Below are 72,089 nucleotides of genomic sequence, written 5' to 3'. Positions count from 1 at the left end.
AATTATATCCAAAAGCTTTGAATGTGTTTCCATGACATCTTCCCATATGCTGATTAAAAACAGGAGGATGTTGACAGGGACCCTCTGAAGTAAATCCATCACTTGCCCAATGCTTATCATCAATTGATTCGGCTCCTGTCAGATCAAGCCGTGTTCCTAACTGCACTGACCTTAAAATATCTCAGAATATCGCTGGTTATTATTGCCAGCTCCAAAAAGTAGATATCCCAACAGATAGGTGTACTCACAATGAATAATGCCTGGACACACACCCAAGGGGTAAAAGGGAAATCAAACTCCCAGGGTAATCACTTAATTCCTATACATTTACAAGATGTGGGCATCATTGGCTGGTCAGTATTTATTTCCCGTCCTTAGTTGCCACTCGAGAAGGATAGAGAGTGACAATAAGGGTTAAGTCAGCAATGTATGCATTGGTGGGACCCTATCTTGTTCACTAAGCCCCCTTCCCTCAGGAAATGCAGTATATTCTCCTCACTTGGACCTTCATGTGACTCCAGGCCCTGTGAAATGAGGGATGGGAAATAACTGTTGACCTCAGCAGCAATGCACACATCAGTGTGTGAGAAGAACTACATCTCAATCAGTGAGTGCAATGTTATTATTTAAAGAGGACAACTCTTAAAAACAAAACTCAGCAATGCTGTAATCTATATCTCCCTAAGGAGTTTCCACACAGTATAAGGAAAGGTCTCAGGAATGCATTAGCTCAGTTTCAAACAAGAAGCTTGTTGGCTGCCTGAAGGACAGATTACCTCACCCGGAAAAATGCATCTTCCAATTGATCAGGTGCAGAAGGCGTTCTACACCATCCTTGCTTTTACCGGCATCCCTGGTATGGCATTATGACAATTGAACTTGTTTTAATCTGCTGCTGATCTGCTCTCTGGTTTTACCTTTCGAACAGTATCTCCAGGTCACTGACTGGTAAGCCTTATCCAAAAACCGGAACAATGATAACAATCCACTGAGCTGAATTCTCAGTACAATTCCCCTCTGACAGAGACTCCTAACTTCCCTGGAGCTGCAGCATTTTCTGATCTGTGTTCTGCCGTCTGTTCCGGTTTCATACAGTTTGAAGATAGGAGGAGAGATCGTGTAAATTAGTTCTGAAAGAGTAGACCTGAAACGTTTACTCTGCTTTCTCTCCCACATATGCTGTCAGTGCTGCTGAGAAATTTCTGTTTTTGTTGTATAAATGAGGGCTGTTTTTGCTAAAATTTAGAAAATTAAGGGCTAATCTAAGCAAAGTCCCAAAGGTATTAATAGGGAAAGACAAAGTATTCCCACAAATTATAATCTGAGGAAAAGTTCCAGTGCGTTCAGGAGAGATGTTAGGTAGCACTTCTACGTAAAAAGGGTGGGTAGAGGTTTGTAAATCTCTTCCACACGCAGCAGCAGATACTGGATGAGTTCTTAATTTTAAATCTGAGACAGTTTTATTCTTTGTTAAGCAAAGAATTTGAGGATAATACACCCGCTTTGATTTGTAAAGCTTAATCTGTCATCCTTTTTGGAAATTCTCTACTTGTTACTGCCTCTAGTCAGGGAATTCAAATATTGACAGATTGCTGTCCTGATCCCTGCGCGTCGCATGTACAGATGTGTAGAATTACAGTGTGAATATCACAGTAATTCCAAAACTCACACATTGTCACTAAGGGAGCCTTGCACTCTCAGCAAGTGTGAGGCAAATGGAGTAGCTTGGTTGAAATCTTATATAACTTCTGATGACCTGTTTTTTGGTCCTGTTGTGGCTCCAATCAGGATATTGTCCAATGCCAACAGTGGGGATAACCTGACCCAAGGGAAAGGGGAGAATTTGTTTTATTGACAGTCCAATCTCCAATCCTATGACTAGGTTAGGAGCAAGCTTTCTATTGGGGTTCTGCCCCCGGCAGAATTGGAGCTGATATCTTTAAGAATCTTTTACAGCTATACAAATAGTTATCTTGTAATCAAAGATTTCTTTCTGCTCCCGAAGGAGGACTGTGAACTCAGACCCTATCCTAGCTCCATAATCTCTGGACTGAATGTGCTGGAGTATCGTCTTAAAATTCAAACTCACTCAATCCAAAAAAAATCCACAGCCACAACGGGCAGGTCATTGGTGGTAAAATCTAATGGTTGCTCTCTGAAACAGGCGGGGGAGTTTCTGTTTAGTAATTCGCTATTTCTTTTCCGATTTGTCTTCCACAGTTAATTTGCTGGCAATTTGTATTCTTTCCCAGCGTAAGTGTGGTGTTTCCTCTTGCACGACTCGTTACCTGGTGGTTATGGCAGCTGCCGATCTGATGGTCATTTTCACTGATGTTATACTGAGGAGAATTCCCTATTTTTATTACCCACGGTCTTTTCTGGACATCACCCCTGTGTGTAGTGTTATTGGGGGTCTGTTTCGTGCAGCCAGGGACTGCTCTGTCTGGTTCACCGTCACTTTCTCCTTTGACCGATTTGTGACCATTTGTTGTCAGAAGCTGAGAACAAAATATTGCACTGAGAAAACTGCGACAGTGGTTCTAGCAACAACCTGTATCCTGTTCTGTCTGAAAAACATCCCTTTCTATTTTCAATATGAACCTTGGATGATAATCAACAATGTGTCATTCTACTGTAAAATAAAATCAAGTTACTACACTGAGACTTGGTGGGTGGCATTAGATTGGATTGATACGGTTCTAACCCCTTTACTGCCATTTGTTTTAATTCTGTTGCTCAATACTCTGACAGTTAGACACATTTTAGTGACCAGTCAAAAACGAAAGAGGCTGAAGGGTGAGAGCAAAGGAGAAAACCGCAGAGACCCAGAGATGGAGAGCAGAAAGAAGTCTGTGATTTTGCTCTTCTCCATATCAGGGAGCTTCATCCTCCTGTGGTTAATCAATGTTGTGGATTTCTTATATTATGTCATTCAAGGAATGAATATTGATGAATACCCACCTTTTCAACTTCACCTCAGTAAAGTTGGTTACATGCTGCGGAATCTAAGCTGTTGCACAAACACATTTATTTATGCAGCAACATTGTCTCGGTTCAGAGCAAAGTTCAGTAACATAGCAAAATACTTGTTTACACGAATTCCTTGTGTTACAAATAAATAAACTCCTCAGTGAAGCACATGGGAGGGACTTATTGTTTCCAGACTTGACTGATTTTTGTTTCATTAATTTGTACAAAGTGGACATCACAGACTGGGTCAGCATTTACTCCCTGTCCCTAGTTGTCCTTTGAGGAGGTGGTGATCTGCTTCCTTCTTGAATCGCTGCAGTCCATTGCTGTGCTGCACACACAACGTTGTTAGGGAAGGAGTTATTGGATTTTGATGCAGCAACACTGAAGGGGTGGTGACATATTTCCAAGCCAGGATGATGAGTAGCTTAAAGGTAAACTTGGAGGTGCTGGTGTTCCCATGTATCTGCTGACATTCTCCTTCCAGGTTGAAGTTGTTGTGGGTTTGGAAGGTGGTGTGCAATGTGGTAAATTTCTCCATTGCATCTTGTAGATGCCATTCACTGCTCTTCTGAGCGTCGGTGAAGGCAAGAGTGAATATTTGTGGATGTGTTGCCAATCAAGCATGCTGTTTTGTCCTGGATTGTGTCAAGCTTCTTGAGTGTTTGTTGAAGCAACACCCACCCAGGCAAGTGGGGAGTATTCGATGACATCCCGATAAGAATTCTTATCCCAGTGCAGGAGAGTCGAGCTGCGAACCTGTGGATTCCTCATCATTGCATAATCAAAAGGAATTGTCCGGGAAAGTGCAATTTCCTACTGGGTAATTCCAAATGGAATTTCCTACTGGGTAATTCCAAATGGAATTTCCTACTGGGTAATTCCTATCAGCTTGAAACAATTTATTCATCTCCATCAAAATCAAATCCTTCAGAGGGTTCTGATACAATTTCATAGAATAATTCTTCAGAAAATGCTTGACCATTAAACACATTATCTCACACCTCAGTAACAATTCAACAGACCCCATACTAATGGCAAAAGCAGTCAACTGTCAGCTGTTTCGATGCAAAAAAGTGTGGCAGGCATTATATGACATTAATCAGGACCCATCCACCGAAAAAAAAATCTGGCTCCTGATTTTTCAGCATCAGACAGGTGTGGAGGCTGAAAAACCTCGAGGATTCAGTCAAGTGGTAGAGAGGGAGGAAAACAGCTTACAGCACCATCCAAACTGACAGCACCATCAACATGACACAAACACATGCACAGATGCACACACAGGAACACAGACACACACAGAGGTATACATACAAGTGCACAAAATTGCAGTGTGGAAAGCTCTGCAATTGGACTGAGGTCCCACGGTGAAGATGCTCATGTGGAGAAATGTTGTGTTCCCCCTGCAACGTGGAAATAATTTATCTTTGAGTAGTATTCCTGATCTTATTCACAATAAACAGTGTTTCCAGTGCAATCATATCCAGGCAACTCCAAGTGAATCAATTTGTGAGGAGACAGCGTGAATTCTATTACACTTTCTGTTGCTTACAATGTTTTCTGATGTACTATCACAAATTCTAAGTGAGAAAGAATTCAAAAATGGTAGCAGTGAGACCAGCACCGGACGTGTTCATTTCCTTCTCCTCATATTTCAAGGACAGTGCCATAAGTCATCCAGTGGGTCTGCGTCGCCAAAGGTATTTTTTGAAGAACAAAACAAACATGCATTATGATAGACTCTCAGACTTAAATGTTTTCTCCAAAGATAAGTCTGATTCTTGTGCAGTGGTGTGGAGAGTTCACTAAAGGGTGGCATTGTATCACTTTCGACACAAGATGGGCAGACAGAGAGAAACAGAGAAACTCGAGCCTTTGATTCACCATATTTTAATTCAGTTTTTCAAAATTATGTCAGGACAAAGTGAGTCCCATTGCAGGCAAGGACGGATAGACACACACGCACGTCAACATTAGCATCAACATTGTATGATCTTTAATACAAGAGGGACAGAGAGAGAGAGAGAGAGAGGTGTTTGATCCCATTTTAATGGCTTCACCCCGAAAACAACAGAGACCCCATTGCAGAGATACAGTTAAACATAGATTCCTGCAGTAACATGAACACACACTGGACACAAGCACATGGATCAGTACAAAGACAGACACAGATACACGTAATCAAAAAAGTACTGTAATACATACACTGATATACATGAATACACACACATATACCTTCAGACATACACAGTCATTCATACAGCTGCACAGACACACCCACAGATACAGAGATAGAAACCCACACATATTGACACAGAAACACACGAACACACACATACTTGCAGACACACAGACACGTACATACAGAAACAAATACACACAGGCAGAAACATTCAGACACAGATATTGTCAAGGACAGCAAAAGTGAAGCCACTAATAAAATTCCTCATTCGAAAAACTAAATGAGAAATCCGTAGATTTTTTGGAATGTGAGAGTTTACTGGAAATGTGTGCATAATTTCAACTGAAGAGCTGTGCCTTTGTTATGAAGTTGAAAAAGTGTACTGTACCTTTAAGAAAGTATCTGACAGCACCAAGTGTTCTGAACAAGATTCAATGAAACCTTTTGGTCCAAACGCTAGAGTAGTCGTTTGGAGACAAAAACGAATGCAAATTTGGCCAATCAGTTTAAATTATACACACAAAAAAAATCAAACTCCAATCAAGTTTGAATCTAACATATTGACAATATTAAACGCCGATGACACATTAAATCATGGATATCTATCCGGTTGCAAGGAATGGTTTACCATTTGTTTAGAATCCTCACAAAGGCAAATGGACTATTCAGGCTTCACAATTTGTTCTGCCCATTCTGCAAATTGGACTGACTTTGATTTTGGCTTCTACATTTTCGCGTAAGGCAAATGGCACTGTGTGGGACATTCTGGTCAATCACCTTGGCACCTTTGATAGTTCCTAGACATTCCAAAAAGAAAAGAACTTCTGGGTATTTAATTAGGACTTCACTCAGGCAGCCATTTTCTAACCAAAAGAAGTTGAGCCAATCCCAGTGAATCTTAACCAATTCCATTCCATCAAGGTTGGGTCTGAGCCTTTCTCTACAAGCAGTGGCAACTAAACAAGCTGCTTCTCATATGAGACTGGAACTGAAGTTGTACCCTGAAGCTGTAAGTTACCCTCTGTTGGTTCTCAACCTAGCCGAAGTCTTGCACAATCTTAACAGCTGGAGTCCAGAATGAATTTTGTTCAAGACTGATTCTGCAATCACTGAAATGGCTGGGCTGGTATTGACCTCCATTAGAACTGGGTGACCATTTAACCTGATATTTATTTTGACTGAAACAAAACCAGATGTTGTCAGAAAAGCTCAGCAGGTATGGATGTATCTGTGAAGAGATGTCAAAGTTAACATTTCGCATCTGGTGACGCTTTTCATTTATTTTGACTGGTTTTAATTTGGATGTTGCTAAGCAATTTAATTGTTCAAGACATGGTGTAAGTGGACTTTCTATGATGTGCACTCTCCTGGATATTGGCTTCTTCATTCTCCATTGCCACAACATACCAAACTGCAAATTGGTGGAACACCACCTCATCTTCTGTTTGGGCAGCCCACAACACGAAGTTCTCCAATTTCAAATAACTTCCCTCTCCTTCCCTGACTCCCTTTCCAGTTCTGCCCTTTCCCTTCCACTGCTCCCTGCCACCAACCAGATTCATTCTTCCCATTGACCAACCAGGTCATACCCTGTAACCAGATAAATACCTGCTAGTTGCAATGCCACCTTAGGTGTAAAGATACCTAGGTACCAATTCTTGAGTGCAAATTCACATGGAAAAATAGTAAGAAAAATAAAGAAATAAAAAGTACTGCAATAAATTAGAGAAATAAGAGTCCAGAATAACAGTCTTGCCAAGGCAGATAACGCCAGGCCTCACCTCGAGTCCAGGAGCTGAGGTCCGCACTGAGGCCAGGAGTTGAGTTCATCTTGGATATCACTGGTACAGCCCTAGGGTGGGAGGTTTAAAAAAAACGCCGAAAGAGAGAGGTAAGAAGGAAAAGGATGGAGTGGATGAGCACCGGCTTGGGAGGGAGAGGAAAGTGGAACAAAGGGTTTAGGGTGGGTTTAGATTAGAACTCCGATTCTGAGAAATGGTGAAGTTGGTTTAGGCGAGTCCCGGGGGGGGGGGGTGGGGGGTGCGGAGGAGGTGGTGGTAGAGAAGTGGTGGGTGTCCAGAGGAGGGAAAAGGGGAGGAAGGGCAGAATATGGGAAAGTGTGGAAGCCAAGAGTACAGGGAGGCTGATTTCAAACTTTGAAATTAAGTTTGAAAGTGCCATAGAGATCTACAGCACAGATTAAGGCCCTTCAGTCCATTGTGTCCAGTCTGGTCAAAAACTACCACTTAGCTATCTGCATGTCATTTTCCAGCTCTTAGCCCATGTCTTTTTATGCCTTGGTCTTGTAAGTACACATCTCAATACACAATAAATGGTACAAGGATTTCTGCCTCTAGTACACTTACAGGCAGTAAGCTACAGATTCTTACTACCCTCTGATTGAAAAACATTTTTCTCACTTCTCTTAACCTCCTTCCCCTCGCCATAAATCTACGCCTTCTGGTTTTTGTCAAAAGTCACACAACACCAGGTTAAAGTCCAATAGGTTTATTCGAAATCATTCTTTCAGAGCACAGTTTCATCATCAGGTGAAGGAGGATGATGAAGGAGCAGTGTTCCTAAAGCTTGTGATTCCAAATAAATCTGTTGGACTATAACCTAGTGTTGTGTGATTCAGACCTTGTGTACCCCAGACCAACAATGGCACTCCACACCATGGCTATCCTGGTTATTGATTCAAACTGTAAGGGGAAAATGTTCTTTCGGTCTACTGTAACTAAACGCCTCATTGTGCACCTCAATCAGGTCCCCCTCAGTTTCTCTGCTCTAATAAAAACAATCCCAGCCTCTCTACTCCCACTTCAGAGGTCAAACACTCCAGTCCTGGTGAATCTCCCCTTGTGAGATTTGTTTTTTGGATGGCGGTGGTGGCAAGGTAAGCAATGTTTGGGTTCCTGAGCTCATCTGCTTCTGATCACCAGGCCAATCTTGTCTTTCTTTCTTCTTCACTGTCTTATTTGCTCCGTTGTCTTCATTTTCATCTTCATCTTCACTTCTTTTCAGTGGTGATGGCGGTGACGTGGGCCTAGACCAGGCGTCCTGGTGTCGGTGTTTGTGTTGGCTGCAGTAATGGTAGTATGGTAGGCCCAGAGAGGTACTCCTGGCAGCAGCAGTGTGGTGAACCCAGACCGGGACATCTGGTGTAGGGGGCACCAGTCAGTGGCTGCAGCAGAGTGGTAGGTCTGGTTTGGGGCTCCTGGAAGTAATGGTTTGGTTGGGCCCCAAGTGAGGATTCCTGACAGTAGCTACAGTGATTGTGGGCTCATGTTAAACACCTGGTAGTGGTGAGGTGGTGGCTGCAACAGTGCTGACAGGATAGGCCCGAGGCAGGAATCCAGGTACCGGCGATATTGTGGGCCTGGGACAGATCTCCTTGCACTGGCAATGTTGTGGGCCTGGGGCAGGACTCCTGGCACCAGCGATGTTGTGGGTGTGGGGCAGGATTCCTGGCAGACGTGAGCCAGTGACAGAGGCTTTGTGGGTTTGGGCTGGACTCCTGTTGATGTTGTAGCGGTGGCAGCGTGTTGGGTCCTGAGCGGGACACCTGGTAGTGGTGGCTGTGGGGGCAGTGCTGGGAACACAGAACAGATGACGTGGTGGGTCTGTAGCAGGGCTCCTGTCAGCGGCAGGGAGGAAGCTGTTGCATTGGTGGGTCCAGAGCCTATACAGAACTCACAGAGCTATGAGGAAGGAACAGATGAACTCTGTATTAATTATATCTTCTTATACATTCAGTAATTAAAAAATGGTACTGGAATGTGGTGACAATTAGCACTTTTCATTGCATTAAGGAAAAATACACTGACAATAAATAATTAATTCATTCATTCATTCATTCAAATTACATCCTTCCTAGGTTTGGTGACCAGAACCCAACACAATTGGTACAATAGCTGTGGCCAAATGATATCTGATACAGTTACAATGTAACCTCCCTGGTTTTGTATGCAATGTCCAAATTAAAAAGCTAAGTATCCCATACAATACACTACACAACACACATGCACACGCACACACATGCGTGCACACTGGATTTGAGACGAGAGCATGAAACGGAGTGCTGACACCCACCACAAGTGCATTTCCTCCTCGCTTTACCCAACACACCAGCATGCACCTGCCAATCCCACCCCCACACACCCCCACTGCATGCTCCTGCCCTTTCTACCCCCCAGAGCCCCACTGCATGCTCCTGCCCTTCCAACCTACACACCCCCACCACACGCTTCAGCCCTTCCCACCCACACACTCCCTCACTGCATGCTTCTGCACTTCCCACCCACACACCCCCCCGCACATTCTGCCCTTCTCACCCTGACACTCCCGCAATGCACGCTTCTGCCCTTCCCACCCACACCCCCTACTGCACACTTCTGCACCTCCCACCTACACTCCCCCACTGCATGCTTCTGCCCTTCCCACCCACACATCCCCCAATGCACGCTTCTGTCCTTCTCACCCCCACACACCCCCACTGCACGCTTCTGTCCTTCCCACCCCCACACATACCCCCACTGCACATTCTGCCTTTCTCACCCCCACACTCCCCTACTGCACACTTCTGCCCTTCTCACCCCCACACACCTCCACTGCACGCTTCTGCCCTTCCCACCCCCACACTCCCCAACTGCACACTTCTGCCCTTCCCATCCCTACACATCCCCCACTGCACGTTTCTATTCTTCCCGCCCCCACACACCCCCCACTGCACATTTCTGCCCTTCCCATCCCCACACATCCCCCACTGCACACTCCTCCCCTTCCCACCCCCACACACCCCGGCTGCATGCTTCTGTCCTTCCCACCCCCACACTCCCCGGCTGCACGCTTCTGTCCTTCCCACCCCCACACTCCCCAACTGCACATTTCTGCCCTTCCCATCCCCACACATCCCCCACTGCACACTCCTGCCCTTCCCACCCCCACACACCTCGGCTGCACGCTTCTGTCCTTCCCACCCCCACACTACCCAACTGCAAACTTCTGCCCTTCTCACCCACATCCCCCCACTCTACGCTTCTGTCCTTACCACCCCCACACACACCCCACTGCACGCTCCTGCCCTTCTCACCCGCATACACCCCCACCTCACCTTCATGCCCTTCCCACCCCCATACTCCCACCACACACTTCTGCGCTTCCCACCCCCACACACCTCCACTGCACGCTTCTGCCCTTCCCACCCCCACACCCCCAACTACATTCTTCAGCCCTACCCACTCCCATACCGCCCCACTGCATGCTTCTGCTCTTCGCACCCCCATACCCCCAACACACGCTTCTGTCCTTCCCACCCCACACCCTCCCACGGCACATTTCTGCCCATTCCACCTCCAACACAACCTCCGCTGCACGCTTCAGCCCTTATCACCCACACACCCCCACCACACACTTCTGTCCTTCGCACCGAAATACCCCGCCTCAATTGTGTCTTGTCTTCTGAACCCCCACGTCACTTGTGAACGAGAATATTATGTTCTTCAAATCGGCTTTTAATATAAGTTATTTCATTGTGTTAATGGTCTTTAATCTCCCTCGTCGCCCTGAGGAATTGAATGATTGAATAAAGCCAGAGGGGGCAGGGCAGCATCGAGTAGACTGATCATCAGGAAAGGTACAAAGACTTTGAACTAGAGGGTGTAGCAACAGGTAAGTCTGGAGGTTGTGAAATAAATCAATAAACTGAATTATCCTCTGTGTGTGCATGCAGCCAGAGTTTACAACAACATAGCTGGCTTTGGAGAGTGAATAGACACAGATATGTCCACGAAGCTAGATCACATTTGTAGAAGAGAATGAGGTGTTTCACACCAAGGATCAAGATATCGAATCAGCTTGAGTAAAGTCGAAAAATAACAACAGTATAAATTCATTTGTATGAAAGGTTTATAGATCTCTAACCGTGAATACATTGTAGGGTGGTGTCATTTGGAAGGAGAGTTCAATGTATTTCCTGGCTTTTTTTGTTTATGCTTGCCAGAAAACAGACTGACCAGATTTACTAATGTGCTGCCAGACATGACTTTTTAAATTTCAAAATTATACCATATTCACAAAAATAACGTAAAATATATTTTAATATCTTAAAAATATCTTTAAAAAGAAACAAACAAACATTGGATTTTGACTTTATTCAACAAACAAACCAAAGGCATTTCTTACCTGATTAAATCTACATGTATTTGAGAGACTGGGAGGGTCCATTAACTGAACAGAGCAGCATTGAACTTTGGAAGGAAGATCTCCCCACGGCACCTTGGCAGTAGTTGGCCAGAGCTTCAATGCATCCCTCCGCACGTATTCCTGGAACTTGGAATGTTCCAGTCTGCAATACTCGGTCAGGGTCAACTCCTTGCTCTGGAAGACCAACAAGGTTCGGGCAGATCAAAGAGTGTTGTCCACTGCATTGATGGTGCTCCAGACACAGTCAATATTTCTCTCGGTGTGCACCTCAGTAAACAGAGAGCAGAGCATAGACTCCTACGTAACGGAGCTGCTTGGGACAAAACTCATTATAAACACTGCTTCTTTCTCCAGACTTCCTTTGCAAAGGCACATTCTAATTAATGACGTCCTGATAACAGGGATTGCAGGTAACCGTGATAATGAGTACAGCCAGCAGAGTGGAGAGTGACAGATTGATAAGTGTGGCATTTTGAGTTCATCTCTTTCCTTTGATTCAAGAATTAATCACTGCATGTTCTTTCCTAATATCAACTGTGTAGCAGGGTTTACTTGTAAACAGTCGGCAGTTAAGACTGTTGAAAGGCTAAGGAAAGTATAAACGACCTTTGTGGTGGGTGGGGCTGCTGAAGCTTGAACAGTTAGTTAACTGGGTCTAAGATTTATTCTGTTTAAAACTGAACTGCAACGGTTTAGAAGGCAGCTCACCACCACCTTCTCAAGGACGAATAGGATGGGCATTAAGGATGGGCATTACCCAGCCAGCGAAGCCCAGGTCTCATGAGTGAATTTAAAAAACAACTGAGGTAGGTAATATTTAGAAAGGGACTTCTGTGAATCCAACAGAGTGCAGTTTGGTAAGTGTGGGAGGGAGTTTTGTTTTCACTCTGCTCTCTTATTTTCTGAACAACTTTCCCAGATCGGGCCAAGGCCCAAGAGCTGACAAATTATTGAGGGATTTATTGAGAAGCACCAGGGAGAAGTAAAGGTCAGTGAATAAGAGGAGACTGAAGTTAAGCTATTGGGAGTACGGGTCTTTCTGCTATAAAGCAACAATTGCATTCCTCTGCATCCCCGTGTTATAAAAAATCACTACAACTGTTCAGTAGAAAATTTGCTGTATCTCAACATCATTCAGAATTCATCAAATATAATGCAGCGAATTTGCATTGACAAAACACACCTTATACCAGAACGACCTTTACCTTTAAGATTAAGAAATTAGAAGAGTTAGCAAGCAACATTAGCAGTGTAGAGAAGGAGACCCAGCAAGTTCACACACTGGAGCAGGGGGAGGGGACAGTCCTGCTGGAGAAGAGCTCACAAGAAAGAAATGTGCCATCACTGGAAAACCATTTATTCATTGGTTGGTAAGTAGTTTCTATATTGAAAATCTACTCTAATTTACTTTCAGATTTAATGTAAATAGAAGAAATACTTTACAGATAATAAAACTAAAAACCAATAACAATTTAAAAATATTGAAAACCACTTCAATAAAATAAAGATGCATGACTAGGGGATGTTTTGTATCTGCATGATGTGGTAACTGGTGGACCCCATTGTGGTTCGAAATGACTACATCTGCAGCAAGTGTTGGATGCTTGAGGAGCTCTGGCTCAGAGTTGCTGAGCTGGGGCCTGAACTTCAGATACTGCAACACATCAGGAAGGGGGAGAGTTACCTGGCTGCTGTGTTCTCAGACATAGTCATAGCCCTTAGATTAACTACCTGGAATTCTGTCAGTGGTCAAGGATGAGGGGGCATGGCTACGAATGAGGCAGGTAGAGCAATCCAGCAGGCCCTGCTGAAACAGTCCCAGCCCTTGAGCTTGTGTAACAGGTTTGAGGTCCTTGCTCCCTGTGTGTATGGGAAGAAAAATGTAGTAATAATTGGTTATAATATAATAATACCCAGGACAAAGTCGCGGCTTGTTAATCAAATTGGCAAGGGTAGCCTTGAGAAAGAGTTTACTGCACCTTGTTTTCTCCTGACCTGCTCTTCTGATCTTTTAATTGCATGAGTGTTGGTCTCATAGCTGAACGCTGAAAGATCTGCCACTTCATGACATTATAGATTATAGCTGAGTGCAGTTCTTCTACGCTAACGGCCCATCAGACTTTTTGGTTGTCAGGTTTCATTTGCTGAACCTGTTTTGTGTCCAACCTACTTAGCATGGTAATAGTGCCACACAGCACGATGAAGGGTGTTCCCAGAGTGAAGACAGGATTTTGTCTCAACTTGCCGGTTTCTAGATTTGACTGAAGAGGATTGTGCAGGGTTGACAGGGAGGCTCATTGTCATTGTCATTTCCAGTGCCCACGTTGATGTCTAGTGATCTGTCTAATTTTTGTTTTTAATTACTCTGTAATAGTTGTTTCATGTAACTGAACAATGCGTTCAGCCACTTCTGAACCAGTTAGCAATCCCCCATATTTCAGTGCCTCTGCAATTTCCTGCAGAATATTCTGTGTCAGGAATAAGTCTGGTTTTACTTTGCACTATATGCCAATGAAGGGTCCCAGTGTTGAGACCGGGTTGATGGGAGCTCATCTAGAACTGGGTTGTGGAGATTAGTGGGACTGACAGGATTTCACGAGGCAGCTGTCAATATCGCAGATGGCCAAGTGCATTATCACTAGACTCTTAAACCAGAGATGCCAGATAAACTTCTGGGTATCTGGGTTTGAATTCCACAATTGCAGTTCGTGGTATTTGAATTCAAGAAAAATCTGAAATTAAGAATCTCATGGTGACCATGAGACATTATCATTTATCATTTATCAGAAAGACCTACCTGCTGCACTGCACTCCAACTACCACACCCTGAGAAAAAGAACAGGAAATGACATCACCACAGGAAAAAACATCACCACAGGAAATAACATCACCAATCCAAAGGCACCCAACCATATAAATAGAAAGCAGGAATCATGCATACTGCTTCACCTGAGACCCACTGAAGATGTTACCTAGTAGGGTGATGAAATGTCTGGAAATGAACTTCCCAGTTCAGTGAGCAAATCTACATCTAGTCAACGATGCCCACATCCTGTGAATTAAAACAAAACAAAATCTGATCTGGAGAATTCATCATGAGTTTCAATGATTTACTGATAGGGGAAAGGAGGGAATGCTATCCTGTTTAACAAGACAATGTTTTCCGTACTGCAATATTGTCTGTTTACCGCTCTTATTAATATATATCTATTATAGAATCTGGGAATACCTGTCACCAGCATTGCTGAAGAATTAAACAGGGAAGAAGATCTAACATCTCACCAAGTGTTAGAATGGACACAGGTAGGTTCACAAGGTGCTGTGACACATCATTTTTGTCTTGAAATGAGCCCCTGGACGCACGCAAGAACCTGCAGCTCACATAGAATGGGGGAATAAGATAGATTGTGTAGAAAGAAAGAATTGAGTAAATCCCTTTGTTCTTCACTCTGGAAGAGGAGAACATGTGGTTGGAGTTCAGAAGGGACTGTGAGGAATTTGCACAGATTGATATAAGAAATGGCGAGGTATTAGAAGCTCTGTTGGGTTAAAAACAGACAAATCTCCTTGCCTGGATGAGTTGCTGTGAGACGTGAGGCAGGCTCTGACACAAATTCTTTATTCATCTCTGGCTATGGGGGAAGTGCCAGAAAACTGGAGGACAGCTAATGTGGGTTCACTTTTCACAAAGGGTGGAAGAGATAAACCAAGAGATGACAGACCGTTGAGACTCATGTCACTGGCAGCAAGCTATTGGAGAAAATTCTGAAGGAGAGAATTAATATCCACTTGGAAGGGGCTACATTAATTTGGCAGTCAGCTTGGTTTTGCCAGAAGGAGGTCATGCTTAACAAATTTCTTTGATTTTTTTGGAAAATGTGATCAAGTGTGTGGATGAGGGGAAGTTTGGTTGATGTAATTTATATGGATTTCAGCAAAGCTTATTATACTGTCCTACATGGGAGAGTGAGAAGGTTAAAGCACATGAAATTGAGGGAAACTTGGTGAGATGGATCAGAAACCAGCTTAGTAATAGGACAGAAAGGGTAATGGTAGAAGGCTGTTCGAGTGATTGGGGGCCAGTGTCCTGTAGTGTACCACAAATCAGTACTGGGATACTTATTGTTTATTATTTACATAAATGATTGAGATAAAAATGTTGGGAAATGTTAAGCAAATTTGCAGACAATACCAAGATTGGTAGGGTGGTTAATTGTGAAGAAGATGGTTGTAGGTTACAAGAAGATACAGACAGATTGGTCAGATCGGCAGAGCAGTGACAGATGGTATTTAAACTGGTAAGTGTGAGGTGATGCTGTTTAGAAGAAACAGGATGAGGGAGTGTTCAATCAATGGCAGTACCCTGGGTAGCTTAGAGGAACAGAGCGAACTTGGAATAATTATTCACAGATCCTTGAAAGCAGGCATTTGAACAGGATAGTTAAAAAGGATGATGGGACACTAACTTTCATCAGCTGTAGCAGAGAATGTAAGAGCAAGGAGGTAACGATGCTGCTCTACAGAATGTTTGTTAGGCTATAGATGGAGGAGAGGAAAGATGTGATGGCATTGTAGTGAGATTCACCCCCAGGATGTTGCCTGAGATGGAGCAATTAAGCTAGATAAGATTGGCTTGTTTTCTTTACAGCAGCGAAGACTGAGGAGGAACATCATCGAAGTGTATAAGATTGTGAGGGGTATAGACAGAGTGAATAGAGAGTACCTGCTTTCCTTCATTGAGGGTTCAGTGACAAGGGGTCATAGTTTTAGGTTAAGAGGCAAGAGATTCAGAGGAGCTTTGGTGAAGAAACCTTTTCACTTAGAGGTGATGGGAATTTGGAATGCACTTCCTGGGAAGGCAGTAGAGACCGGAAACCTTACAAGTTTAAAAAATATTTGCATGAGTGCTTGAAATATTATAAAATTCACGGGTATGTGGCAGGTGCGAGAAGTTGGGATCAGGGCAACTTTAATGGCAGTTATGTCGGTGTTGACTCAATTCATCTTTTCTGCGCTGTATAACACTGTGAGAGTGATAGTGTTGAGACCTGTTACGGTCACAGGTGGAGGGAATTCCTGAGTGCTGAAACTGTCCAATTTGTAACTGGTATTGAGACTGGCAGGTGGATAGAGGTAGTGACTCAGAGCAGGGTCTTCCTGAACAACAGTGAGACACCAAGGAGGCTACTCCGTGTGGGGAATCAGTGAGAGGCAAGTGGGACAAAGGTTTAGGGAAAAGATAATCATTGGCGATTCCATAATCAGGAGATTAGAAGAACTCTTCGAAGGACATGAGCTGTGAAAAGGTCATGAAGGGTAAGTCACCTGTCTAGTACCAAAGGGAAGATCATTGTGCTTATAGAAGGAATGTTCTAGTTAAACACAAGAATTATTAGACAAGGCTTCAGTTTTATGATTTCTGCATCATTTTGCACTAGTCTGTTTGAGGAGACGAATGTGAGGCAGGTCACTGTGTGGTTAAGGCCTTGAACAGGAGGACAGTGTTCATGTTCTTGGGTAATTGAAATAGGTTCAGAGAGAAGGAAAAGGATGCCTGTGATTTTAAAAAATCTTTCATGGGGTATTGGCATCATTGGCATTTATTGCCCATCTTTAATTGCCCTCTGATCTCCGAAGCCAGGTGCCAATTCTTGGACGCCTCCTCCTACTGTCCCCTCGACCACGACCTCACCTCTCATCACTAAATGATCATCTCCCAGACTTTCCACAACCTCCTGAAATCTCCCATCCAGAACCTCCAAACTCATGGTCCAGTTCTACCTCGTACCCAAAATCTACAAACCTGACTGCCCCAGTCAGCCCATTGCCTCTGCCTGCTCCTGCCCCACCAAACCTATCTCCTCACATCTGAACACCATCCTGTCCCCCTTTGTCCAGGAGCTCCCTGCCTATGTTCAGGACAGCATCCATGATCTCCATCTCCTCCATGACTCACCATGGGCATCCAGTCCCTATACGTGTCCATCCGCCATGGCTAAAGCCTCCAAGCTCTCTGTTTCTTCCTTTCCCACTGACACAACCAGCATCCCTCTATCAACATACTCATTTGATTGGTGGAAATGGTCCTTACCCTCAACAATTTCTCCTTCGAATCTTCCCATTTGCTTCAGACCAAAAAAACAGCCACGGGCACCCGCTATGACTGCCTCTTCATCAAGCATGTGTTACTTCTGCTGTTACTCTGGCACCACCCCTCACCTGTTCCTCCGCTACACTGATGACGGCATCAGCACAACCTTGTGCTTGTTCCCACGAGGAGGTTGAACAAATCATCAACTTCACAATCACCCTCCACCCTGACCTTAATTTCACAAGGACTATGTGTGACACCTCATTTTCCTTAGTTGACCTCTCCATCTCTACCTCCGGCAACCAATTTAACACGGACATCTATTTAAAATCCACCAACACTCACATCGACCTTGACTACTCATCCTCCCAAACCCCACACCCACCCCCATTCCTGTAAAAATGCGATCCTTTGTTCCCAATTCCTCTTACTGCACTTTTTCTACTTCCAGGACCAGCAATTTCACTCCCGGACATCACATATGGCCTCCTATTTCCAGGAACACAATCTTCCCTCCCACGTGATCAACAATGCCCTCTAGCACATCTTCTCCACTTCCCACACCTCTACCCTTTAAACCCGCCCTCCCAAATGCAACAAGGATAGAACGCTCCTGCTCCTCACCTTCAACCCCACTAATCTCCGGATACAGCGCATTATCCTCTACCAATTCCACCACCTGCAACCATTCCCCCACTGTCAGAGATATATTTCCCTACCCACCCATCTGCATTCTGGAGAGATTATTCCCTCTGTGACTCCCTTTTTCGATCCATGCCACCCTCCCACCAACCCACCGTCTACCTTCCCTTGCTACCGCAAGAGGTGTAAAATGTTTACCCACACCTCCCCCCTCAGCTCCATTCAAGGCCCCAGTGAATCTTTTCACATCTTTCAGAGAATTTTCTCCATATCTACACATCACATCTACTGTGCCCATTGCTCTCGACATAGTCTCCTCTACATCTGGGCGACAGGACGGCAACTCATGGACCATTTCAGAGAATATCTCTGTGACACACGTACCAAACAACTCTGACACCCTGTGGCCGAACACTTCAACTCCCCCTCCCACTCTCCCAAGGACATGCAAGTCCTGGGCTTCCTGCACCGACAAATCAAAGTAAACTGACAACTGGAGGAAGAACACCTCATCTTCCGCTTAAGGCCTTCCAACCACACAGCACAACATCGACTTCACTAGCTTCCAAATCACCCCTGACCCCACCTCATCCCAGATCCAACCCTCCAACTCAGTACCGTCCTTTTGACCTGTTTGTCTCCCTATCGGCTCCACCTTCCCCAACAACCTTTCACTATGATCCTCCGCCTGCGTCCACCTATCGCTTTCACAGCGACCAAGATAATGGTTTGGGGTGGGGTGTGGAGTGTGTAGGTTGGAGACGGAGTGGTGGTGTTTGCCTTGTTAATCTCTTCTTGTCAGCGAAGGAGTTTCTGCCCTATCTGGTCATTCCATTGACTTGGAAATGGAAAGTTGCTTTCAGCATCTCTATAAGCATAATGCATTTTGAGATATTTGGCTACTACTGAGTTAGTCTCATTGACCAGAAATCTGCACTTTTTTTTTGCTTCAACACTTTCACTGACTCCATGCAATGACAGGGGAGAAATTCCATAAGGGTGACCTGTCTGGGTATGTCTCCATGCCGTTGGAACTTGTGATCAGGTTGTAAATCATGTGATCTATAATAGATATTTTAACAAAGTCAATCCTTCTGAATGAAATGGGAGGTTTTTTGTTTAAGTTGTGTGGACTCGATATAAGGAGACCCATTTCTTGATGGGTTTTGAAGGATGACTGAGTTGGTCCAAGAGGATTCTTTGTAAAGAAATTCTGGAATGTATATTTCAAGGTCATTTAAGAATGGGTGGTGTGATCAGAGGTGGCTATCATAGATAAGATGAAGTTAAGTCACGTTTGACAGATATGGTCAATTTTGAAGAATAGGGAAAGGCACATTGTACAGGTTTGAAGACTGTGCTCAATAATGTGGTTCACACGTATACTCAGTATAAGAGGAATTAAAGCCAACTGATCAGAAAGAGTATAATGTATTTTATTTATATTTGTGCTCACAGATCCAGACTCCATAATCATTGAGTTCTTGACAGAGTGTAAACGTTACCAGTTATTCCGGTTGACAAAGTTCTACCAGGACAGACTTGAACAGGCGATTGAAGAAGGGGTGGATGGTGTCAGCTCATTGTTAACATACAAGAAGATTTTCAGTGGAAAAGAACATTTAGTAAGTGGAAGGGACAAAGACTGGGTCCCAAATATATGTAAATCTCAAGATTTACAGAAATACAGCAAAGGAAATGCTGATAGCCTCATGTTGTAGTAGTATTGGCGTTATTAATGGACCACAGCCATCAGTTCATCAACATCAAATCCTGACACGGAGTGAGAAAAATACCAACAGTTCAGTGCTTCCAGAACCTCAGATAAGAAGTCACTTGATTCTCCTAAGTCTGTTACACATAAGATAAGGAAAGTTAGTTTTCACAGTTGTAAAACACTCTTCAACATTTTACAACAGAAATAGGATAGAATTAGAATCCCTACAATGTGCAAATAGGCCCTTTGGTCCAACAAGTCCACACTGACCCTCCAAAGAGTAACCCACACAGACCCATTCCCCTATCCTTTTTTTTATATACATCCCTAACTAACACACCTAACCTACACGCCCCTGAACACTATGGACAATTTAGCATGGACAATTTACCTGCACATCTTTGGATTGTGGGAGGAAACAGCAACACCTGGTGGAAACCCACACAAACATGGGGAGAATGTGCAAACTCCACACAGACAGTTGCCCGAGGCTGGAATCGAACTCAGGTCCTGTGAGGCAGCAGTGCTAACCACTGAGCCACCATGCCACCCACAGATCTGTCCATATTTATTGTTTGTATCTAATTCTTCCGCCTATACTGATTTTTTTTTGTTTATTTTAACCAAACTTTTCTGATTCATGCTATATAGTTTAAATTAATTGGTTTCAAAAGTTTCAGTAGAATTTCTGCCAGACTTCCTTAAGGCTGCATGGCTTAATCTTATCTCTTTCAAGATAATCAGTGATTTTTCAAAATAACTGTTTTATAAAGGCATTGCTCACAGCTTAAAATAAAGAAACAGGTGCAATTCAGTTTTTACATCTGAACTGACTGAACAATCAAATTCATCTTATTTCCCACAAGGATGTACATATGCAGAGATAGGACCAGCCACAAATCTTCACTTACATCATGAGTCAGATGGCAAAGGGAGAGTGACATTGAGTTCTACAAATGAGAGCTCAAGAATATACAGATTCGGATAGACATCATCTTAGCAATTTTAAAATCTGATACCACTAGAAATCATTGTTCCTCTGAGTCTGTGCACTTCCTTTTATCTCCATATGCTCACCTGATGAGTGGTGGCTGAGTTTGAATCAGGCTCAGGTAAATCTGAGATGGTCACGCTATTCAATGAGAATGGAAGGTGTCCTTTATTGTCCGTTATTGCAGAAAGTGATCATTTGACGATTCTGTGCCTTGATCATTACTTCCTACTGGTCAACCCAATCCTAGCTGTCGTTCACGGCTTGCTGCACATCATTGAACACAGTTGGTCACAGGACACAGAGCTGAGAAACTGTTACAGTGATGGTGTGGAGCTGAAATAATTGTCCTCCTAAATAACGATCGTGTGCCTTTACGCAAGGTGTGAGGCCAACAAGTGAAGTGTTTTCTAGAAAAGAAGGTCATTGACCTGAGCCATAATTTTGAACGATGAACAGATTAGGCTCAAGGGGCTGAATGGACCATTTCTGTTCTTCACTGATTCACTTCTGACCAGAATGGATCAGTAGCTGGCACAGTATCTGCATGCTGTCCTGAAAACAACTCTGAGACACAATTGATTAATAGACTGTGCTTGAGGGTGAAATGTCCTATTCCAGATACCATCTTTCCGGAGGACGTTTATAGAATACTCATCCATATTCATGGTGGACCAGGATATGGTGCAGTGACTGCTTTCCAGCCTCAAAACAACTCCTTTACCGAGGAGATCCTTTCCTTCTCATTCTCTTTCACTCCACAACTCAATCTATTAATGATTATTCTTTACAGGAAATCATTGAGCTTGCAAAGAAGAGAAACCGGGCAGATAGTTCCAAACTTCTCCTAAAGCTGGTGATGGAAAAAGGCTCTCAGGCCCAAAGGGTGATGTGGGAATCATTTGTAAAAATGCGCCACGGGTTACCAAAGTTGGATAAAATACTGAAAGAGATGCAGAAACATGGTATAGTAAACTCTCACGTTGTTTAATTTCAGACAGGAGCATTTCATATTTCACTGTGGTATTGCACCGACGTGAACTAATGATACCTAAATAATCTGAACAGGTTCTGATCCAATTCATTACATGGATAAGGTCGGAAGTTTATCTGAAATGCCCAATCACCTGAAAGGTATTTGACAATATGAAAATCTTAAACCATTTTATTTCAGTTCAGAATGTAATACAGAATGTTTGACCTTTGCCATTTATTTGGAGTTTCATAATCTGATCATCTAAAATTCAAAAGCTGGGAAACACAGCTTGTTGGATCATCCTTCAAATCTCAATTGATTTACATAGATTCAAGTTAGGATTCATACAGTTTCTCCTGTATGCTGTGAATTTTTATGGGAGATACATCATTTCATCTAATGAACCTGCTAATAAATGTTATGTATGACCTTTAGACAGAGGATCCCGATACCATGCACACAACTGGTAGGATTTATAAATAACAACTTGTTTTAATTCACTTACAGGATATGGGTATTTGTAGCCAGGACAGCCTCTATTCCCCATCCCTGTTTGTCCAGAGGGTAGTTAAGAGACAACCACTTTTCTGTCTGTCTGCAGTTACATGCAGACGAGATAAGTTTAAAAATGACCCATTTCCTTCCCCTAAGAATATTGGTGAACTAGATGACTTTTCTTTTCAACAATTGACAGTGGGTTCATGGTGGTCATTAGTTTCTTAATTCCAGGTTCTTTATTGAATTCAAATTCCATCATCTGCTGTGGTGAGATTTAAACCCAGTGCCCTAGAATATTAGAGTAGTGCTGGAAAATCATAGCAGGTCAGGCAGCTCCTCGGATCTTGACTCTAATCTCCAGCATGTGCAATACCCACTTTCATCCCAGAATATTAGCTGAGTTTATGCATTTATAGTCTAGCGATAATACCATTAGGTCTATATCATGGAATTTGGCCATTTGGCTCAAATGTCCTTCGTATACCCTCTCTCACATGTATTCCTGTAACCCTTCTGCTTTTTTAGCTAGCGTTCTTCTATGTATTCACCTGTATACCTTTCATGGTAAGGTCCACGTTTTAAATCTCTCTGGGGTAAAGATGTTTCACATGTATAATGAACTGGGTTGATTCGTGACTGCCTTCATTTCCAAATAAATTTCTCCACTCACCTCTATTCTCCATCAATTCCATCAATCAATATTATTTATGGTTTGAAATACCTGTATTATGTTAACCTTGCTCTTACCTCTTCTGTCCTATTCAATCTTCCTTGATAAAAAAATAACATACCACTTTTGTTAAAAATTTTTGAACTATATCGCTTTCATGTTTGTAGTGTGGACACTAAAGCATTACTGTAGTGTGGCGTACCTTTTAAATCTAATAATGAGAAGAAAACGATGACTTTTTAGTAACCTCTCTGTTCAGTAATTATCAAAACAAAAAGAATTGGAATTTTTTCTCAACCATCCTTCATTTTCAAGTGACGTTTTCATGAACTGAGGCTTAATTTTTACACAAATCACGATTGAATCTGTATACTAAATGCAACATTTCACTATCTAGTGAAAACAAATTGAGAACCTTTTTGGTTTTTTTTTCAATGTGAATATAACTGACACTGAAAAGCACTTTCCATCTGTTTGAATTGAAGTTATTCAGCAGAAACACAAGGAGACCCTCTGTGTCCAGACGAAGACACTGAAAGTGAGCACTATTCTAATAAAGGAGAAGGAAAAGATTTTCCAACTGATTGATCGATATGCTGAGCTAACAGTCATTTCTACTGTTCGAGAATGGACATTTGTCGAACACGAACTGCTAGCAAGAGGCCGAGACCATGAGGAGTGGAGAGAGAAACATCTCCGTCATGACCTGGAAAAGATCCGAACAGATCAATTGTTCTATAGCAGCTTTTCTCACAGAAAATCCAAATCTGGGAGTTCAGCAGTAATGAGCGGAGTCCCAGGGATTGGAAAAACAACAATGGTACAAAAGATTGTTTATGACTGGGCCACTGGGAAAATATACCCAGAATTTCAATTTGTTTTCAGTTTTAAATTCCGGGATTTGAACGCTATTAACTGTAGAATAAGTCTGAGGAAACTGATAATGGATCAGTATCCTTACTTTGGGAGTGTTCTTGGAGAGGTCTGGATGAACCCCGAGGGTTTGCTATTTATACTTGATGGTTTGGATGAATTCAAGGACAGTATTGATTTTTCTGAAAGTCAGAGAAATACAGAACCTCCGCTGATTTGCATGGATCCTGAATGCTGTTTTGAAGTATCTGACATTGTATATGGATTAATCCAGCACAAGCTGCTCCCAGGATGTTCAGTGTTAGTGACCAGCCGCCCCACTGCATTGCATTTATTGGAAAAGGCTGAGATCAGTGTCTGGGCTGAAATCCTGGGATTTGTTGGTGATGAGCGGAAAGAATATTTCAGCAGGTTTTTTGAAGATCAGATGGTGGCAGCAGCTGTTTTAAAACACGTGGAGGAGAATGAGATCCTGTACACCATGTGCTACAACCCTTCGTACTGCTGGATCCTTGGTATGTCACTTGGTCCCTTTTTCACAGCAAAAGATAAGAAACAGCAGCAAGTGCCCAAGACCATTACCCAACTCTATTCCTACTATATTTACAACATTCTGAAAAACCATGGCCGAGAGATTGAAGACCCGCGTGATGTGTTACTGAAGCTTGGTGAAATGGCCTTCACAGGAGTCTCTGAGAAGAAGATTGTGTTTCGGATTGGAGACTTGATCCAGTACAATTTGAAACCCTCCCAGTTCCTGTCTGGATTCATGATGGAACTTTTGGAGAGAGATGATTCTGTCCGCAATGTGTTTTACACATTCTCCCATCTCACCATCCAAGAGTTTGTAGCTGCACTCGCACAATTCCTGATCACAAATCCCAAGAGCATCCAAAACCTCCTCCGTGAAGTATACAGCAACAATGATGGGAGATTTGAAATATTTCTCCGTTTTGTTGCTGGTCTCTGCTCCCCCCAGTCAGCTCTTCCCCTGGAGAATATTCTGGGTCCATTGCATCATCAAACAACCTGCGAAGTGATTGAGTGGATGAAGAAAACTCTTGTCAGATTGACTGGAAGTGGAATGGCTCACGTTGGGAAAAGAAGCCTTTTAATGATGTTGCATTGTCTATTTGAGTCTCAGAACAACGCACTGGTACAGGCCATAATGGGATCTGTGAAAATACTTAACTTTGATGAATTACGACTCACCCCTATTGATTGTGCAATCCTCTCGCATGTCATTGGGTTCTGTGATTCAATAAAAGAGCTCACACTGCGGAAATGCTATATTCAGTGCGAAGGACTCCAGCGGCTGGTACCCCTTCTGCACAAATGCCACATCTTGAGGTAACTATTTGTTTAGTACTTTCATTGTTGATAAACCACTTACTATGCAAAGTAAACAAAGAAAGCACATTTTTCAGTCCAAACAAAGGAGGCAGAGTCAGAAAAAACTTGAGAAGATGAGAGTAAAAGGCTGAGGTGAAAAATAAAAATGAAAAGGACAAATGTTGTATTTATTTATTTACAAAATTGAATATAGATATTCTCAGGATTTTAAACACCAATGCTGTGAAACGTAAGTTCTAAAATTTATAAATTAGAATTAAACTAATAAATTAGAACATCAGCTTTAAGCTGCTCAGATCACAAGGGAAGACACTCAAAGTGTCATCAGAAATAATACTCTGGTTCTTTACAAGCAGGGGAAAGTATTTTAAATTGTGATAATTATATAAGATGGCTTTTTGAAGTTAATTATTCATGGTGATTACAGTTCAGTAAAATAAGAAACTTGCTGTTTTAATGATTCCAAATTATTCATTGTCTAAGATAGGACATTGATAGGATCTTACACATTGGGAACAGGCTCTGATAAAATTCTCAATGTTAAACAACAGGATTGTGTAACAGCCCACTCCCATACATGAGCATCTGCTGGGACTTGGAGACTCCTAGAAATTCCCTTGAAATATAACAATAGCGGCACCTGCAGTAAATATGCAGCCTGCTGAATGGAGAATAAATTAGGAAATCACCCCATTTCTATGAACCAAGAGAATAGCAATATTTCAACAATGCAGTAACAGGAATTAAAATTTCTTGCTTGCATAAGCGGAATGGATTTTTAGCAGCATTTAATATGGTTTCATGATATTACTCATGACAAAGCAGTTCGAAGTTCAAAATGATGTGCAGTTATATTGTACCAGCCGCATTTAATTCGTGGAAAATTGTGAGATTGTCATAAATTCCAAGACTTCCAAGGAACATCCAAAATGAGAGGAATTTTCCAAAACTTGGCAGGGCCAGTCACTGAGCTTCTGGAGATTAATTATTATTGAGGAATGATACTGATGTGAACAAAAAGAGAGAGTTGAATTATTTTTCCTGTTCTCTTCTGTCTTTAATAAAGGGAGTTTTAGTATATTTTCTTATGTATTTTTCTTTTGTAATTAGCTGGGCTATTTCTCCCAAACTCCATGTTTGTGAATTTTAATTCTTAAATGACTCTAAAAAGTGCTCAAGAATTAAATTAAAAAACTGACTTTATACAAGCTGGCAACTGGCGATAGAGCACAACAAATGCATTTGTAAGCATATACAGACTTGTATACAGACATAAGAAAACAGGAAGAGAAAAGGAGGCAAAACAGTAAAAATATGAGTTACTTGAGGAAATAAGGTATTGGCATTAATTCATGTGAATTCGAGCCCAATAATTTGATGTCCAAAGAATGTCTCCAGTTAGCTAGTAGTAATTCTGCTGGTGGACTACAGTTGAAGGTGCAGCAATAAAATTATTTTATGTCGGGTACTAGTTTACTTTGCAGGTGATATAAAGGCTTCTCACTAGAAATAAAACTTTTGAAAAACTATGAGCAGTTGACGTATAACGTTACTAATTGAAACTCTAACTCCCCCTTTACACAAAAACACAGACAGAATAATTAAACAAAGGAGTTATGGATGGAGGGAAAAGCCATGTAGGACAATTGTTCCTGTCTATTGAGGTCACTGAGACGATCTTTTGCCAAGACTTGTTATTCTTCAGTCACTCTTCTCTAGGTTCACTTCCTATGAAGGAGGCACTAAATGATTGATGCACAAATTGTAAGGTCTCTGAGTTATTGTTTAAAACTGATACCTTGCAGCACATGTTGATGAAAAATAAACTGCTACTTCTCAGGCGTTAAGTATTTTCTACTACAGAGACACATTACATCCTCTTCAAGAGTTTTGAAAACTTTTGCAGTGTTGCTTACATCCACAAGCTGTTCAACTCTCCAGGAGCCATTTGCACATTTGCGGGCCCACAGTTGGCCCTTGTCATCCACAACTGGTCACAACTCCACAAACCAATCAGCAACTTGTTGCAGGCTGAACTGCATTTTGTACACTTTCTGTGGTGCCAGCCAGTCTTCCTTACTGATTGAACAAAGCAGCAGTGTGAATGCCACTTTCAGTGAGTAGTAGTGACTTACTTTTGATGCTACAATCTCTTCCACAACTTTTTCTTGTAATTGTTTTCTATGTCAGTCCATAATCAAAAATACAGAAAAAGCAAAAGATAATACTTGTATGCTTAACAGAAAATGAAAACTCACTCCTGTTTTTCAGCTTCCTGATGAAAATTCATTTCTATTAATGCATTTTCACTATCTCTATATTTAGACTGGGTGATAATAATCTGGGAGATTCTGGAGTGAGATTACTGTGTGAGGCTCTGAAGAATCGGGACTGTAAAATAGAGATACTGGAGTAAGTACCAGAGTGAGAGAATTTTCACACTAACTGGATGGCTGACATTGTTTATTATCATCATCATCAGGAACAGTATTACCTATAATGTTACATACCATATGTATTTGTAATAGTATTAAAATGGGCATGAGCCAGGATGCAAAAAAGACAATATTGCATTTGTTGGTGGTAATGGGAACACCTGATATTGAGATCTATTGCTGTAATATATCATTGCAACTGCATCTGCATGAAATTACAGTCGAAAGCAAAGGAAATGCTGCATTGAATTATTTTATGGCTTGTCCATAAAAGCTGACTTTTAAATTTTTGGTTAATGATCAACTGCAAAGAGAGTCAACAGGTTTAATCTTACTTCCTTCTGCCTCAGTATCAGTTTGAACTTGTGTCATAACTGGTTTCTGTCTCTGAGACCTTGTGCGTTTTCTTGTGCTGTCATTCCAGTCTTGCCTCATTAATTATTTAGTATGCCCTAAATGCTCATCTTGCCTGTTGCCAGTCTGATTTCACCCGCTGCCACTGCCCACATATCGTAGAATGGACTAGCATCCCTGGTGCATCTTTAAAATGTAATTGCGCAGCCAGACAAGCAGTGTCAGTTCAGATCTGCCCTTTGCAAATCCTGACATTTATCCCAGACATAGCACCTAAGGGGAATTTGGCTCCCGCCTTTATAGATAGGTGACGGAAGATCTGCTGAATGGGGTTGTGCAGATGATGGCTGCGTTTGTTGCTGGAAAAAGGTAAAAACAATGACTGCAGATGCTGGAAACCAGATTCTGGATTAGAGTGGTGCTGGAAAAGCACAGCAGTTCAGGCAATATCAGAGGAGCAGGAAAATCGATGTTTCGAACAAAAGCCCTTCATCTATTCCCGAAATGTTGATTTTCCTGCTCCTCGAATGCTGCCTGCACTGCTGTGCTTTTCCAGCACCACTCTAATCCAGAATCTGTGGTGCTGGAAAAGCACAGCAGGTCAGGTAGCATCTGAGGAGCAGGAAAATTGACATTTCGGGCCAGAGCCCTTCATTAGGTGTGAGGCTGGGAGCCTCAGGACTAGAGTGATAAATTAGAGGAGGGTGGGGGTGGGGAGAAGGTAGCTGAGAGTGCAATAGGTGGATAGTGGTTGGGGTAAAGGTGATCGGCCAGAGAGGAGGGTGGAGCGGATAGGTGGAAAGGAACATTGACAGGTGGGACAGGTCATGAGGGCGGTGCTGAGCTGGAAGGTTGGAACTGGGGTAGGGTAGGTGGAGGGGAAATGAGGACTCAAGACATCTTTTGTGTTCGTTCCTCATAGCGCTTAATTCCCCGATATTTCTCTGGGAAAATAAGTTCCTTGTATTTCAGTTTTAAATAAATTTTCCCTAAGTCCCCTAGTCTGAGATTCCCACAAGCACGTTGATTTTCCTGCTCCTCTGATGCTGCCTGACCTGATGTGCTTTTCCAGCACCACTCTGATCTAAGCTCTGGTTTTCAGCATCTGCAGTCCTCACTTCTGCCGACCAATATTCCACAAGTTTACTGAATGAACTCTTTTGAACTGCCTCCAATGCTGATATCTATTTTCTTAAATATAGGATACAAAACTGTACACAGTACTCTGGCTGCAACCTCACCAACATCCTGCATAGTTGTTGTAAAACTTCCTTAATTTAAACTCCCTCTCCCCAGCAATAAAGATCAAAGTTCTGTGGGTGTTCTTCATTACTTGTAACCTTTTAATCACTCCTTAATCCTCAAAACTACATCATGATCTCACTTCATCTGTAATCATATTCCCCATCGAGGGGAATATCTCTTCAATCATTACCTGAGTGATAGTTGTGAGTAAACAGTTTTGTGAGAAAGAGGCTTCACCCACATTGCAAATAGTAATGCCCAAACAATAAATATTTACCTGGCTCAACGGGGGCCTCCTGAGAAATATATCTGAATAGCTTCCATGTCTCTGTTGATCGGAGCTGGTACAACATGGGGTCCTTGATTGGTGTTCCCAGGTCATACTGTGCACAGAAAATGGATCAATAGTGTTTCACTATATCTCTTCCTATTCCGTGCCACTACAAGAATCTGACTTTCCTCCTCAACATGGCTTCCCTCCCATCCAGTATATTTCTGTGGTATGAGGATGTTAAACTGAATGCAACATGGTGCTGCCACCTTTCCTCTCTTCATCAGACTCATCTGTGCCTTTTTGCAATTCCTTGTTGTTGCCATTGTTTTTAATCCTTCCCTCTCTTCCACATCCCGCTTAAGTAAAGGATATTCTACTCTAAATTTACAGTTTCCGCTTCCTCAAACTCAATTGATGCTGCTGTCACTTGTTGCTTACGGCCTGTTTCAACTGTTGCTTTGTGTCACAGCTGCCTGTCAGTTGCAGAACTGGATGAAATCTGTTCCCTTCCGATATGCTTTAATCATTATTGCTATAGCCTCGAGTAGTCCTCTAGCAGTTTTTTCGAATTTTCTAATTGCTGTCTTATGCTCTAGATCTGTCTGTCTCTTATGTCTACCCGTTCCCTCAACACCACCTATCATACAGTCATGTAGCAAACCAGAGGTATAGCTACTGTCTGCTAGCCTGTTGAGTATGACAGCACATCTAGAGTAATAATTTGTACCTAATATTCTAACTTGTTGTGAAGGTTTTTTTTATGTCCACAGTTTATTGGCTATGCCTAGTTGCCCTTGAGAAGGTGTTGTTGAGCTGCTGCCTTGAACTGCTGCAGTCCATCCTGTTGGTAGATCCACAATGCCCTTCGTGAGGGAGTTCCAGGACTTTGACCAGTGACACTGCAGGAATGGTGATACATTTCCAAGTTAGGATAATGAGTGTCTTGGAGAAGAATTTGGAGGTGGTGGTGTTCCAATGTACCTGCTTCCCTGTCCTTCTAGATGGAAATGGTCATGGATTCTGAAGGCGCTGTCTAAATATCTTTAGCAAATTTCTGAAGTATATGCTGTCAATAGTACCCACTGCTGTTTTGATGCATTAGTGAGTGAGGGAGTACATGTTTGTGGATGTGATACCATTCAAACAGGCTGTTTGGAGGTTGGGTTTCATGTGTAGTTGCAGCTGCACCCACCCAGGCAACTGGGAAGCATGCCAGCTTGACTTATTTCTTGGAGATGGTGGAAAGACTTTGGGAGTTAGGAGGTAAGTTACTTGCAGTCATACAACCTAGCCTGTAACCTGTTGTTGTAGCCACTATATTTAAATGTTGAACATGTTAAATTTCTGGTCAATGGCAATCCCTAGGTTGTTGAATGAGGGTGACACCATTGAATGTCAAGGAGCAGTGGTTATTTTGTCTTTTATTGGGGATGGACATTGCCTGGTATTTGTCTGATGTGAACGTTACTTGCCACTTGTTAGTCCAATCCTGGATATTGTCTGCTCTATTCACGAAACATTCGCTTCTCCACTTCCTGATGCTGCCTGACTTCCTGTGTTCTTCCAGCCTTCTGCTTGTCTATCTTGCTGCATTTTGGACATGTATTTGACGAGTTACAAATGGTGCTGAACATTGTGCACTGAGTGGGTGTCACTGAGTAGGTATAGTACTCTCACTTGATGACACCTTCCATCACTATACTACTGATTGAGAGTAGATTGATGAGATGATAATTCACCGAGTTGGACTTGTCCTACCTTTAACATATAGGACATGCTTGGACAGTTTTCCACATAGAAGTGGGGATGGATGGCTAATGCTGTGGCTGCACTGGAAGAGCATGGTGATGGTGTTTCTGGAGTATAAGCCTTCAGTATTGTTGTCGCCATGTTGTCAGGGCCCATAGCCTTTGCTGTCTGTCATTGGCTGCCTGCATGTATCCATGTGACAAAGCTTTGACAGAACATACAGCAGCCTCATCTGCAGGAAGGACTTTCATTCTCAAAATCCAACAGATCTGTGGCTGCCACAAGAATCCCTCATGACGATGGAAGCCCCCACAAAACCTACACATTGTGGCAATCTGGGTGCTTGAATTATTCAGATTATCTCTTTGCCATCAGGCTTAGTACTGGATGACAGGAGATGATAGTTTAACAGAACTGTCACTGAACTAGCAGTCCAAAGCATGACCATCATTTACAATGCTTAAGATCGGTGGATGACAGAATGCTGCTCACTTGTCTGGATCAGTGCTGGTCCAATAACACTTACAGCTTGACATCATCCAGGGATGAAAGGAATCCACTCACTCCATCACCAATGCACTGTCTTAGCTGTGTAAACTGTATGGAAGATGCACTGTTGTTACTCATGAGCACTTCTTACAATTGGGACACCGATATCACAACATCTTTACACGCTACAAGAACAAAGACAGCAAATGTGTGAAGTCAGCACTGTCTGTAAGTTCCCTCCAAGGCACCATCCTGACTTCGAACCACACCTCTATCTCTTTGCTGTCACTGTATCAGCATCCTAGCACCACTTACTGAACGGCATTGTTGATGTATCTACACCAGATGGACAGCAGCAAGCTAAGAATAGATCGCAAATTCTTGTACAAAGACAAGTGGATGGGCAACCAATACTGACTTTGCCAGATACGCATAAACAAATAAATAAAAGCAATCTGTACTGACTGAAGGACACTTGGGCCAATGTGCATCTATGTGGAACACGTGCAGAGGAGAGAGACACCCAGTAGACATCCTATTTCCTGTTGTGCTGTGCTCTGTGTAACCTGGAGCTACAGTGGGAAATGTTTTGAACAGTGAGTTCTATTGCTTCTTAAACAGTCAGGAGCCAGAATCAATCTTAACCAGAGACTACCTAATGAAGAGTTTCATGGACCACGCTGTCAGATGTGTGCAAGGGAGACATAAGATTCAGTAATTTCAACTGAGGGTGACTCTCACATCAATGTAATACATTGTCCACCTTTGTTAGCAATGGTGCTGTTCTTTGAATGTCTTTACTATCTCTTGAACCTCTCGTGATATGAAACACAGAAACTAGAAATGTTTTGGGATCATTTGGTGCTTTCCTTCTCATTTCACTGTTTAAAAGAGCCAGTGAACTCTTAAAGACCCAGAGATGAGGAAAATTGAAAGGTTTTTTTTGTCATGTACTGTCTCAGAATTAATTGAAAATATCTACAGAGGAAGGTGACATTCAATAACAATGTACAGTCAGATGAAATCTAAGGGCTTCAGGAGGAAGATTTTAAACAAATGCTTGCATGTACACCGATATTCTACCTCTGCAATATCAGCTGGGGTGGTGACAAAATGCTCATATCTTTCCTCCATAGATTTTGATAAATCTGCCTCTCCTCCAGCTGCCTATAGCCTGGAGGATGCCTACAACCTGAGAGGCTTCCACATGGAACTTCCTGGCTCACTAGAAGCGCCTGTGTGACGCATCCCCAACCAGATGCTGTAGGCAGCTGCTGTTACACCCAGTCAGGGCAAACTGGACCCTCCCTACCCGTGCTGATGACTCCGAGCTGATGGAGGTGCAATGCTGCTGCTGAGGTATTGCTAATGGCTGGACAGGGATGTTTTTTCTACCAATTTTACTTTTGTCATTGGTGGCATGCCAGACCTTCAGTTTATCCTTGTAACCTTTTCCTGACGACATCAGTTCATTGATCTTTTTTGTCATTGCAACTGGATGCCCAAGCTTTCTCACCTTCTTAACAGTCTTTAGCTGAGCCTGCCTTGATTGCCTTGATCTTCTCCTCCAGTTTTGGTAGAACAGGTACTGCTGCAGCTTGAAGGAGGATCAATGAATCCAGGAGCCACCCGAATCTAGCTGCTGCCATTTGAGCTCTTTGTTAGTAACCAGTGATCCCCGGCTGCTCCTTCAAGAGCTGTTGTTTGAAAGTACTGCTGACTGCCTTTAAAAGTGGCCCCATCATTGCCTGAACCAGGACATTCTTTGCTCATACTGAATGGATGACTCTCCCCTGCCTGCCAGCTGTTAATTGTCCAACTCTGATAATATTATATTCATGACTCTATCCCTACCCTACACACGAGGCCACACCTCCTCATTCCAGACAAATTTCACAGCTTCCAGTTATATCATGACCCTTCAACACCAGCACTAATGGCACTCCTGCTCCAGTGGACTTAACTCATTATCCATCCTAATAAGAACATGATGATGTTTCTGCTTTGCACCCCTATTATTTTATTTAATTATTTCTGCACTGCATTTTGTTCTTTCATTCCCTCCCATTCCCCTCCCCTGTCTTTGTTATTAAACCCTTTCAATTGCAGCTTTTTCCATTTCTAATGAAAGTACACAGCACTCAAACATTAATTTCACAGGATCAATACAACTTTTGTTCTGAATTAAATTTTGAGGACTTCGTACTGTACATTATTGTTGTCATCAAGAGCGCTGTATATTTACCCATATTTCTTATTTTACTGTCAATAATCCCTAGATTGGCTCTTAACAAACTCACAGATTCCTGTGCCAAAGATCTAGCCTCTACTGTCAGTACAAACCAGTCATTGATCCATTTGAATCTGGGGGGAAACTCCTTCACAGATCGATCTGTCTCGTCTCTCCTCCGTCTCATTCAGACCTGTAAGAGTCTACAGGGGATCGAGTGAGTATTTACATTAATTTTTAAAATAACAAATAAAGTATGAATGGGATTCATTACATTTTAAATAAGTATTATTGAAATATTAATTTCAGTTAGATGAAAAGAAAAATATTTATTTATTTGCAAGACTAGAATTCACCAATGCGGTGAAAAATTATCTTAACTATACTAGCAATTATAACATCAATTGTGGGTGGCACGGTGGCACAGTGGTTAGCAGTGGTCAATTCCTGCCTCTGTGTGGAGTTTACACATTCTACCCGTTTGCTCTGGTTTCCTCCCACAGTCCTTTGCTGGTTAGGTGAATTAGCCATGCTAAATTGCCCATAGTGTTAGGTGTAGGGGAATGGGTCTGGGTGGGTTGCTCTTTGGAGGGTCGGTGTGGACGTGTTGGGCCGAAGGGTCTGTTTCCACACTGTAAGTAATCTAATCAACTTTAAGCTGCGCAGATCAGAAGGAAGGACGACTAAAGTATCATGAGAAATAAAACACTGGTTCCTTACAACGAAAGGGAAGCATTTTAAATTAGACAATTACATAAGTTGATTTTTTTCTTATTTATTTATATGGATCACAATTTAGTTAAAATCAACCTACTGCTGTAAAAACTCCAAATCACTAATTGTCCAGCACATTGAAAGGATCTTGCTAATATTCTGATAAAATTCTCAATGTTGAGCAACAGGATTTTCTAACAATCCTGGTCAATTCCTGCCTCAGGCAACTCTCTGTGTGGAGTTTACACATTCTCCCCGTTTGCTCCGGTTTCCTCCCACAGTCCAAAAATGTGCTGTAAGCATTTGTAAGCATTTGTTGGGAGTTGGGGGACTCCTAGAAATTCTCTTGAAATATATCAAAAACTACACCAGCAGTAAATATGTCGCCTGTTGAATGGTGAATGAAATGGAAAACTCCCCTTCCCTGCAAACCAAGACAACAACAATATTTCAACAATGTAATGACAAAAAATAACATTTCTTGCTGTTATAAAATTCAGAGGAATGAATTTTATAACAGCAATTAATATGATTTCATGAGAATACTCACCCTGAAATAATATGAAGATTGAAATGACATGCAATTATAAAGTACAATGAATTACCACTTTATCATTTAATTCATGGAAAATTGTGCCAGTCTCATATATTTCCAGATATAGGAACATTCCAAAACTTGGCAGGGTCAGTCGTGAGCTTCTGGAGATTAAATCTGATCATTGAAAATTGTTAGTAATATGAACAGAAAGAGAGAGTTCAATTAATTTTGCTGTTCTCTTCTGTCTGTAACAAAGACAGTTTTAGCTTATTTTCCTTTTGGATATAAGCCTGTCTTCCCCAAAATCTATTTCATGATGCTCACTTTTTAAACGACACTGAAAAACTCTCGGATTAATACAAATAGCTCTGATGAAGTGTCATCTAGGCTCAAAACGTTACTGTGCCTTTTCTTCGTGGATGCTGCCTGACCCACTGTGATCGCCAACATGTTTGTTTTGTGCAGATTCCAACATCCGCAGTAGCTTGCTCCAGCACAGAAAGCTGGAGGTGACTGTATACAAGTAGGTGACTGGGGAATAGAAGGAGTCAGTGAGGTCTGCAGATGCTGGGGATCAGAGTTGAGAGTGTATTGCTGGAAAAGCGCAGCAGATCAGGCAGCATCCGAGAAGCAGGAAAATTGACATTTTGGACCAGAGCCCTTCATCAGGAATGAGGCTGGGAGCCTCAGGGGTGGAGAGATAAATGGGAAGGGGGTGGGGCTGGGCAATAGATCAAAACAGATGCATATGCAAGTGCGCATTCACTTGTGTACAACACAAGGAAGCAGGAAGAGAAAAAGAGGAAAAAAATAAGTTAAAATAGTGAATTACTTTAAAAATGTAAGATATTAGTATTGATTAATTTGAATTCGAGTCCAGTAATTCAATGGCCAATGAATTCTAGAAGTAACAAAACAGAAGTTGCTGAAAAGCTCAGCAGGTCTGGCAGCACCTGTGAAGAGAAATCAGTCTGGTGACCCTTCCTCAGAATGTTTGCAGTAAGCTAATAGCATCTCTGCTAGTGGATTACAGTTGAAGGTGCAGCAATAATATTATGTTTTGTAGGGTATGAGTTCACTTTGCAAGCGATATAGATGATTCTCACACGAAATACAACTTTTGAGTAACTATGAACAGTTGATGCATAACTTTACTAATTAAAATGCTATCAGTGTGATGAAACTCTGACTATACACACAAACATATGTACAGACATACCAAATTTTAAAAAGTGGTGTTCTGGATAGAGGGAAGAAAAAAAAACAGGAACACCATAAAATAGCCTCTCTCCATTGAGGTCACAGAGATCATGGAGATCACGTTCTTACTACCAGGACTTGCTGTTCTTCCATCACTCTTTTCGAGGTTCCACTTCCTTGCAGAAGGCACTGAATGACTAATTGACAAATTACAAAATCTCTGAGTTATTGATTAAAAGTAACACATTACAGCAAATGGTGACGAAGAATAAGCTGGCTTTTCTCAAGCTTCAAATATTGTCTATTACAGAGAGATACACCACCGCCCCTTCAAGATAGTTGATCATTTCTGGCTGTATCATTCACATCCACAAGCTTTTCAGTTCCCCAGGAGCCATTCACAGGTGGCTGACTGGTGACCTTTATCATCCACAGCTGGTCACAACTGCACAAACCAAGTAGCTACCTGTTGCAGGCCAAATCTAATTTTGTACACATCCTGTGCTACCAGCCTGTCTTCCTAACTAATTGCACAAAGCAGCCATGGAAATGCCAGTTATAATGGTCACTTGCTTTTTGATGCTGCAATCTCTTCACAATTTTGAGTTTTAACACTGTCTTTTTCCAATTTCAGTCAGTAATCAAAAACTACAGAAAAAAAACAAAAAAAAATTGCATATGAACAGAAAATCAAAATCAGCTCAGTTTTTCTGCCTGCTGGTGAAAGTTCAGTCCATATTAACACATTTTTTTCATTCTGTTTAGCCTGAATGATAATTATCTGGGAGATTCTGGAGTGAGATTTCTGTGTGAGACTCTGATGAATCCAGACTGTAAAATAGACAGACTGGGGTAAGTACCAGAGTGAGAGACTGTTCACAATAACTTGATGGCTGACATTGTTTATTATCATCATCATCATCATCAGGAAGTGTTATCTATAATATTACATATTATAGGTATCTGTATTAGTATTAATATCAAGTATTGGTGGTGAAAATGGACATGGGCCAGGATGCAAAAAAGACAATATTACATTTATTGTTTGAACATCTGATATTGAGATCTAATGCTGTAATATGTTAATATAGCTGCATCAAATTACAGTTGCTGACAAGGGAAATCTGAAATGAATTACTTTATGGCCTTTTTTTGTAAAAACTGACGTTTTAATTTTTGATTAATGATCAACTGTGAAAAGGCCAAATCTTTCAAACTCTGGTTCAGTGTCAATTTTGTCATATTTCATATAGGGTTTCTGTCTCTGAGACATTGTGCTGTTTTCGTGTGCTGTCATTCCCAATCTTGCCTCGTTAACTACCCAGCCTGCCCAGAGAGTTCCCCTCTCGTCTGTTGCTAGCTCAATTTCACCACCTGCAACAGCCTGCTTATCGTAGAATAGCCCAACGTTTCTGGTGCACCTTTAAAAGGGAAATGCGCAGCCAGACAGTAAATGTTAATCCAGAACTACCCTTTGTAAATATGACATTTCCCCAAACATAGCAGCTAAAGGGGAATTTGGCACCCTGTTTAAACTTAGGTGACTGAAGATCTGCTGAATTGGGTTGTGCAGAAGAGCAGCCATCCTCTACAACTGATAGTTGGCCACAATACCAGACCCTGCCAGCCTGGTCTGAGGATGCCACCTGGACCAGCATGGTCTCACTCATCTGGAGGAATGCCCTTCACTGTAGGAGGAAGAACAATAATTTTCTCTGATCCACCACAGTCAATAACAACTCTCTGTTACCTCATACTCACTCTGTCTCTGCTCCTGCATGTACCTCACACCCATTCTGAAACTCACTATTGCATGCACCATCCTCCATCACTCACTCTTCCTCAGCCAATCCCCCACATCTTTAACCCTGCATGGCCTCTGTGCTGTCTACTCAGCAGGCCACACCACACTTTCCCCCAATAACTGTGCCACCCATTCCAGTTCCTTCTCTAAATTCAGCAGAAAATCACCCACAATAAGACAGTCAGACTCAAGGCTGCCTGATATTCAGCTCCTCACCCCTTAAGTGGATAGGATCCTGACTCTGACCACCCCAAGTGGCTGACTGACCGTGTCCCAGCTCCTGGACTGGTATCAGAGGCTGCCCTGGATTCTCCCTTGACAATGCACCTCTGGCATAAATTTATTTGCTACACAACGGAGCAATAAGCAGGAGTGTAAGCTTGGTATATTTGGCTGGGCAAGGCTAAGCAGGGATACACTGAGCAGCTGAATAGCACGTAGTGAGTTTGAGCCTAAGAGGTAATCTAGTCCAATCCATCAGCCTGGTGCCTATCACTGAGCACAAAGCCTCTTTGTGGCAGGATTGCAGTGATAATCTCTGGTGTGCCTGAGATGCAGCTTTAAAGTGAACAAGCAGATTGTGAATGGATCACAGCTGTGTCACATTGATGCACTTAATGAGGCTGATAACAAGAAATAATCTCCTTTACGTATTCGGCATTTTATCACTTCTTAGTGAGAATCTCTTCTCGACACTGAGAAAGTTCCAATAAGCAAATGTTAAGATAGGCCTCGCTAGCGTTCTTATGTGACTCTTCCAGGTTTTTTTGTTGTGGTCCACATTTTTCAGGGCTCTTTACGATTCTGTTTTTGTGCAGTGACCTTTATTCAGAACTGGTAAAAGCTCTAATACGTAACCGATTTTAAGCATGTAACAATTGCACCACACAAATGCCAGACAATGACTATCTTCAATAAGAGACAAGCTAAACACTAACCTGTAATATTCACTGAGTTACCATCACTGGATGCCCCACTGTCAATACTGTTAGGGTTACCAGTTGGCCAGACACTCAACTGGATTTGCCACATAAGCACAATGTCTACAAGAACAGGCCAGAGGCGAGGAATCATATGGAGAGTAACTCACCACCTGCCTCCCCAAAGCCTGTCCACCATCTACAAGGCACAAGTCAGGAATGCGGTGAAATACACTTGCCTGGATGGGTGTGACACCAGCAACACTCAGGCTTGACAGCATCCAAGACAAAACAGCCTGTTTAATTGTCAAATCATCCACAACTATCCACTCCCACCACACAAACACTCGATGGCAGCAGTGCATATTATCTCAAACAACCTACGGCACGTGGACTGCAGTGGTTCAAGAAAGCAGCTCTCCTCCACCTTCTCAAAGGCAATTAGGAATAAGCAATAAATGCTGGCCAGCGACAACACCCAGTCCCATGAATAAATAAATGAAAGTATACTTAGTCAATGAGTGTGGAGAGGAAGGGCAAAGCAAAGTGAAATGTGAATAATAGAAGGGAAGGAAGGTGACATAACAAAATCCAGATGACGCAAAACAAAAAGGGGATAAAATACCAGAAGGCTTGAGGATGAGTCCATATGTGGTGGAAGCAATGTGGGAGAGGGACGCAGGGAGAGTAGACAAACGTTGTAATTGGGATTGCATAGTTAGAGACAAAGACACTGTTCTCTGTGAACAGGATCAAGAATGCCAAAGGTTGTGGTGTTTCCCTGGTGCTTGGGTTTGGGATATCACATCTGGGCCACAAGGGAACTTGGATTGGGAGGGGTAGGATCCAGTGGTTGTGGTCCATGCAGGTACCAATGACATAGATTCTGCTAATGGAGTATGACTAACTAGGAGCTAAACTGAAAAGCAGATGATGTCTGGACTACTACCTGAGTCATGAGCTAATTGGCAAAGGGTCAATGAGATGAAGCAGGTAAATGCTTAAGGTAAGATGGAACATTACTGACTAATTAGTCTAACCTTGGCCGTAGGTAAGATCACGGCGTCCATTGTGAAGGATGAGATTTCTCTATACTTGGAAATGTATGGTAAAATAGGGTGGAGTCAGCATGGTATCATCAAAGAGGTTATGCCTGGCAAAGCTGTTCAAATACTTTGAGGAAGTAGCGAGCAGGTTAGACCAAGGATAACCAATGGATGTTATATACCTGGACGTCCAGAAGGCATTTAACAAGGTGCTGCACAGGAGGCAATAGAGTAAGATAAGAACCCATGGTGTTTGCAACAAGTTGCTAACATGGGTGGAAGCTTGGCTATCTCATAGAAAGCAGAACATGGGGGAAGAAAACATCCTAGTCAAGGTGAGAAGTAGTGTTCCACAACGCTTATTGTTGAGACCACAAATTTTCACTTTGTTCATTTAATGATCTAGATGAAGGAACTGGGGGTAATCTGGCTATGTTTGCAGATGATACAAAGATACGTAGAAGGGAGGTAGCATTGAGCAGGTGGGGAGGATGCTGAAGGATTTGGACAGGCTAGGAGATTGGGAGTTTGGACAAATAAGTTGCAGATGGAGTGCAAAGTGGGAAAGTGCGAGGTCATGCACTTTGGAAGGAAGAATAGAGACATAGAGTACTTTCTAAATGGAGAGAAAATTCAGAAGTCTAAGTGCAATGTGACTTGGGAGTTCTAGTCCAGAATTCTCTCAGGAAGGATATATTGGTCCTGGAACGTGTTCAGAAGAGTTTCATGTGAATGATCCCAGGTATGAATAACCTAACATATGAGGAACTTTTGAGGACTCTGGGTCTATCCTCAATGGAGTTTAGTAGGATGGGGGGTGTGATCTAATTGGCCTTGGATATTGGGAAGATGTTTCTGTTGGTAGGAGAGACTGGGCAGAACTTGAGAGTAAAGGGATGACTTTACTTTCAAACAAAGATAGGAGACACTTCTTCAACCAGAGAGTGGTGAATCTATGGAATTCACTGCCACAGAAGTCTGTGAAGGCTAGGTCACTGAGTATGTTTATGATGGCAATGAGTTCTTGATTGTAAGGGGGGAATCGCGGGTTATTGGGAGAATTGGGTTGAGGAACACACAGAACATAAGACATAACAGCGCAGTATAGGCCCTTCAGCCTTTGATGTTGGTTTCACAGAGTGGCGCAATCTGAAGCCGATCTAACCTACACTATTGCATTCTCATCCATATGCTTATCCAATGACCATTTGAATGCCTGTAAAGTTGGTGAGACCACAACTGTTGCAGTCAGTGTGTTCCATGCCTCTACTATTCAGAGTAAAGAAACTACTTCCGACATCTGTCTTATATCTATCACCCTCAATTTGAAGTTATTCCCCCTCGTGCTAGCCATCACCATCCGAGGAAAAAGACTCTCGCTGTCCATCCTATCTAACCCTTTGATTATCTTATATGTCTCAATTAACAAACCTCTCAGCCTCCTACTCCAGTTACACTGAGACTGTCAGCTCCCTTAATAGGTTATGGATAATTAGAAGCGGAACTTCATTAGTGTGAAATGAAAATGAAAGACAATCATAGGTTTCACTTTCTTGGGAAAACATTCAGGATCTATTAAAGACCCTGGAATGTTTGTCAGCTTTACGCAGTGCTCATTGCTAGTTGATCTTTATAATAGTCACTGGGTGAATGTCAGAGCAGTAATTTGCAGAACATGGTAGGAGTGGAATATACACGGGTCAACTGTTAGTACCTGGAAATTAAATGCCAAAGCAGTCAGGAAGTATGGAATTCGTGAAACGGCAACGCTGTGGACTTGAGTTTCTGGGAGATAAAACCTAATAGACAAAGCAGCTATCAGCCAGAACTTGGTTACCATAAAGTTCGCTCAAAGTATTTGTCATTTGAAGGAAACAAATAAACATCTTCTCATACACTGTCACACTAGCCTGAATTTCTATTTGATTGTACCAAATTTGATCATCACTGCAGATTGTGAAATTTCAGGGAAATCAGTGTCAGACCTTCTGATGTTAGACATTGAGTTTGAAATCATGAGCTGGCTGCGTATGGTGAAGATATAACTTGTCGCAAACAAATGTATCCAATGCTATTACATTGTCCAGGTGAAAAAAAAAAGTTCCATATGCCTTCTTTAGCACCTTTTCCATCTGCCCAGCAACTGTCAAGCCACATCTGGACATGTAATCCAATGTTCCTCATGTCATCCACTACCTCTCAAAACCCTCCTATTTATTGTGTATTCACTTACTTTGTTTACGCTCCCCAAAGTTTAACCTCACAATTCTTCAGAATAAGTTTAATTTGTCATTATTCTGCCCAGTCAATTAAACAGCTGATATCATCCTGCAGTCAGTAGCCATTCTCGCTCCTATTAAATACCTGACAGTTGTTGTATCATCCTTACATTTCCCAATCACGTCTTCCACATTAAAACTGAAATCACTAAAATATATCACAAGCATCATGGGAGCTAGAACTGAACTGTGGAACACTGCTGAAAGCTACTTTCCACTCACAAAAACTTCCAACAACACTTATCCATTGTTTCTTATCACTGAGTCCATTTTAAATGTAATTCATCATGTTCCCAGTATCCCATGGGCTTTATTTTTTTAAAACAGTTTTCTGTGTGGGACTTTGTCGAATACCTCACTAATACCTATGCCAACAACATGCACTGTGGGACCCACATCCCAAACCTTCTTGGTAGTCCCACAAAAGAAATCAAGTTCATACGACAAGACCTTCCCTTAACAAATCTATGCTGACTCTCCCTCATCAATTCAAAACATTTCAAGTAGGAGTCAATTCTATCACTCAGTATTGGTTTCTTTTTTTTCTCCAAGTTCAGACTCATCAGCCTATAATTATCTCCCCTATCCCTCACATACTTTCTGAAAAATGGTACAAAGTTTGCAGAATTGCAATCCTCTGCTACCTTGCCTGCACCTAATAAAGTTTGGAAAATAATCCTCAGAGCATAACTTGCTTTAATAGACTAGGATATAATTTAACCAGTTCTGATGATTTATCCACTTTCAGGGAGGTCTGTTCCCCTGGTAACGCCCCTCTCATTACGCTTATTTTGTCTAAGGTTTGTGTAATCTTCTTAACTAAAATGTCTGCATCTTCCCCCTCTGGGAAGACAGGGATAAAATACTCAAGAAACATGTACACGTCTTCTGTATCCAGTCATGAGTGACTATGTCTGTCTCTGATGGGCTCAACGTCCACACTCCCGGTATACTGATAAAACATCTCTGGATCCTCCTTAATCCTTCACAAACTCGATCCGATCTCCCAATTTTCCCTCCCACTTCCCCCTGCGCACTCCCGAAACAACTGTATCCAAGTCACCCTTTCTTGACATGCGCACAGTATACTGCTGTGGCCAGCCAGCTCAGAGTCAGTCCCCGAAGTAAGGAGATTCTGAATGTCCTGTGTATATTGATCAGCCAGATCCCTGATTGACGCAGGTTACCAATCCCAATAAAAGATCTCATTATTGATAAGATCCACTTGGTTCTAATCATTACATTTCCATGCTCCTTGAAGCTTCCTAAGGTGTTTGTCTTTTTTGAGATTATCATAAACTCTAATTTTCTTCCTAATTTGACCCTGTTTGCCTCTGGATAACTTTTTACCTTTGTGGGGACATGTCTATCTTGCCTCTGATTTGTCACAGACATTCTTTTAAGAAGCTGCAATCAGTCCACTTTTGCCAGAACATTTCCCAGCTTTACTGAACTGGGAGTGAAATTGCCACCCAGGTTGAAGCAGTCTCACTTATCTGAGGGCATAGAATACCTTAGGAAATAAATCTCTTCTCCATCTGTGAGTCCAAACTATTTTCTCTGCAATATCTCACTCTCTGCCTCTGCTACTGTATCCATGTCCCACTGAGGCTCATGCTCAACCATTCTCACAACTGCCTGCATCTTCCCATACTCGCTCTCACCCACCCCAACGAATGAGCTCATTGTCCCAACATGCCTTCTGTGCTGCTTGTTCACTTGTTTGGGACACCTCCACACCGGCACCAAAAAAGTAACGGCTTGGTCATCCATGACTTATAATATCTGCCTGTTCCTCATTTCAGGGAAAACAAAGGAGCAGACTCAATGGGCTGAATGGCCTGAGTTCTGCTCCTATTGTCTTATGGTCTTAACATGCAAGTACACAACTGATAATAGAATCCAAGTACAAGGTCAGTCTTGCAATTAGCAGCTATTGTGACAGGTAACCGATTTGGTGACACTGGCTGCATACAGCAGTAACAGTTTGGCATAAAGACAAATTCTCTGTCACAGTGGAGGCACTCTGAGTGTCCTCCCTGATTTGGCACTTATAATGGCTCATCCTGAACCTCATGTCTCTATCTGTGCAGCTATTTGCACAGCTTTGTCAAAAATCACTTAACTTCTTGTCTTGTGGATCCTTGTTCTTTGCTTTTTGCGACAACATCCCCAGAAATCTCTCCACCCTACTGTCATAACTTCATATGAAGTTGATCAATTTGCTCGGAGTATTGCCCTGAGTTCTGTTTAAGTAATGTGCCAGCAAAGCTGTGTCTTGTGTTTGGCTTTAGTTAGTGCTCTTTGTAATGTCCTATTCATTCACATTAGCGTCACTTAGATCTGCAGGTGGCTGATGCTATGAAACCTTTGTTTGATTCCCAGCAACTTACAATATTTATGAAACTTAAATAGAACAAAAGTAGTGCACTTTGCCCCTCGACTGTCCCGCCATCCATAACCTTATGGCTGTTTTTTCCCAGGACTCGAGACCTCTTTTGTGCATGTTCCACATAGCCCTTAACTGCCCAATATTTCAAAAGTCTACCTATTTCCTCTTTAGATACTTTCAGCGATTTAGCCTCCATAAGTTTCTCGGGTGGAGAATTTCAAACATTCACTCTTGTCTTGGGGAAAAAAAACCTCCCTTTTCAATTTCAGCTTTAAATGTCCCCCAGATTGAGATGCCCCCAATATCTCAGTATCTGCTTTGTCAAGCGCCATCCCCACCCCCAAAATCTTGTATATTTCAATAAGACCTTCACCATTCTTTTAAAATAAAACAAAAGCCCAATCAGTTGCGTCATTCTTGATAAGTCAACACCTTCATCGCACAAGTAGGCCCTGTGAACCTCTCATGAACTGCCTGCATACTGACATTTCCTTTCTTAAATACAAGATAGAAAACCATACAGAGTACTCTGGGTGTGTAGGAATGTAAGCCCTGACTAGGGACAAAGACTCAGGAAACATACAGGATTCAGGCAAATAGGAGACATTGCTTCAAGCAGGAAGAGGGCCAAAAAACCTTCTCCAAATCTGGTTTCGACCTGAGAAGGCACCTTTTCCCTTAATCTTTGGCTCAGATCAAAAGATATTAATGACACATGGTAATTTAACAGTAAAAAGCAGTATTTGTATACAATTGAGTTGCAATGATCACCTACAACGTGGTCACTAGGTCCTTCCTTCTTAGTTCTTATACCCAATCCTATGAGACACCCAATCAATAATGGATATTCCTTTGGACAGCCCCAGATTCCCATGATCTCATAGATTAGTGTTTGCTCAACACTATAATCTCGAAGCATTGGGATCTTCCTATGCATCCTATACATTCACATTCCAAAGTTACTTGCTGTACTCCTTTGTGTCTGTCTCAGGACAGGTTGGATTATGTTATTTATTATATTCCGTTCAATTAGTCCTCTTATATTTTCTGCTGTCCTAATTATATGTAAAAATATAAAAGGTATTTAATTTTAACTATTTGCTATAAAATTTGTAATATTATTTGTGCTATGAATTTAAATTGTAAATTTATACGGTTGTTTCTACTGTTAGCACTTTGTGATTATTGTGCTGTGAACAATCTATTTTGTTTACGGTGTAAGAGAAGGTGTTTCCTAAAGCTAATTAACTCCCACACAAAGCAAAAATGCCTTTTCCCTCATCTTTGTGTTATGCTTTGGTTATATCTATTTTTATGTTGAAAAGTACCTCTATGATTCTCAGACTCTTTAATGAGAATCTATTGCTTAATATTGCAAGAAACTAATTTCAAAGAAACAAATACTTACGATAAAATAACTTATGGGCAATCTGGTAGAGCAGTAGTTAGCACTGCTGCTTCACAGTGCTAGAGTCCCAAGTTCAATTCCAGCCTCGGGCGACTGTCTGTGTGGTGTTTGCACATTCTCCCTGTGTCTGCACAAGTTTCCATTGGGTGCTCCGGTTTCCTCCTACAATCCAAGGATGTGCAAATTAGGTGGTTTGGCCATGCTAAATTTCCCATCGTGTCCAGGGATATGTAGGTTAGATGGGTTAGCCATGGGAAATGCAGGATCCAGGGAGAGGGTAGGAGGGCGAGTCTGGCTTGGATGCTGTTTGGACAGGAGATGTGGATTGTTGGGCCAAATGACCTATGATGATGAATCTATGAACTTTAACTCCATAAGCAGCTGCATTACCATGGTTAACCTAGTTGGGACAATTACCATTTCATTGAAGCTGGGATCAATCACTCACTCAGACATCTTCTCATCAAAACTGTCTGGGATAGCTGCTGCTCAAGGCTCTCTTTTTACTGGCTTTGGAGTAGCTCTGTTTAAAAATACCATTGTGTCCTACTTAAAGGCTAGAACAACTGTTGTGTTTATCTCCTTTTCAGCCATGTTGTGTTAAAACAAGCTGTTTAATTCACTTTTCCCTTGTTGACCATTTTGAGTAAGCAGACATGGGCCATTTTGGTATATGCAAGTTCGGGCCATCCTTACAAATCCCTCCTGTGGCCTAAGGTGATTATTAATAAACAGGCCAAATCAGAGTCCATGAATCTAAACCAAAGTCTAAAAGTGGTCATCCTTCCACGACATTACATCCATGATCCTTTCCTTTCATCGTTCCACTAATCGTCTTTTCCCTATCGGTGTGTAGTAGGGCCACCTCCTTGGTCCATAGCTCCTCTGCAGTCATCATCTTCAGTAGTGTGGTGGCAGTACATGTCAGGAGACAGAAGATGAGATATCACAGGCACAAAATAACAATTAAAATTATTAGTCCCTGGATAGTCTATATCCCAAGGGTCATAGCCATCAGTAGATGCTGCGTCTGCACATAACGTTAGGTGCTGTTGTACGGGGTACATTGGGTGATCAAGGCAGAGCACCAGCATTTCTGGAACATTCCCTCACTTGTGTGGTTTCCAAGGGTCAATAGGTTCTGTGCGAGATAAGTGGCTGTCCAGCCCCATCTACGGCACTTTTTATTTCCCTTCCCAGGAACAAAGACACGGAGGAGTCTGTCCAAAACTTTTTCATTCAACTTTGCAAAGTCGGGTGCTGTTCCCAAAGGTACACACCCACAAGCATAGTAATCTCCACACATTATATACATGTATATGTGGGCTGGGTTTACTACTGCTGCCTTGACCAACGAGTGCTCGGATTCCCCACTGTTTTCCTTTTTTGGGTTCTGGTGCCTGCGATTCTTTTATCATTCACTTGGCCAATCAGTGTTTGAGCTTCCCATTCTTCCCTTATATGGATGATGTTGTACAACTGTGGTTAAGGGCGGCCTCTCAACTATCGAGGAAAGCTGTTACAACTGTTTCATTCATATAAACGTGGGGGAGGTCCGGCAACAGTTTCGAGTGTCTGCTTGTGTTTACTATGAGGTAGAAAAGACTAAAAGGCAGCTAACCGTTTAAAAATTACACTACCCCCTACAAATCCCCCGTGTCTTTTCTTACGGCCTGTAATTTTTCAACCGTAAGTTTCTTCTCCAGGGCATTTAATAACTCCCGAGCTTGTTCATCAAACTGCCCGTCTCTAATACTACCCCCGCCCAAGAGGGATTCACGTTGTTCCATCTCGAGATTTATTCGTTCAACGTGCCCATAGGGAACATCCTTCTTAGTAAGGGCGGTTTCGATCAGTCGTTGAGTTAATCCCCAGACACAGGGAATAACGCAACACCCAAGGGCAGTGAGTACCCCTGCCACCACTATACATGAGACAAGAAAGGGAACGACCACCCCCGTCCATTTACCGAACCAAGCTTCCAACCAGTCCGTGAGGCCAGAGTCGATGCCCGAGTTTTCGGCCAGTTCGTCCGCCAATGTGGTGAGTCCATCCAGGGCGCGGGTGATGGACCCATCAGGGGCTGTGTTGTTGGGGATGAAAGTGCAGCACTGAGTGCCTATCATGACACAAACACCCCCCTTCTCTGCCAACATCATGTCTAAGGCCAACCTATTTTCCCACGCCATCCTACTAGTGGCGTCCAGTTGTTCTGCTATTCCTTTCACTGCATCCCGGGTATAATTAATGAACCTCTCCTGATTGTAGTAAATATAATTAATCCAATCCACATTCTTATTGATGGTCACCCACCAGAACAGTGACGACTCAAAACCCGCCGCTATCTGGTTCCTCGCCTTGTATTCGTCAGGAACACCCCTGGGGACCCCTATGGCATCTAAATATATGTTATCATCGAAAGAGGTCTCCAAAGCTCTCTCAGTTCTTCCACTAGAACGGGGTTGCTCTTGTTTTTCGAATGCCAGGGTGAATGGGATGGCCAATTGAACGATCGCACAAGTGCCCGTCCATTTTTGGGGCAGGGTCGGTCGCAGAACCCTCCCACCACAGTACCACCAGAGGTCTGCCCTAGGTACATGAATGTGGGAGTAATTCCCGCCCCCGGTAGTTTCATTGACCAGCCGGATTGATCCGCTGCACTTGTCAAATGTCCCCACATCGTCGTCCCACTGTAGTCCCGTCCGAGAGACATAGGCCTGGTGCGTACCCGTTACCCCTGAGAATGATGGCGGGCGGGGCGCCCCCTCAGACCTGACGGGGGGAAACTTCAAACTCAAGGGTCGACAAGTGGGGTCGTTCCAGGCCTCTCGGTCCTGGTACAGCCTTATCATGCAGTCCATGGCTCGTGGGTGTTTCTCCCATCCCAGCGGGAATGGGACCACCTGAGGGTTAGGGCGGGCACTCGTGCATGCGTAGCAATCACTCTTTTTCATGCTCCTCACAGTATATTTGACCCATTCCATCCAGGCATTCGCCTCCCCGTACCCCGTTTCTATTTCAAAGGTCTTTTCCAAATCCGTTGTCTCAATTATTCTAATCTTTTCCTGCTTACCAGTGGTGGATGAGCCCCCAGACTCAGCTTCAATGACCGTGATATACGTGCAGCACAGCTGCATTCCCCCCCATCCTGCCTGGCCCCCAACTCTAATACCCAGTATTGTTCTATTAAGTCTCGCCTCGTTCTTTTCCAAGTTCTTTATGGTCAGATAAAGCGGATTGCACCGATTATGCCCACAATCTCGTCCAGGGGTGATGGGATCACGGACAACTGACACCATAGCCTGGACCCCGGGGGCTGGAAGCCTACTTAGGCCTTCCCTACCATGCAATTGTAATACTAACGTCTGACCCTGGAATCCCCTTTCTCTCTCTAGGTTCCGCTTAGTTTGATTCAGTTCACTTTTAGTCCTACAGGGCACCAACTCACATAGGTCTAAGCTAAGTGTCTGTGTTGATTGGTTGGCAAGCACGGAGATGGTGAACCACTGACGGTCCTCTATTTGTTTCATCCGGAGGCCAAATTGGGTAACACGCACACTATGACCCAGCCCAAGGACAATGGCATAGCAAGTTAACAATACGATTGACCGCATTTTGTCGCGACACCCGTAGCCCGAGGGCACAGTTCCTTTAGACTCGCCAAAGTCCGATTAGTTCGTTCTCAGAGTCTCTGTTCCTTAGATGCCTTTGTCAGAGAGGTTCGTTCGTCCTCCGTCGGTTGTGGCACTGGTCCCTTGACTCGAGTGTAATGTGTCCAGCCCTTTTCGGCCGTATGGACAGCCGTTTCGGTCGTCAAAAGTACCAGGAAGGGACCGTCCCAAGTTGGTTCGAGGGTACGTTGCTTCCAGCTTTTAATCAGGACCCACTGACCCGGCTTGACGGTGTGCACCGCAAACTCGAGGGGCGGCGTCTGTGCCAAAAGTCCCTGTTGGCGTAAACGAGATAGAGCAGACCCCAGAGCCACCACATATTTTTGCACAAACATATCCCGAGACTCAAATACAGGAGGTTCCCCCTTCGGCCCATGGAACGGGAGGCCAAATAACATTTCGAAAGGGGAGACGCCCAAATCCCGCCTTGGCTGGGTGCGAATTTGCAACAGGGCAAGGGGTAGGCATTTGGTCCAAGGCAGGCCGATTTCACTAGTGAGCTTGGTTAGCTGCTTTTTGATGGTCTGGTTCATTCTTTCGACCTTGCCCGAGGAGGAGGGATGCCAGGGGGTGTGCAAATCCCAGTCAATCCCCATTGCTTGCACTACATTCTGGAGGACGGTCGAGGTGAAGTGGCTCCCCTGGTCAGAGTCAATAGCGCGGGGTAGCCCAAATCGTGGGATGATTTGCTCGAGTAGAATCTTGCTAACCTGAGTTGCCGTTGCCGTGGTAGTGGGGAAAGCTTCCACCCATCCTGTCAGGTGATCTACCACTACTAATAGATACTTCAGGCGACCTATGGGGGGGAGCTCAGTGTAATCTACCTGGATACACTCAAACGGCCTATAGGCCGGACTCCTACCCCCTTGTCTTGCATGCTGCCGCAGCCCCCTTTTGTTAATCTTTCGACATGTTATACAATCTCCTGTGACCTGCTTGGCTACCGTGTACAGACCAGGGTGAGCATATCGGCGCAGGAAGGCATCACACAGTGCCTGGGCGCCCCAGTGACCCCCTTGGTGTAAACGGGCAATAATGTCCCGCGTCAACGGTCGATTTAGTAGCTGGCGGCCATCGGGTAAGGTCCACTTGCCTTCCCTATCCTTTGTACCCCCCAGAGACGCGAGAAGAGTTTCTTCTTTGTCAGTAAACGTGGGCACTTCGGTAATTTCGGATATCTGGGGAATCCTTACCAGGCAGTTTATTACTTCCTTCCCCATCCCAGCCAATTTTGCCTGTTCATCTGCCAATTGATTCCCCAGGGTCTCTATTTTATCGTCTTTCTGGTGTCCTTTCACATATACTACAGCAATCTCTTGTGGCAGCAACAAATCCTCCAAGATCATGGCTACTAGTTCCTCGTGGACCAACTCCTTTCCTCTACTATTTATCATTCCCCTTTCTTTCCAGATCTTCCCAAAGGTGTGTACTACCCCAAAGGCATACTTAGAGTCAGTGTAGATTGTCCCGGCTATTCCCTTTAAATTCCTCAGAGCCCGGTGCAAGGCGTACAATTCGCACGTTTGTGCGGACCAGGCATTCGGTAGCCGTCCACTTTCCACTAATTCCCAACCAGTCTCACTAATGACTGCATAACCGTTGTGTCTCTTCCCATCTATCACTCGAGAGGACCCATCAATGTACCACCGCCTACCTGCATGTAAGGGGGTATCCCTCAGATCTTCCCTCACTTTACTCTGGTACTCTATTATGTCTGAACAGCAGTGTTCCAGTTCCTCCTCCCCTTCCCCTTTCCAAAGAAAGTCCGCCGGGTTCTGGCAGCCCCCGACTTCTATTCGGAGGTCTTCTCGGTCTAACAATATGGCTTCATATTTCAGAATCCTCGAGTCAGTCAGCCACCTCCCGGCCTTCTGATTCAGAATAGTTCTAACCTGGTGGGGAGTAGTGACTGTCAAGGGGCCCCAAAAGTCAACTTCCTGCTTTCCTCTACCAGCTTTGCCGTGGCTGCCACCGCTTGGACACACTCTGGCCACCCTCGGGAGACTGGATCCAGAATTTTTGACAGGAAAGCCACGGGCTTCCTTTTACCCCCCCAGTCCTGGGTCAATACTCCAAGAGCGGTTCCCTTTCTGGAGTTCACAAAGAGGCGAAATGTCTTACTAAAATCCGGCAAGCTTAAAACAGGTGCGGCCATCAATTTTCCTTTTAGGATTTCAATTAACTTTTTCTCCTCCTCCTCCCATTTTATTCTGTTGGGTGCCTCCTCAATGAGTTTTAGGTACAAGTCTTTAGTAAGGGGGGCATAGTCGTCTATCCATAACCGACAATAGCCTAAGAGTCCCAAGAACTTCCGCAACTCCCTCTTGGTCGTTGGGAGGCCTAGTTCGATTATTGCCCGCACCCTTTCCGGACTTATTCGTTTCTGTCCCTGGCTTATCAAGTGTCCTAGGTACTTAACCTCTTTCTCGACATATTGGAGCTTCTTCTGACTCACTCTTAACCCCTTCTCAGCTAGGTAATTTAACAGGGCATTAGTCCCAAGTAGGACGTCCTCCTCCGCCGGTCCGGATAAAAGGAGATCGTCCACGTATTGTATAAGCTTAAGGGCCGGGGACAAGGTTAGTCCCTCCAATAATTGTTCCAGAATCTGCCCGAACAGAGTCGGGGACTCAGTGAATCCTTGGGGGAGTACGGTCCACCTGTACTGTTGTTTTCTGCCAGTATCAGGATCCTCCCATTCAAAAGCAAAAAGATCCCTACTGTCCTTGTCCAGGGGACACGCCCAGAAGGCATCCTTTAAGTCTATAACACTAAACCAGCCGGGTCCGGGGGGATTCGCCCCAGAATAGTGTATGGGTTCGGTACCACAGGGTGCCGTACTTGGACAATTTTATTTACTTCCCTTAGGTCTTGGACCATTCGGTAGCTCCCATCCGACTTCCGGACTGGCAGGATGGGGGAATTGTATCGTGACATACAGGGCTCTACCAATCCATCTTTTATTAGGTCTTCCATAACTGTCTTCAGGCCCTGCCTCCCTTCCCAAGAGATGGGGTATTGGCGCACTCTGACGTCGGGGCTCTGGGGCTTTAATTTTACCTCCACAGGTCGAATTGCGAGTCCCCCCCGGTTCCCTTTGGCGACCCAAACCCTAGGGTCTATCTCTGTCAATCGGGACTCACTAAGGTATGACATGGTAACGGCTAATTCTTCCTCTTTTCCCACTTCTATTCGCAATCCGAAACGGACTATCAAATCCCGTCCCAACAACCCATAGGGAAGATGGGGGAGGTAAAGGAGTTCCACCTGGAGTTCCTCCTCCTCCAGCCGCAAGGGTTGTGGTTCGAATGTTTTCGCATTAAAAACCCCACCCTTAACTCCTGAAATGTTTAATGTTTTAGCTTGGAAGCCAACCCCCCTCGGATTGAGGGGAATTGAGGACCTGCCAGCGCCTGTGTTAACTAAGAAGGTAACATCTTGTCTAAATGGGCCCACCCGTAAATTTACCAGGGGTTCTTGGTAGGCCCGTGTTCTGATCCTCCCCTGACTTCCCTAATCCATTTGTTCACACTCCATTTCATACATCCCTTCTCTTTCCCTTTTAAACTCGGGACAATCCCTTTTGAAGTGTCCCAGTTTCCCGCAATGGTAACATCCGGCCTTCTGAGGGCGCTCAATTCCATAAGATCCTCCTCTCTCACTTCTGCCCCGTCTCGCTTCTCTCCCTCTCCAACCTTTCTTCGACGTTCCTCTTTCCACCCCATAATCTCCCTCCCCCTTTCCGGTGGACTTACAAGCTTCCCGTACGGCTGCCACCATCATTTTTGTCTTATGTTTCTCCCTTATTACATCCCTCTGAACGTACACCTTCTGTGCTTCCCGTAATAATTCTGCAACATCCTTTTCAGCCCAATCTTCCACTTTCTGTAATTTCTTCTGAATGTCAGGCCATGACTTAGTCACAAAGTGCACCTTAAGCATGCTCTTGCCTATTTCCCCATCGGGGTCTAAACCTGAATACTTTCGCATGGACTCCCGCAAACGGTCTAAAAACTCACTCGGGGATTCATCCTTTTACTGTCCAACTTCAAATGCTTTTGCTAAATTCCGCTGTTTGGGCACGCAGGTTTGGATCCCCCTGATTATAAGGCTTCTGAGGTCTGTCATATTGGCCCTTCCCCCCGCGTCGTTATGATCCCACCGGGGGTCCTCTAAGGGGTACTTCTGCTCTCCACGCTGAGGGCCGTCCTGATGCTCCCTATCCCAAATGGCCATTGCACTATTCCGGATCATAACAATTTCATCGTAATTAAATAGTATTCTCATCATGGCCTGCAGTTCAGCCCATGTGTATATACTGGGCCCCAGAAATTGGTCCAGTTGTATTCCCACACTGACGGGGTCGTCCAGTAGACGGGGTAGTTCATTACGGAGTTGCCGGATATCCCCAGAATTTAAAGGTTGCACTAAGAACCCGGTCCATTCATTCCCAAACGGCACCTCTCGTAAGGGGTTCAGCTGTTCAATATTGTCACTCCTCCCAGCTCTCAATCCCTCTTCTCGACCTCTCCGCATCTCGAGTCGGACTGATTTCCTAGTGCCTGGGGTGAGTTCTGCGCCCCCTCCTGTGCCCCCCCAGCAGTCCCTTCCTCACTGGTCGTAGCCTGCTGGGACTCGGAATTATCCGTCGCAGGAGGGAGGTCCGCGCTGGACGCCTGGTCGTGCGCGGGTGGTATATACGGGGGCGGGGAAGACGGTGGCAAACCGTCGGTGAGGATGTCCCAAGACTTCTGGGGCTTCCTCGGGTCTGTTTGGGGAATCAGAGGATAGAGACGCGTGGGACTCTCGCCGTCTCCCGCCAACCAGGCGGCGGCATATTTGCTCTCCTCTGGGTCAAACGGTTGTTTTCTGTTAACATATACATTTAGGATTTGACACACCCAGTCTTCATCAGACCCATACTCGGGCCAAACTACCGAGGGGGCGCGGATAGGTTCTTTGGTCCATATAAAACAACAATATTTTATCATGGTCTCTTTCTTTAAGTCCTTCGTTCTACTACTGTCCGTCCATAGACTTAACTTCCGACCTAATGGACTATCGGGGGGTATTTCTTTCCCATTTGCAGTCTTCCCTGACTTTTCCTTAGTAAATCTAGAAGTCTGATTTCCCATGGTTTATCTTCGGTCCTGGTCTTAAACGCCCAAAGCGTTTTCACAGATGACCGTCAAAACCACAATTTCCCATGGTTTATCTTCAGTCCTGGTCTTAAACGCCCAAAGCGTTTTCACAGATGACCGTCAAAACCACGCGGCCAACAAGGAAGAACAAAAGAATCTCTTACCTTGATCCGTGCACGGAGTTGTCTGGCCTTTTTAAATGTGTGTACCCCCGTGTATAGTCACTAACCGGTCGTCCCAGCACTCGTCCGTGTGTTCCTTTTCCAGGATTCAAAATTATTTTTAAATGAGCCGGGTCACATCCTCTCTTGGCCGACGGCCAACGGACCAAGCCGATCAGTGAGAAGTATAAATATATACTAGACGCGTCTTTGTTGTAATCAGGCTTGATCCGTGAGCCGAAGAGACTGCCCCCCCCGGCAATAATTATTTCATCCCGGACGAGCCCCCAATTGTGCGAGATAAGTGGCTGTCCAGCCCCATCTACGGCACTTTTTATTTCCCTTCCCAGGAGCAAAGACACGGAGGAGTCTGTCCAAAACTTTTTCATTCAACTTTGCAAAGTCGGGTGCTGTTCCCAAAGGTACACACCCACAAGCATAGTAATCTCCACACATTATATACATGTATATGTGGGCTGGGTTTACTACTGCTGCCTTGACCAACGAGTGCTCGGATTCCCCACTGTTTTCCTTTTTTGGGTTCTGGTGCCTGCGATTCTTTTATCATTCACTTGGCCAATCAGTGTTTGAGCTTCCCATTCTTCCCTTATATGGATGATGTTGTACAACTGTGGTTAAGGGCGGCCTCTCAACTATCGAGGAAAGCTGTTACAACTGTTTCATTCATATAAACGTGGGGGAGGTCCGGCAACAGTTTCGAGTGTCTGCTTGTGTTTACTATGAGGTAGAAAAGACTAAAAGGCAGCTAACCGTTTAAAAATTACACTACCCCCTACAGTTCCATTGCTGAATTGATGAGAAGAGGAGGATGACATTGTATGTCTGAATACAGTTTGCAATTCCCACTTTCAGCCCTGTGGGATCCATTCTAAGCAATTCCTATTCCTAAAGTGTTAGTCAGAGTAACAAAGGGAGGCTTTTGGGCTCTAGTTAGGTTGATACTATCCTGTGCTCCATTCCTGTCATTATGAGGTACCTACCCTGCCCACCCTACATTGGTAGACTGTCCGTCCCTATCCCCCTGCTTTGAACTATTCTGCTTCAATATCCATTTAGCTAGTTCCAAAGCATAAAAGGTTTTTCTTACTTAAGAGCCTGATTTAAAATGGTTGACTAAATTCAAAGGCTTTATTTTTAAAACTACTGCTGGGTTGCTAACCGAATTGCCGTTCAACACAAATGTTCAGTCACTGGCACTGAATTTCTGAACCTCTAGTTAAATCCAAGCATCTTCTGGAGATGTCTGTAGTATGGTGCAGCCTGTGGATCTTTAAGACTACCAGCCAATATGTGTACTTCGGCACCAATACAGTCAGTTACACTGCAGGCCTCAGGGCCTTCGTTAGATTACCACAGGTTTTTTTTTCTTGTGGGATGTGGGTGTTGCTGGCTGGACCACATTTGCTGCCAGTCCCTTGTTGCCGTTGAAGGAGATGAAGAGCTGTTGCCTTGAACCACTGCAATAGGTAGACCCACAATGCTGTGAGGGAGGGAATTCCAGGATATTGACCCAGCGACACTGCAGGAATACTGATATATTTCCAAGTCAGGATGGTGAGTGGTCATCCTTCCACGACATTACATCCATGATCCTTTCCTTTCATCGTTCCACTAATCGTCTTTTCCCTATCGGTGTGTAGTAGGGCCACCTCCTTGGTCCATAGCTCCTCCGCAGTCATCATCTTCAGTAGTGTGGTGGCAGTACATGTCAGGAGACAGAAGATGAGATAGTGTTCCTAAGTATCTGCTGCCCTAGTCCTGCCGGTGGAAGTGGTCATGGATTTGGATGGCACTGTCTAAGTATCACTGGCAAATTTCTGCAGTATATTTTGTCAATAGTACAGAGTGTTGCCATTATCCGTTTGTAGTTGAGGGAGTGCGTGTTTGTGGATGTCATGCTATTCAAGTGGGTTCCTTTTTCCTTGATGGTGTTGAGTTTCTTTTATTGAAGCTCACCTATCCAGGCAAGTGGAGAGTATTCCACCACACTCTCTACTTCTGCATTGTGGATGGTCGGAAATCTTTGGGTCAAGAGGTGAGTTTCTTGAAGTAGTGTTACTCACTCTTATAACCTCTGTATTTATATGGTGAGCTCTCTTGAATTTCTGGTCAAAGCAACCCCCAGAGTGTGATAGAGGGTGGCACCATAGAATATCAGGGGGGAATGGTTATTTAGTTTTTTGTGGGGGATAGTCATTGCTTGGAATTTATCTGTCTGGTGTGAATATTACTTGCCTTTCATTAGGCCAATCCTGGTTATTGTCCAGGCTTTGCTGCACTTGGACTTGGACCACTACAGTATATGAGGAGTACTGAATGGTGTTGAACATTGTGCAATTGTCAGTGAATGATCTTGTGATGGAGGGAAGGTCAATGATGAAGCAGCTGAAGATGATTGGACCATTGATCCTGTGCTGAGGGAGCCTTGCAGAGATGTCCTAGAGCTGAGACGACTGACGTCCAAAAACTGCAACCATCTTGTGTGTTTGATATGACTCTAATCAGCAGAGCTTGCCATTGATTTCAGTATTGTTTGGGGTCCTCGATGCCACTCAGTCAAATGTGGCCTTGATGGCGAAGGCTGTCACTCTCTCCTCACCTCTGGAATTCAGTTATTCTCTCCATGTTTGACCTAAGGCTCTTGTGAGGAGCTGAGCGTTTCTGGGGGAACTGAAACTGGATGTTACTAAGAAGGTGCCAGTACTAGTGATGACACCTTCCATCACTTTACTGATTAAGATTTGACTGATGTGGTGATAATTCACTGACTTGGGCTTGTGTTGTCTTTTACATACAGGACATGCCTCGGCAGTTTTCCACAGGGTGGGGTAAAGACCAATGTTGTAGCTGCACTGGAAGAGCTTGATGAGGGTGTGACAGGTTTTGGAGCAGAAGTTTTCATTCCTGTTGTCTACATGTTACCTGTGGTCTTTGCTGTCAGTCGTTGACTGCATGCATGTATTCATCCAACAAAGCTTCCACGCAGCATACAGCAGATTACATCAAGAAGGACTGTCATTCTCAAATAGCAACAGATTTGTGACTGCTACAAACAAATCCCTCATGACTGCAAGCTCCCACGATACTACATATTGTGGCAATCCTGTGTGCTTGACTTTTTGAGGCTGTCACTTTGGCGTCAAGGCTTGGTACTGGATGACAGGACATAACAACAGTTTAGTAGCATTGCCACTGAACTAGTAGTCCAAAGCATGTATCTCATTCACAGGTCTGAAGACAGGAGGATGTTGGAATGCTACCCACTTGATTGGATCAGTGCTGTTCCAATAACGCATGCAGCTCCACATCATCCAAGGAACAAGGGAATCCACTCACACCATCACCAATGCACTGTGTTAGCTGTGTGAACTGTACATAAGATGAACTGCTGTAGCTTATGAACACTTTTCCTTTTCTTCCACTTGGGGTATTGATATCTGGAAAAACCTTTTCACCCTGGAAGAACAAAGTCAGCAAACATATGTGAAGGTGGCATCACCTGCAAATTCCCTCCAAGCTCCACACCATCCTGACGTGGAATCATATCATTGTCCCTTTTGCGGACTCTGGATCAACATCCTAGCATGACCTTCAGATCAGTATTGTGGATGCACCTACACCAGATGGTCAGCAGCAAGTCAAGAGTAGCTCACAAATACATACTCCAGGACCTTGAGGCTGGATAACAAAGGCTGGCTTTGCCTAAGACACGCAAGCATAAACAAAAGCCACCTGTACTGATTGAAGTATACTCGGGCCAATGCCTCTCTGTCGAACACAAGCAGATGAGAGAGACACCCACCAAAATTCTTGTGTCTTGGTGGTGTGCTGTGTTCTGTGTGAGCAGAAGCTACCGTGGCAGAAGGTTTTGAACAATGAGGAAAGCCCTCAGTTCTGACACCTTGAACAATCCAGAGCCAGAGTCTGTTAACCAGCCACTATGCAATGAAGAGCCCCAGGGATCACAGATAAGGCGATGCCAAATTATAGAACTCCTAGTGTGGAAACAGGCCCTTCGGCCCAACAAGTCCACACTGACCCTCTGAAAAGTAACCGACGTACACCCATTTAGCTACCCTACATTTACCTGAGTAATGTACCGAACCTTCACATCCCTGAACACCTATGGTCAATTTAGCATGGCCAATTCAACTAATCTGCACATCTTCGGAGGAAACTGAAGCACCTAGAGGAAACTCACAAAGGCAGTGTACAAATTCCACACATAGTCACCTGAGGTTTGCATTGATCCTGGTCCCTGGTGTTGTGAGGCAGCAGTGCTAACCATCGAGCCACCATGACGTGTGCAAGGAAGACTCGAGATTCAGTAATTTCAACCGAGGCACAGTGAACTGAGGCTGACTCTCTCATCCCTTCAATATAATGTTTTCCACCTTTTGCTAGCCCTGATACTGTTTGAATGTCTTGACTATCTCTTGGACCCATCACTGTATGAAACACAGTAACTTAGAAATGCTTTGATTATCGTTTGGTGCTTTCCTTCTCAGCTAACTGTATACAGGAGCCAGTGAACTTTTAAAGATCCAGAGGTATGGAAAATGAAAGGGTTTTGTTGTCACCTAATTTCTCTCAGAATTCATTGAAAATGCCTAATGCAGCAAGGTGTCATTTCACATGACTATGCTTTTCTGTTAAATCTAAGGGTTTCAAGGTGAACTTTTAAAGGTTGTGCCTCAGCGCTGTCAGTTGAAGTGATCAGCAAGGTGCCGATCGCTTTCCTCCATGAAGTTTGATAATGTGACTCTCCTCTAGTTGCCTGAAGCCTAGAGGAGGCTGACCACAGGACAGCCTTTTGCAGGGATATTGGTGTCATATTCAGGAGATGAGAACCGGCTGGCTCACTGGGAGTGCCTGCAGGAAACCACTGCCCCCCAACTCCTCCCAGATGCTGCCAGCAGCTGCTGCTATACCCTGTCAGTGCACGTTAGACCTTCCTTAATCACTCCTCCTGAGGTCTCCAAGCTTATGGAAGTGCAATGCTGCTGTGGAGGCTTGGCCAACAACTGGATGGGGATCTCTCTTTCTACTAATTTCACTTTTGCCCTTAGTCACATGATAAGCCTACAGTTAACCTTGTAGCCTTTCCAGAAGACATCCAGTTATTGATCTTTTTTGTTACTGCAACCAAATGCCCCATGCTCGCTCACCTTCTCAGCAATCTCTCTGAACCTGCCTGCATTGACTTGTTGATCTTCTCCAGTCTTGATAGAATAGGGACTGTTGCAGCCTGGAGGAGCTTCAATGCATCTGGAAGTCACCCAGATCTAGCTGTTGCCATTTCAGCTCTTTGCTAGGAACCAGTGATCCCTGGCTGCTCCCTCCAGAACTGCTGTTTGAAAGTGTTGATGACTGCCTGTAAAAAATGGCCCCGTCATTGCCTGAACCGGGGCGTCCTCTGCTCACACTGAATGGATGACTCTCCCCTGCCTGCCAGCTGTTAAACGTCCGTCTCTGATAATATTGCATTCATGAGTCTGCCTGCCCTATCCATATGGCCACACCTCCTGATTCCAGTCCTGTTCACAGGATTTCATAGCTTCCAGTAATATCATGACCCTTAACTTCAAAGTCAGCACCAACGCCACTCCTGCTTCACTGGACCTATCCCATTATCCTTTCTAACAAGTTGGGAGAAGAACGTGAGGAGGCAGAGGTTCTGTTTTGCACCCCTGTCCTTTTATTCAATTACTCCTGCACTATATTTTGTTCTTTGATTCCCTCCCATTCCCCTCCACTTACTTTGCTATTAAACCCTTTCATTTACTACTTTTTCCAGTTCTGATGAAAGCATGCAGCACTTGGACATTTAATTTTACAGGATCAAACAACTTTTCTTTGCAGTCAAAACTTGAACTTCACATTGTACATTATTATTGTCCTGAAGAATGTTGTGTACTTACCCTCATTCCTCTTTTTCCTCTGATTCCCTCACCCACCTCCCCAAGACTGCAGAATAATGGTATCACTGACTCTTGTACCGAGGATCTTGCCTCTGCTCTCAGTACAAACCAATCATTGACACATTTGGATCTGACATCAAACTTCCTCACGGACTTATCCGTGCCCACTCTCATCCGCCTCACACAGAGCTGTAAGCGCCTACAGGAGATTGCGTGAGTATTTGTTGATTTTTAATATAATGAATAGGATTCATTAAATGTTGGGATTAATATTTATAGATTTGTATTATTGCAAGATAAACTCCAGTTTCCTCATTATTTACACTAACTTTTCCTCCTCATTTAATCTTCATATTGCAGATTATGGCGCAATCAGTTCAGTTCAAATGGGGCAAGACAGCTGGAATCGCTACGGTCACTGAGACCCAACCTGTTTGTATACATGTGAGCATTTCAATTTCTCTCATCACTGCTCTCACCGTTTGAACAAATGTGATCTAATTTCCTTCCCCCTCCTCTTTAAGTGACCATGCTTAAGGTTGAAATCCTATTGGCTGTTGCCGGGTCTTCAGCCTCAAGCTGAGAGAGGGTCATCTCCCATTGTGAGGTCAGAGGCCCAGCCACAGGGTCAGGAGAGTCAGGGATCCAGCCCCACAGTGCAACTTCTGTAGGATATCCAGATCTCAATGTTGCCCCAATGAGAAATACGCAAACAGAAAGAAGCCATTATGGGGCTCACTGGGCTGCACAGGGGCTTGGAGGTGAAGTCCCATGGGTTCCTATATGATATCTGTGCCCAGTAACTCTGCTTGGGAAGTGAACTTGCATATGTTTAGGATAGGATCGCTTCAGCTGGGATAGATTCTATCATTCAAAAGGGTCAAATATCTACCTCAAAGAGAACCTTAGGGAGAATATTTTGTTGCAGCACAATCCAGTGGATTGTACAACCAGTGAATTACACTGAAATTCTAAATACTTTTCTGCATTACGTCAGTCAGAAAGGAGCAATTCCAGTGGCCCATGATTTGGGTTGGAACAATACAGGCTGGAGTTTCATGTCAGGACCTTGTGAAAACCAGGATATAAAACAGACTGTATGGCAATTTACTGGGAAATTGAAAACCCATTATTTGGAACCATCCTAAAGAATCCACTAAAGCTGGAAAACATGGAAGGTTCCACTCTGAATCGTTAATAGTTACTCAAGAAATGTTAGACAGTGAGGACTCCAACCCAATACCATTTATATTGTCTTTTTGGCAACTGCTTGCGCCTGCCAGGCTTGATCCATGCCCAATACCCCTCGCTGCCAACCATAACAATTTTTTTGAAAGCCTACCACTGGCACTAAAACCCTATCCACCAGCCTCACAGCCCTAGCACCAATCAACTTGAGCCTCCCATAAATAGTTAACCATTTTTATAGCCCTCTAACTCCTGAATAAACTGCCACCTGACCTCCACAATTACATGCTTACTTTCACAGCAGCTGTCAGGCTCCAGCTGGACTGCTGACTATTCAAATTGTGGACTCGGCACACATCTGTAAATAATGGGGGGCTTTCAGACCCTGATGGATCTCGAATACATTGTTGTTCCCTGCTTTCTTTTACACTCCGATGCTATGTGGTTTGACCATCCTGTCCTCAGTCTTGTATAACAAGGGACCAAGTTTCATTGTAATTGGCAGATTTCAATAATCACAAAATGGGAAAAGAGTTGCCAAGAGCAACTAGGGACATCAATAAACGCTGGCCAGCCAGCAACACCCACATCACACAAAACAAATAAATAAGAAAACACTTAAATAAAAGATTCAAGGAGACAGCCCAACAGCAACATCAGTTTCATTAAAGCATATGCCATAGAATACAAAAAGAAGAGAGTTAGGCTGAGGTAACAAGACAGTTGTCAGATAGCACCCAGTTTTAATCATTCATGGATGTGGGGTTCACTGGCTGGGCTGTCTCTTATTGCCCCTGTGAAGATGGTAGTGAGCTCACATCCTTAATCGCCCCAGTTTCTTGGAATATTGCGTGCATTTGTTTCAGGGATCAGAGCCTTAAATTATGAGCATGGATTTGCTAGATTGAGAATTTTTTGTGTTGGAGATCTGATGTAACTTTTCAAAACCATGAGAGCTCTGAATTGAACTGATTTTGGGGAGGTGGTGGGAGGGGGTGGGGGGGGGGGGGGGTGGTGTAGCGGGGAGAAACTGTTCCCTGAAAATAAGGATCAGGAATGAGGAAACATCAGCAAAAAAATGATTTGCAAAAGTAACAGACATGTAGGGATTTCTTTTCACACAATGCTTGGTTTGTATGTGGAATGCTTTGCTTGGAGTTGTAGTAGAGGTGGGTACGATTGAAGCATTCAAGAGTTAACTGGATCATTACTTGGATCTCACTGAGAGCTAGGAGAAAGTGAGGACTGCAGATGCTGGAGATCAGAGCTGAAAATGTGTTGCTGGAAAAGCGCAGCAGGTCATGGATACTGCTGCGCTTTCACTGAGAGCTGAAGAATCAGTGGACAGAGCAGAGGGTTAGTTATTTTGTTTCTGACTCTCCACCTTGCATTCTATTAGTGATGAACTGGTTTCTGACATCACCAAGAGAGGTCCCTGTTCGGTCACTGTCCTGGGAGTCTTTGGTGCGGGCATTGGAGGAAGCTTTACTCTCTATCAGACTCCATTAAGCGGGACATATTTCAGAATTTGAAGATGACATACAAATTGACAATGGAGTTGACAGGGAAGAGAATTGTTCCAAACTTTAGTAGGATACAGGCAGAAGCTGTTTCCAATTGGTCTGAGGATGAAAGTGGTCCACGGAATTCCAGAGTTTGTCTCATTAAAACATTCACAGCAAGAAAAAGACTTCCTACAAATGATGGATGATTAATATGAAGCACAGAATTCTAGTGAATTAGACATGGAGAGACGAGAGCTTTCTGTTTGTCATACCGAGCAAAATCGTCATCCTTGGGAGGAGAGGCCTGGCCTTTATTTTACCAAGATCACACCCTGACACTGAAAACCCACAAAGTAACTCAGGGATGGGTATTTATAAAATGTGAGGCCTTCCTCAGAATCTTAGATCTTTAATTTGTAATCTGACTATTTTCATGCAGAGGGTGGGAGTTTATCGAATACCACACACTGTCCCACCATAAATTCAGATTTTGTGTATGAAAATAACAAAATGTGCAACTAAACAATCCACTCTATAGATGTGTGTGTGTGTCTCAGTGTAAGTGAGTATGTTATTGAGTATATTTGAGTGATAGAGTGCTCTTAAGGTGTGTGTACGATTTATAGTGTGCTGGTGAGTATGTATGGTTCCACATGTGTGGGGGTGTTGTAACATCAGCGAGAAAGAGGATTGCAGGTGCGGGAGATCAGTCAAAATGTTTGAGTGTTGGAAAAGCACCGCCAGACAGCCAGCATCTGAGTAACAGGAAAGTCGACATTTCAAGCAAAAGCTCTTCATCAGAAACTCTGGAAGAGTGTATACTCAAAACGTCATTCTCCTGCTCCTCAGATGCTTTCTGACTAGTTGTGTAGTTATGTGAGACTGTCAGTGACTGACAAATTGAGGGTCCATGACTAAGTATGCTTGTGTGCAAGCCATACATTCATAGTCATAGACCTGTATAGCACAGAAATCGACTCTTTAACCCAACTCTGTCATGCCAACCAAGTATCCTAAATTAATCTAGATTCATTTGCCAGCATTTGAGGCCACTCCCACAGCCACTTCTGCCCCTCACAATTCCTCATGCACCACACTTGACATCACTTCCGCCCCTCACATCATCGCTGATGTCATACGCTCAGTGACTTCTGCCCCCGCCACTGCCGTGTTCGCCACCACTTCCGCCCACACCAACGCCACTCACCTGCATTCTTCTGACATGCCCCCCCACAGATCCCACTGTCACCATCCCCACCCCCCAGAACCCTGAGGGGAAAACTACCACTGCTCATGACTCCACCCCCATTCCCCCCACTATCACACCCACTCCAGTTACAGGCTCCGCCCCCACTCCCAGCTCCACACCTACACCAGATCCCAGCTCCCAGCCCTGCCGAGTTTTCACCATCCCTCCCGACCTTCCCCTCACTGAGGAGGAACGATCAGTCCTCAGCAAAGGACTCACCTTCATCCCCCTCAGTCCACGCATCAATGAATTTAATACACGCCGTGATATCGAACAATTCTTCCGCCGCCTCCGCCTGCAAGCTTACTTTCACAATCAAGACTCCCGCCCACTTTCCAAGGACCCCTTCGCCCACCTCCAACACACTCCATCCACCTGGACACCCCGCACTGGCCTATTACCCGCCCTCGACCTCTTCATTTCCAACTGCCGCCAGGACATTAACTGCCTCAACCTGTCGACCCCCCTCCCCCACTCCAACCTCTCACCCTCACACGTGCAGCCCTCCAATCCTCTGCTCCAATCCTGACCTCACCATCAAGCCAGCGGATAAAGGGGGCGCAGTGGTAGTCTGGCGCACTGACCTCTACACCGCTGAAACCAAACGCCAACTCATGGACACCTCTTCCCACCGCCCCCTCGGCCATGACCCCACCCCCATCACGAAACCATCATCTCCCAGACCATACAGAACCTCATCACCTCAGGAGATCTCCCACCCACAGCTTCCAACCTCATAGTCCGGGAACCCAGCACTGCCCGGTTCTACCTCCTTCCCAAGATCCACAAGTCTGACCACCCTGGCCGACCCATTGTCTCAGCATGCCCCTGCTCCACTGAACTCATTTCTACCTACCTCAACACTATCCTATACCCCCAGTCCAGGAACTCCCCACATACGTTCGAGACACCACCCACGCCCTCCACCTCCTCCAAGACTTCTGTTTCCTCGGCCCCCAACGCCTCATCTTCACCATGGATATCCAATCCCTCTACACCTCCATCCGCCATGACCAGGGCCTCCAAGCCCTCCGTTTCTTCCTCTCCCGACGTCCCCAACAGTACCCTTCCACCGACACTCTCATTCATTTGGCCGAACTGGTCCTCACCCTTAACAATGTCCTGGCGGCAGTTGGAAATGAAGAGGTCGAGGGCGGGTAATAGGCCAGTGCGGGGTGTCCAGGTGGATGGAGTGTGTTGGAGGTGGGCGAAGGGGTCCTTGGAAAGTGGGCGGGAGTCTTGATTGTGAAAGTAAGCTTGCAGGCGGAGCTATGCCTGTCTCTTTGTTGGCTACGTAGAACAGTCCATCTTCCATAATTACACCGGCACCACTCCCCACCTCTTCCTCTGCTACAATGATGACTGCATTGGCGCCTTCTTGTGATGCCGCGAGGAGGTTGAGTAATTCATCAACTTCACCAACACATGCCATCCTGACCTTAAATTTACCTGGACCATCTCTAACACCTCCCTCCCCTTCCTGGACCTCTCCATCTCCATTAATGACAACCAACTTGATACTGACATTTTTTACAAACCCACAGACTCCCAAAGCTACCTGGATTACACCTCTTCCCACCCTACCTCCTGCAAAAAATGCCATCCCGTATTCCCAATTCCTCCGCCTCCGCCATATCTGCTCCCAGGAGGACCAGTTCCACCACAGAACACACCAGATGGCCTCCTTCTTTAGAGATCGCAATTTCCCTTCCCAAGTGGTTAAAGATACCCTCCAACGCATCTCGTCCACATCCCGCACCTCCGCACTCAAACCCCACTCCTCCAACCGTAATAAGGACAGAACACCCCTGGTTGCTCACTTTCCACCCCACCAACCTTCTCATAAGCCAAATCATCTGCTGACATTTCCGCCACCTCCAAACAGACCCCACCACCAGGGATATATTTCCCTCCTCACCCCTTTCCGCCTTCCGCAAAGACCGTTCCCTCCATGACTACCTGGTCAGGTCCACGTCCCCCTTCAACCCACCCTTCCATCCTGGCACCTTCCCCTGCTACCGCAGGAATTGCAAAAATTACGCCCACACCTCCTCCCTCACCTCTATCCAAGACCCTAAAGGAGCCTTCCACATCCATCAAAGTTTTACCTGCACATCCACCAATATCATTTATTGTATCTGTTGCTCCCGATGCGATCTCCTCTATACTGGGGAGACTGGACGCCTCCTGGCAGAGCTCTTTAGGGAACATCTCAGGGACACCCGCACCAATTAACCACACCGCCCCGTGGCCAACATTTCAATTCTCCCTCCCACTCTGCCGAGGACATGGAGCTCCTGGGCCTCCTTCACTGCCACTCCCCCACCACCAGACGCCTGGAGTAAGAACACCTCATCTTCCGCCTCGGAACACTTCAACTCCAGGGCATCAATGTGGATTTCAACAGTTTCCTCATTTCCCCTACCCCCACCTCACCCCAGTTCCAAACTTCCAACTCAGCACTGTCCCCATGACTTGTCCTGACTTGTCCTACCTGCCTAGCTTCTTTTCCACCTATCCACTCCATCCCCTTCCCCCCCGACCTATCACCTTCATCCCCTCCCCCACTCACCTATTGTACTCTATGCTACTTTCTCCCCACCCCCCATCCCCCTCTCACTTATCTCTCCACACTTCAGGCTCTCTGCCTATATTCCTGATGAATACAGCAATACAGAGTTCAGGCTTTTGCCCAAAACGTCGATTTTACTGCTCCTCGGATGCTGCCTGAACTGCTGTGCTCTTCCAGCACCACGAATCCAGAATCTGCTTTCCAACATCTGCAGTCATTGTTTTTACCTACATATCCTTCTAAGCCATTTCTATTTATATATCCATCTAGGTGCATTTTTAAATGTTGTAATCGTACTAGCTTCCACCACTTCCTCTGGCAGCTCATTCCATGCATACACCACACTCTGTCCCATGCAGAGATGTTGTTTTGCCTGGGCAAGTAGTCAGAAGAATGAGAGGGGGAGACCTGATCAAAACCTATCCAGTTCTAACAGCTGGACAGACTAGATGCAGGGAGGATGGTTTCCCTGGTGAGAGAGTGTCCAACCAAACATCACAGAATCAAGATATGGGCTAGACAACTTCGAATGGAGATGAAGAGAGTGGTCAACCTGTGGAAGTTTTTCTCACAGAAGGTTGTGGAGGTCAAATTAGTCAATATATTCAGGAAAAAGATTGATAATGCTTTCAGAAGTTAAAAACATCACAGATTAAAGAGAGAAAGTGGGAATATGATGCAAAATAAAGGTTCAGCCATGATCATACTGAATGGGGGAGCAGGCTGGAAGGGCTGAATGGCCTAGTTCTGCTGTCGGTTTCCATGTTTCTGTTAGTTTAGTATTCTCCTGAAAATTTCATCCTAAAAAGCATCCGTGAGTTTACAGGGGAAGCAAGTAAATTCATACAGCATAGAAACAGACCCTTTGTTTCAACTAGTCCATGCTGAATATAATCCCAAACTATATTAGTCCCACTTACCTTCTCCTGGCCCATATTTCTCCAATCCTTTCCTATTCATGTATCTATTCAGATGTCTTTTAAGTATTGTAATTGCACCTGCATCCACCACTTCCGCAGGAAGTTCGTTCCACACGTGAACCAGTGTCTGTAAAAACAAAACAAGCCTCTCTGTCCATTTTAAAATCTCTCCCTCTCTCGCTCTCACTCTCTCTCTCATTCTCTCTCTTTCACTCTCTCACTAACATCCTGTACAACCTCAACTTGAGTTCCAAACCCCAATACTCAAACGATTAAATAATGAAAGTGAGCCAATATGTGACACAAACTTCCAAGAATTATATACCTGCAATCCTAGATCCCTCTGTTCTACAACACTTACCTGGGAAGATAGCGTGGACTGCAGATGCTGGAGAGTCAGAGTCGATAAAGTGTGCAACTGGAAAAGGCACAGCAGGTCAGGCAGCATCTGAGGAGCAAACGATTTAATGTTTCAGATGGGGAAAGGGGGCTAAGGAATAAATGGTGGGTGGATGTAGGGCTAAGGAAAGGTTGGTGGGACGGCGATAGGTAGAAGAATGTAGGAGATGATTGTGATATGTCAGTGGGAAGTGTGGAGAGGTGGGATTGACAATGGACAGATAGGTCAGGTCAAGAGGATAGTGCTGAGTCGGATGGTTGGATCTGGGGTTGAGGGTGGGGAGATTGTGAAACTAGTGAATTCAATGTTGAGGCCATATAGTTTTAGGCTCCCGACAAGAAGATGAGGTGTTCCTCCTCCAATTTGTGGGTGGCATTGTGTAAGCAGTGGAGAAGGCCAAGAATGGACATGTCATCGGGGAAATGGAAGGGGAGTTGAAATGGATGGCCACTTTCAGGTGTTGTTTGTTGGTACGTATGAACTAGAGATGTTCACAGAACCATTCCGCAAGGTTGCACTCAGTCTTTCTGATGTAGAGGAGACCACATCAAGTAAAACGGATGCCAATAAATGTCTGCCAGATATGGAATGATGCTTTGGGATCTTTGGACGGAGGTGAGGGGGGAGGTGTGGACACAGGTCTTGTACCTCTTACGGCAGGGGAATGTGTCAGGTATGGAGAGGGGGTTGGGGGGGGAGTTTGGACCTAACAAGGGACTCACAGAGGGAATGCTGACTGTGTAACGCAGATAGATGTGGGAAGGGATTTTTTTTTGGTGGGGTCTGACTGTAGATGGCTAAAATGGTGCAGGATGATGCACTCGATTTCACTACCCAGGGCCCTACCGTTTTTTGTAAAAGTCCTACTTTCGTTTGTTGTATGAAAATGCAATACCCAGCATTTATCCATCAATAGTTGTTTACATTCAGTTATTCCTGCGTTTTGAAAATGTGATTTTTCTTTGCAGAAACTGGTAATAGCTGGTCTGAGGATGAAAATGATCTACAGGATTCCTGATGTTGTCTCCGTAAAATACTCACAGCGAGGTTTCCTTACCCATGATCGTAAATCGCTTGCAAAACAGGTTGATACTTCATGGGGCTTCCCTATTGTTCGTGGTTCCAGGATGTTAACGTTCTGTGTGATTTATGGACCAAATAAATGTAGAAAGGACCATATGCTGTACCATTTAGTTTATGTTGTCCCTCCTCAGTCTAACATCCAAAAAGCAATGTCTCACTTCTCGCTGTATTTCACCTGGAGGACATTGAGAGATGATAACGTATACACCGTGAGGTGTGTTTTAATCTGCAAAGCTGGAACATTGCTTCTGAAAGTGTCATAGACCATATAATGTCCTAATTGAAACTGAAGGATGGACATTTATTCAGTACTTTTTTTATAACTTAAGGTAATCAAGCTGTTTTGAAGTTTATTCAGCATTATAAAGGGAATGGGGAGGCAATTTCAGAAACAGAGAGATACAGAGCCAGTGACCTATATACAGGATGAGTCTGTCCTGGTGATGTTTCAGACATCACTCTGTGACACAAATAAGGCAATACAACAGCAGATGGAAGACAGTCATTTTCTGGTCATATAACGGAAGCTTTGTTTTGTACCTGACGCCATATTATCCCTGCCCTGTTTGATAGGCACCATGAAGGCAGATCTTAACTCTGTATCTAACCCCATGCTGTTCCTCTTCTGCGAAGGGTTGATGGGGACAGTGTCAGGGGTGATTTAATCAATATCTAACCCTGGCCCGAGAGTTTCAAAAGGGTTCCAGTCTACTGCTGGATTTTTAGATGATCAGCTTAGTTCTAGACTCCAGAAGCAACAAGAATATTTTCTGCCGAACCCAGCAGTTCCTGACTTTGACCCACAAACTTCCATCTCCCCGATCTTCCTAAATTCCAAGGATAAGACCCTGGTTTGTGTCATTTCACTCCTTTGCCATTGAACCCTTACTGGCCATCTATCAGTCTGTGAATTTGTGTTGCACTTACTTACACATGAATGCCTAAGTCCCCACTTTTTCTTACCTTTCCCTATTTATAAAGTCAATGTCATTGCTGTGCTAACATGAAATGGCTGCCATGAACAAATCTAAAATGGCTGACAGGCTGACACTTTCAGAAGCAATGTTCCAGCTTTGCAGCTTAAAACACACCTCACGGTGTATACGTTATCATCTCTCAATGTCCTCCAGGTGAAATACAGCGAGAAGTGAGACATTGCTTTTTGGATGTTAGACTGAGGAGGGACAACATAAACTAAATGGTACAGCATTAAACTTGGTACAGGAACAGAGAAGTTTGGGTCTTGAATTCAGTCAGCACAGGAAAGAGGCAAATGTGTCAAAAGCTTTTTCCATTTGTACATTGCTGCATTGTAAAATGTTAATTTGTTTTGCAGAAGCAGGCAGTGGAGAAATCTGTTACAAAGAATTCACACATTTTAATTGAAGAAGATGAAAATTCCAGAATCTGTTTAAAGTCAGTGCTCAGAGATAATTAAAAGTATGAGCAATGTCTACTTTTCCAAACTTAAAGCAGGAAAATATCATAGGAATATACAAGAGGTAATGTTAGGTCTGCTACTCAATTGTACCAATGATTTGGAGATGCAGGTGTTGGACTGGGATATAAAAAGTTAAAAATCACACAATACCAGGTTATAGTCCAACAGGTTTAATTGGAAGCACTAGCTTTCAGAGTGCTGCTACTTCATCAGGTGGTTGTGGAGAATAGGATGAAGGACCAGCATTCTGAAAGCTCGTACTTCCAAATAAACCTGTTGGACTATAACCTGGTGTTGTGTGATTTTTAACTGAATTGTAGGTGTGAGACCTCATTCAGAATCTGTCGCAGAGTTTTAACCTAGAGTCAGGCATGTTTTATCCAGAAAACAGGAATCCACCAAGTTCCACACTGATGTATTTGGCTTCTAATTTTGTGATATCTAATTTTTTTTAATGAATTTGCAATTAAACAAATCTCCTGAATCCTTAGATACATGGGTTTGTGAATATTTATGAGTGAAGGAGTGAGTGTGACTTTGAGGGAGTGAGAGGTTGTGGTTGAGTTTGTTTG

General features: G+C 43.9%; 1 protein-coding gene across 1 annotated transcript; it reads left to right on the top strand.

Annotated features, from left to right (window-relative positions):
* The first annotated feature begins 12,124 nt into the window (after window positions 1-12,124).
* Window positions 12,125-70,160, top strand: LOC140454429 (NACHT, LRR and PYD domains-containing protein 3-like). The gene is made up of 12 exons (XM_072549150.1): window positions 12,125-12,162; window positions 14,573-14,659; window positions 19,548-19,714; window positions 21,591-21,762; window positions 21,866-21,931; window positions 23,427-25,164; window positions 27,493-27,579; window positions 33,993-34,160; window positions 37,161-37,247; window positions 61,205-61,372; window positions 61,520-61,603; window positions 69,962-70,160. Exons 2-12 carry the CDS (start codon window positions 14,650-14,652, stop codon window positions 69,969-69,971), a joined length of 2,757 nt encoding a protein of 918 aa, XP_072405251.1. The 5' UTR covers window positions 12,125-12,162; window positions 14,573-14,649; the 3' UTR covers window positions 69,972-70,160.
* Window positions 70,161-72,089: the final 1,929 nt, after the last annotated feature.

This window comes from Chiloscyllium punctatum, chromosome 29, assembly GCF_047496795.1.
Source record: "Chiloscyllium punctatum isolate Juve2018m chromosome 29, sChiPun1.3, whole genome shotgun sequence".
In the NCBI taxonomy this organism is placed as follows: domain Eukaryota; kingdom Metazoa; phylum Chordata; class Chondrichthyes; order Orectolobiformes; family Hemiscylliidae; genus Chiloscyllium; species Chiloscyllium punctatum.
Note: the sequence above shows the minus strand (reverse complement) of the source record. Positions and strands in the feature narration are given on the sequence as shown.

What these genes read in the sequence shown, in the direction of transcription:
- LOC140454429 (XM_072549150.1), top strand. An exon ending in TGTAAAATAGACAGACTGGG is followed by an intron (nt 37,248 to 61,204) that starts GTAAGTACCAGA and finishes CACCTCCCCAAG; the next exon opens with ACTGCAGAATAATGGTATCA. An exon ending in AAGCGCCTACAGGAGATTGC is followed by an intron (nt 61,373 to 61,519) that starts GTGAGTATTTGT and finishes TTCATATTGCAG; the next exon opens with ATTATGGCGCAATCAGTTCA.